The following is a 72,089-nucleotide window of genomic DNA, read 5'->3' as shown; positions in this document are numbered from 1 at the left end:
AAAACTTGAAAATAAAATTCAAATTTCATTAGCACAAATAGGTTAACAGCAAGAAAGATGACTTTTGGACTAATTTTAAATGATTTCCCTATCTAATAAAAATATATAAATAAGCAGAAATCCAATATAGGGCACTGACTGCTATATCTCAATTTAGGAAATGGTACTAAAATTACTTATATAACTGTGGAAAATGGGTAGCTGTAAGATTTGCACCAGCGTACAAAATTGCACGAAGACAACTTTTGCACGAGGGGATAAAATTGCACGAAGACACTTTTGTACGAACAGACAGTTTTGCACGGAGACATTTTTGCAAGAGTTTAGTTTTTTTATAATTTTTTTTATTTTTTTGTACTACCACTGTCAACCCTTACCCTTGGTCAGTAACTTAATATTTTTGTTTTATTTTTTTATTAATTTAATTTTTTTTTACTATCACTGTTACCCTTAACATTTACCATCGGTCGGTATCTTTTTTATTTTTTAATTATTAATAGTTTTTTTATATTATTACCATCACTGTTACCCCTAACCCTTACCCTCGGTCAGTAACTTTTTTGTTCTTTTAATTATATATCTTCTAGTTTAATTTTTTCTGTTTTATATATATATATATTTTTTCAGTTTTTTTTTTCTCTCGTGCAAAAATGACCATCCGTGCAAAATTGACTCTTTGTGAAAAATTATCTTTGTGCAATTTTGTGCCCTCGTGCAATTTAGACCCGTCCCGTGGAAAATATATCATCTATAAACTGAGTACGAAACGTAGTTTGTTTTATACCACATATTATTCCCATATTTTATGATTCTAAAGAGACGAAGTTATAAATTACCTAAGATATAATAATAAACGATAACATTATATTACGAATATAATTAATATTTTAATAAAAAAAATTATCCTTCATTTCTAGTTAACAATATTTATCACCATAGAAAAAACAACACTTTTGTAAGATAATATAACATATTATTAATTAATAGAATACCAACGACAAACATCTCTAGTAATCAGATCTCAATATATAACATAAAAATACTTGATAATATTTTATTAAAACAAATTGTTTAATATTTGTAAGTAACGTACTAAATCTACTGTAAATTTCATTACGGGATAGACTAAAAATATATTTGCAGGCCACAGTATTTCGAAAAACTTTTAAGTTAAAAAAAAGTATATAAGAGCAAAAGTTAATTGAAATAAACATTTCATATAGGTAAAATATTCATATCTATTACTATACTAAAGTTTATTGAATGATAAAAAAAAACGCTCAAATATTTGGGCCTGGTGCACGAAGAACCTTTCGATATCGAAATATTGTTAAAAAAAATTGGAAGAATTAGCTTATGTTCAACAGTCAACTAAAATATACTTGTACACCTCATTTGTTTCCAAAATTTCATAAATCAAAATAATCATTCGCAAACATGATTGTTAACAGCACACTATGTAATACCTTTGCAGCTACAGGTTATTCAACTCCGTTGGTCCAAACGTTTGTGTCGAGGTTGTAGACTTCCATGGATAAAATTGGACCGTATTAGGACAGTCTGCAAATGACGTAGAGGAGGTTTGCGACCCTGTAAAAAGCGAAACTGGTTCTGGCGACAAACTTGTTGGTTTCCGGTGAGTACATTTCAATTCTCAACGGTGTTCAAAAAACTCCATTTTCTCCGATCCCACCGAACACGAACACCTTGCCGTTGTAAACGACGTATTTATGACCGAACCTTGCTTGCGACATTTTCATCGGTGACAAGTACTGAGTGATTGTGTCTGGATCCCATATTTCAACTGTGTTGAGTTAGTCGTAACACCAATCGTAAGCTGGCTCGCACCCGCCAACAACCCAAAGCCGGTTAAAGTAGTGAGCAAAAGCGAAACCCACTCTGACGGTGTCAAAGTTGCAGTCGACCAGATGTTTGTTTTTTGTATCTAACAATTTATATTGCTCGTCAGAATATTCACGAACTACTAGAATGTCATTACTGACTCTGCATGATTCATGCCACTCTAGTTTTTTATTTGTGGATAATCTATAAAATTTATTAGTTGAAGACTAAATTATTTTTTTTTGTCAATGGTGTAGACATTGTCGTAAATCTAGAAGATCCTGCATATACCACCTCCTAGCTGTGGAAGTTTGTTTATTAAAACCCACTAAAACAGATAAAGAAATTAAAAAGGCGTTTGCCCCCTCCAACAAAACTACTATTTAAAATACCTAAGACTTTTTTTTTTTGCTCTTTATCTGCGACTCAAGAATATCTAGTGTAAGTTTTCAAACTTTAAAATCGTACCCCCTTTCGCCCCTTTACTAATTATTGCCCCTCCAACTTACTAAAATCGCTCCCAGGGGGCTGGTACTGCCCACTTTGGGAAACCCTGATTTATATAGTACTAATAAGTTTTCATAATTAGTTAATATCACCTACCTAGATGTTCATGCTTAATATAACTATACAGTATACAGTTATTGTTTCTAGATAGGGTTATTAAGTACTATATTAACGAATAGATAAACTTAATTGTAGACGGTATAAAAACAAATTACTAGTTCTATCTTTACTTAGCTATCAAGTATTCGCAGGCTTATGTAGTTCAAATAAATATGTTACTAGTTTATATTCATCTTCATTTTTAAAAGCAATTAACTATGTAAAAATAAATTTTATAAATCTTAAATATAAAATACTATTTTTAGATTTTTAAATTAATTGTTTTGAATACTTATTGTATATATACCTACAGGAGTATTAAAAACTAGAGTAGTCATAATTAAATCTTATACAAGCTAACATTGTATAATAACATGAATTATGTATAGAATTATTAGATTGGTGACAATGTAACTCATTTTTTAAGTATTTTGCATTAATAGCACTTTTTGAAATTTAAATTACAAAAAAGTAAAAGCTCTGACAAACATTTTACACATCTTTTAAAGTAGTCTTTATAAGTTCAAACAAATATTTGTTTTAATCTTTAAGTTTTTGGTTCACCGACCAGTATTAAACAAAAACCATTAAGACTAGATTTTACGCTCGAGTAGTTTTCATTTTAGGAAAAGCTTTGAAACAGTTAATAATAAAAGATATTGAAGTATCCATTTATAGAACAAAGTAAAAGTTTATGTAAAGCTTAAGCTTTTTCATTTTTTAAATCTCACAAAATATGAAGTTGTTAAATTTAAACCTTTACTTGACGTGTAATAAATCTAATATTAACTTTGTTTTTCCTATTTTTTACAGCTACTATCCTAAAAAGTATGACATTAAATTTATTAGTGGCAATGACCAGTTGGGTAGATATTTTCATGGGTAACTTAATTGCTGCAATTTTGCACTTGGTTACCCAAAAAAATACACTATCTTTGTGTTTTTTTTGTGAGTATCCTTTTAGTTAAATTTGAAACTATTTTATACAACCTTGTCGGTGTCTACTAAATAATTACTAACTTTTATTTGTTTCCAATTTTGAAAATTTACAATTAAAAAAAAAACTTTTTTAAATTTAATCGTCTTACTAACTTTGCATTTTAATAAACATGAAATTCTTCATTTCAACATGTTCATTATAATAACTAAGTACAGGACATACAGTTTATACTGTTTTGTTTACTAATAACTAGAAAAATTGACTATCAAAAAAAAATCTTTTAACTTGATAAATAAAAACTAAAATCTTTTATAGCATACAGTAAGAAGATGACTTTATACAAGGGCTAACATTTTTTAGGCAGATAATCCAGCATGTGTTTATAATAATTTAAAACAAAGAAATAGTGTAAAAAAACTAAATAAAACTAAAATAAGTTGTAACGTTAAAAGGCGTTAAATCCTGGAGATCCTGATAAGCTAAGCTTATCGGAATATATACCACAGATGTTTTTGTGTTAAAACTTTATTTCAACTAACGGCGTTTCACTGCTCTCAAATAAATTTAAGAACAGATCTACGGAGTCTATAAAATATTAACACACATTAGAAAAAAAGCATGTATAATTATGTAGGTAGTAACTATAAATGAACTTAAGGTTTAAAAACAAAGTTTGGGATAAAATTATAGAATTGTCTACAAAAAATACAAATTTAATAAAAGTAGGCACTAACCTTAAAAAGCTCTAAGAATAGGCAAGTTTTTAAAAATGAAAATTAAATTGAGTTGTGCAGAAATGTTACGTCATAATAAATTTAACAAATTGGTCAATAATTTATACAGCTTGAAAACATGAAGTATTAAACTTGCAAGTGTTTGTGATTGTAATGTGAGTGTTGTGAAATAATTAGTACATAAGTAGACAGAGTTATTTAAGCGTACCTAAACATGGCCAAACATGGAGTGGAGTATTGTTTCAAAGCTCAAACATGCATCCAACGGAGTAAGTAGAATTTGCCCAACTTGCAATACAGAAAGAGCAGTAATTGCCGCAGAAGATAAAGACCTACTTCTGAATAAGCGGCAAGATTTATCGAATATTTGTCCCCACAACCGACGATTCTACTTTAAATAACTCTGTCTACTTATGTACTAATTTATTTTACAACACTCACATTACAATCACAAACACTGCAAGTTTAATACTTCATGTTTTCAAGCTGTATAAATTATTGACCAATTTGTTAAATTTATTATGACGTAACATTTCTGCACAACTCAATTTAATTTTCATTTTTAAAAACTTGCCTATTCTTAGAGCTTTTTAAGGTTAGTGCCTACTTTTATTAAATTTGTATTTTTTGTAGACAATTCTATAATTTTATATTTTTATCCCAAACTTTGTTTTTAAACCATAAAGTTCATTTATAGTTACTACCTACATAAACACTATACATAATTATACGTGCTTTTTCTGCTTTTTTACTAATGTGTGTTAATATTTTATAGACTCCGTAGATCTGTTCTTAAATTTTTTTGAGAGCAGTGAAACGCCGTTAGTTGAAATAAAGTTTTAACACAAGAACATCTGTGGTAAAACTGAAATATTTAGAAAAATTATAAATCTAAAAATAAACTTAACAACTTAAAAAAGTTTTAAGGAAATACAACTTGTTTTAAAAAACGAATAAAATAACATCATTAAGTTTTGCATTTAACCATTTCAAACAAAATAATGCACTGATTGTATTATTACTAAAGATTTTAATTATTGAAATGATAAAAAATTAAATCTAATAGCTAGTAAGAAATTTTATGAGCATGTGGTGTACGACTCGGTAACCAAAAGGTTCCTTTGTACACCAGGTCCTTTGACCAAACTTCTTGAGCGCTTTTTTTTATCGTTCAATAAACAATATATATACAATCTGAAAAGTTTTACTAAACTAGCATGAGTTGACCTGATTCTTTTAAATTTTTTTAAAATGACTTAGTGGTTAGATTAGCTTAAGTGTAGGGCAACCTTCTTATAAATATAACATTGTTTTAGTTTTATAAATAAGTGTTATACATGTATATCTAGTTTAATATTTTGGTTTGCTTCATTAAAATGTCTTCTTACAATAAAATGACCCGTTTATAAACAGTCTCCAAAATAGTACTAGTTTTACAAACAAAACCATTGTAGCTAAAATTAGTTTTAATATTTTAAAGTTCGTAAAATAATTTAGTTTAATCTGGTTGGAGTTAAGAGCTTAAATTTAAAATAACCCTGTTAAGAAGGAAAAAAAAAAGCTGAACAATTAACTTAAGGATTACGCAAAACTTTTAAACCAAATAAAAAAAAGACTATGAAAATTTTACGAAGTCATAAACAGTTTGTAGATGTATAGGTTAACTTTTTGTTAATTCAATACTTTGTACAACTTTTAAAATTTTTATAAGCAATACAGTGCAAAAACGTGTTTTGACTGGTTTCCTGTTTCCCGTGTGACCCCTGAAAATAAAGATGAAAAGGGGGAAAAAAAGCGTAGATTATTTATTAGAAACGTAGTTTATATTTGCTAAATTTTCAAATAATGAATGTCGAATTTATTACATAGAAAGATCAGAAACTTTCACTTTTAGGTTAGGTATCTTTTAAAATCAGCTGAAAAAGATTTAAATTTTATCATGATGACAGAATCAATTGATGTTTTAAAGTTTCATTTATTAAGAGAAAACTTTTTACTAAGTTGCTTCAAATTTCCATTATTAAATGCTATTCAGTTTAAATAAATGATAAATAAGCATTGTTTATGAAATAGTAAGTACAATTTTATGTTTAATGTAAATACTAAAGTGTTCTTACACTTACTATATTGTATAAATAAATTTGCGTAAAGTAAACCTTATTATTTTAAACTACATGGAAATTGAAAATTGAGTTAAATGTTACAAGATCGACACATGTACAATAACTTTTTATATTTTGATTCTTTTAGTACACTAAAAACTGACCATGTTATTTTATAACCTATGAGGATAGAGGATTACTTAAATTAATAACTTGTATGGTTGCTGCATATGTTACACCTACACTATGATAAACCATAATTGAAATTTAACTTGAATGATATTAATAATAGGCTACTAAATTCTTTAGCTACTCGGCATAGCAAACTAGGCACAACAAATAAGTGGATTGGTTATTTTTAAAGAACATGAAAATACACACCACTAGCAATATAAAGAACCAAATACAAACTAATGTTATAAAGAACTAAACAAACTAATGTTATAAAGAATAAATCAGAATGTATCAAAGATAAAATTAAAATTTTTACACATGAATTAAATCTAAGAGAACTATACTTAAAAATTTATAATTAAAGTTCAGAATTAACTACCTGGAATAAATCACTTATCTGAGAAATAAACATTGTTAAATAAAAACTTAATAGAAAACAATGATATAATAAAAAAGTCTATTTCTGAAACTACATGTTGACTCAAAGTTTTGCTGCAGGAAAGTTGTGGCTCAAATATTTGCTACTCAAAACTCTACAGTACATATATGGTTGTACAATGCGCATGACTTGTCGCATCAGACTCGCAATTTTTCTCTTAACTGTAACTTAACTTTTTTTGCGTCAGTATTTCATATTAAAACATTTAAGATAAAAAAAAATAGAATTTTCCATTAACAACAAAACAATTTATCTGTTCAACTTGATATTCCTTTACAATTTCAACAACTTGACCACGACATTAATATGGTAAAACTTCACTACTTTCTTTAAGTTAAATTTCTTTTACATATACTTATACTTTTTGAATATGCGTCAACCACTTGGTTTGGATCTTATACTGTTCAACTCAGAGTGTTAACAAAACCATTATTAGGCTCCATACACCATTAGGCAACACATTTAATTATCATTTGATGATATTTATATCATATCATATAAGCTTAACATTTATTTTTATGAGTGACATTTCAATTTTTACAAATTAAATTAATTAAGAAATATATTTTTAAAAGAAAAATTTAAATGTAAAGGAAGTTAAAATAACATAAAATGATTTTTAATATTATTTCTTAATTGAAAGACTAATTTTATAGAGTAAATTACTTATATCTGCATAAATATGTCTGTAAATAAATAATATTTATTTAGACATTGAGCGAGATACTGTTAATAAAATAAACAATTGTAAAAATATTTATACACAATTTCATGATAATAACAATACATATCAATTATATAACTACATATTTTTATGTACATTACGTTATAAAAAAATAATTTTACATAATAATAGACAGTCATTTTATAAAGTGTTTTATTAAAAGCTACTAATGAAAATGCTCTTTTATTGAACAATAAAAGATATTGCTACCTGATATCTCAATGAAAAAAGTCTAGACACGCCCCTGGTTTGGTGTGTAAAAAATAAAGCTAAAAGTTTTGTATTTTTTTACTAATTATTTCTTAATTTTTTTCTTTAAATACAAAAGCTTTTTTACAAAATTTTAAGTCTTAGTTAATTATTTTGTTTTCAACAACGCCATTTTGAAGGGTTTAAACAAAGCTAAAGCCTGTTTTGTTTTTGTTGCTTTAATTAAACTTTATTGAAGTGTTCTTTGTTTCTATATAGAATCTTGTAAATTTAAAAGTAAATTTTGACGAATTATCATTGCTTTTAAATTAGCCTTGATTAATGACTTTACTGTTTAGGTTAATTGAAAAAAAATATTTAGAAAAAATTTAAAACAAGAAAGTTAAAATCCAAGTTTATGCCATCTTCTGGACGCGATGAATATAAGTTAATTGTCTTTTTGTTGATTTTTTTATGTATTCATGTTCGAATGTTGTAATTGTTAATTAATTTATATCAATGTGTGGGTGAAAAATTATAAACAATACAATTTTAGATTTATTTAAGAACGTGAATGCTTTAGAGTATTTTTTCTATTTATAAGTTTTTACAAAGCAAATTAGTCAATATAATTATCGTAAAGAATAAATTCGTTGTTTTAAAAATTAAGTTTACTGTTTAAACTATTTATGATATAAATTTGTAAATAGTCGACAAAATATAAATAAAGTGATTGTTTAAACATTTAAATACACTTAGAATTTTAGTACGCTTTATATTTCATTGATTTTTAGTTTTTTCTCAGAAAGGAAACTTAATAGTTTCAAAACTAATCAATGACTTTTTCATTCAAAATGAAAAAATAATTAACAGACTCGCGAAAGATTATAGTATATACAAACTTTAAATTATCTTTTATTCTGAATCATATCTCATCTGCCACAAACTATATACAAGTTAAGTTAACTTAAATTTTAAGTAAAACAGAACAAAAATGAAAAGAGATAGTTAATAAAGTCTTTTAACGCTTTGCGAAGTTAACACATATAATACATGCGTAAAATACTTTTTTTTTTAAAGTTGTGTCTGTTAAAACTATAGTTAATATGTCAAACTAAACCTTTTAGAAAAAGTTTATTGTTTGCTGCAGTGTTTATTTTTTGACGTTAAAAGGTATCCAAGTGGTGTGCGACTCGTACACCAGGTTTTAGGACCAAATATTTTGAGCGGTTTTTTTGTCGTTTAATAAAGAAAATATTTACTAAAGTAAAGTTAAAAATTAAAAGCAAGTTTTAAGCATGTTGTATATAACAGAAAACAAAACATTTTACGACTAACAATAATATTGGTTGCATTAAAATACTTCACAGAAAGAATAAGGCTCAAACTAATATAGTATGTTTTTTTAAATTTTATTTTTATAAAACAGCCTCTCTACAAATAGGACAAGTGTTCTTATCAGCAAATCATATTTCACAACAGTTTCCACAAAATACATTTTTTTCCTTTACAATTAATTCGCATCAGACAACATCAGACAACATTCCAACTTTAATGTCAACCAAACAAGTGTTGCACTTCTCATTGACCATTGATTCACCTGCCCTAAATTTGTGAAATTTATTAATTATAGCTATTTTTAAGTCTGTCATTTTCTCTGGGGCCGGTCAAAATTGCACGAAGACAAAATTGCACGAGAGGACAACATTTCACGAAGACAATTTTGCACCTAGGTCAGCTATGCACGAGTTACAACTTTTCACGGAGGGTCATTTTTGCACAAGAGTAAAAAAAAAAAGAAAAAAAAAAAACAGAGAGAAAAAACTAAAATATAAATTAGTTGAAATAAAAAAGAAAAAAAAGTTACTGACCGAGGGTAAGGGTTAGAGGTAACAGTGATAGTAAAAATAAAAAAACTAATAAAAACTTTTAAAGTGATGAATAAAAATTAAAAAATTGAAAAGAAAAAAAAAGCTACCGACCGAGGGTAAGTGAAAGTAAAAAAAATAATAATTACAAAAAAAAAACAAAATGAAAAAGAAAATAAGTTACCGACCGAGGGTAAGGGTTAGGGGTAACAGTGATCAAAAAAAAAAAACAACTAAAAAAAATTAAAATTAAAAAAAAAACATTTAACCCGTGCAAAAATGTCTCCGTGCATAAAATTCTTCGTTAAAAAATGACCCTTCGTTCAAAAGTGTCTTCGTGCAAAAGTATATTCGGGCAATTTAGTCCCCTCGTGCAATTTTGTCCGCTCGTGCAAATTTGATACCTACCCCGTTTTCTCTTGCTCTATTCGATTTCGTATCTGTTGAAAAACTGATCTTGCCACATTTTTTTCCATCTCAAGTAAAACTTTTAACTTTTCCAGACTTGCGTAGTTCACTTCGAGGTTTTTAATCTTTTCATAAAACTGTAACTGCTTCAAATCGCTTGTTTCATCACGGTTTAACTGTTCTTTTAAACCTTCAATATCTCTCAGTATGTTTCTCTGTGCTTTGAGAATTTTTTCCTGAAACTCGACAATTTCCCGATAAATTAAACTTTCGTTATCCTCAAGATTATCGATTCTTGTCAAACGACGAACAGAATTCAATCTGTGTAGAGAGACTACACGGAATTCTTGAAACTCTTCCTCTAAAGACTTTATTGAAGACACCTAAAAAATTGCATAATTATTTGAATAACTTTTATAGTTAAAAACGAGTAGACTATAAATAATACATTATATGTTTAACTTCAATTCCTTGTTTTGAGTTTTTTTTTAATATTTCAATTTAGTTTAAAAGAAAGGTAGAATATGTGTCTTAATATACACTTTACAAAATACAAAAACTGATAAACAAACTTTAATTCTTTATTATACAATAAAAAGTTACTAGAAGAACAATCTTTTCAAACAAAAGTTCAAGCTCAACAAAACTTTTTATAAAATTTATAATAGCAAAAAACTTTGGTACTCAAAAATTTTGATTTAGCTTTATGCCACGTTTTCAGATGTTAAAAATTTTTTTAGTTAAAAGTAAAAAAATAAAGCAAATTATTTATCCTCACTGACAAAAAAGTAAATAAAGTTACTTAAACAAATAAACAGAAGATAAATCTAAATTTAAAAGTTATTTTTTATAACAAACCATTTCAGACGTATTCTCAGTTGGTAGAATGTTTGAAAACAAGTTGTCTATTTTCGTTTGTTGTTTTAGAGGTTTACAGCTTTATAACAAACAATTTTGATATTTTAAAAATTAAATTGTGGTTTTATTATAAACAATTAACACTAATGTAAACTTAAATTATGTATTAGATGGTTAAATATATTTGTTTGAAGTGTTTAAATACTTAAGTGTTAATTAAATAAAAAAATTGGTAAGAAATAATTCTAAATATTGGTTTATTGTGAACAAAATGTAGTCTTAGATTTATTTTACTTAAAATAAACACACAACAGTTAGTAAAGCTATTAGAATTTTCGAAGTATGTTCAAACTATAGCATTTTTATAAGTTTTAGAGTAAACTATGGTTTCTAATTTAAACTGACATTTAAAAGTTGAAAAGTAAACTGTTACTGGTGTATTTTAGTCATATGATTTATTGAAATAAAGAACATAAAATTAATTAAGTTAGTAGAAAAAACTTTAATTTGTATACATCTAAAACTAAACTATATCTAAATATATCTGAATTAAAGTGCCCGACTGCTTTTTAAATGAACTAAAGCTTTTAAAAACCTATTTTACTTTAAAACTGAGTGAATTTATTTGTTATAAATTTAACAAATTTAACTAGTTTTATGTGTTTTAAAAAGCTTTTAAAGTATATTAAACTTTATTTTACACAACGTTAAAACTTACAGTAGTAATAGTTATACTAAAAGTTTAATTAATAATATAATAAAGCAAGTTTTGATTATTAATAAGTTTACCTTTATTTTAAAGTTCATAGAAACTTTTTTTTAAATTTATCTGAATTTTTATTTATTTTTTTTTGTCTTTTAATAGCTTAAATAGGGAGTTACGCAACTTATCATGTTTTAAATTTTGGAAAAATGATAATTAATTTTTTATTTTTATTTTTAAACTTTTTAATAAAAATGCTTTCAAGTAAATACTTTTATTATCTAAAATCTATTAAGTTTCGATTAGATAAGTTAGTAAACTTATTTAAAATAATGTTGGGTATAAAAAAAATATTTAATACTAACACATTTGTTTTAAGCAGTTATGATAAAAATAAGAACCACAAATATTACTAAAATAACCACGTAAAAAAATAATAGCTAATGGTATGTAATCTGATTGGAAGAAAAACTGTTTAAAAAAAAATGCTGACATTAAAGTATTTACCCTTTATAAACCAATTTATTTTATTGGAATTATAAAATTTTAAATAGTTCGATAAACACTACTTTTAAAATAAAGTGTTTTATTTATATTAGTAACTTAAAAATTTCTTTGTAACTAATTATGATTATTTTAAATTTTAAGCCTTACTAAGTGAATATTTACTTACTTAAGTTAACTTATGATACGAAAGAAAAAAATTATACTGTTTTTTATTACGTAAACAATACTTATATGAAAATGAACTTAAGAACAAAAAATAGAAAAGCTTCAAAATACTAGATAAAATAGTATGTCATAAAAGTTTTAAATGCAGAAAGTTATACATGATGTTATGACTGTGTTATCTTAACTATAATTACTTTTTAAAATATGTTTAATTTACTGTACTTAAAAACATAACTGGTTTACTACAATCAAATGATCATTTTAGCTTAGAGAAAAAAAATTGCATATATAAATAAATAAGTATATAAAAATATATACAAACATATGTACAATACAATTACTATTTCCTCATAAAAACTACACAAGTGTACAACGTTACTAAATAAATCCGACTCGGTTTATAAGTATATTTTTAAATTTATGGAAATATTTAAAGACCAATTAATTGAAAAACCTTAACAAATTGAAAACATACAAATAATCTACTTCAAATAAAAATGAGTTTAGAAAATTATAAAGAAGTTTAAAATTTTTTACAATTACAATTTTTACAACATATACATTTTAACATTGATGAAAAATTACAATAGCATTTTGTTTAAAACTATTGTTTAAGTAATTATGAAATACAATCATGACGTATTATTTCCTCAATAGATAAGTATATTGTGTAGTTTTTTTTCTAATTTTTATCGATAGATATATACTTTATCGTTTTTAAGTATTATCTACCTATTAAATACTAACTTTATAAACATAAAATTTTGTAAAAAATTTCATAAATAATCGCACTAAGAAGTTTTAAACAGAGTAATAGTTTTATAATATATATAGTACTACTTAAAACTTTTTTAAATCAATGAAGTAATGACTTTTTGTATCTAAAAAGGGCTACTATTTTAACATCTTATTCTAACTTTGTTTGAATTTTTTTAACTACATACTTTAGCTCTATGGATTTGAAATGCTAAAAGTATTAAGTTTATGTTTTTTTTTGAAATTTTTAGACTTAAAAAACATTTTAGATATATTTTGACCATTTTTTTAACTTTAAAGTATAAGAATTACATAACTCCCTATTCAAGCCATTAAAAGACTAAAATAAACTAAATTTCAGATAAAAACTACCAAGTATGAACTTTTAAGCAAGAGTGTGCTTGCACAACTTAAACATTTGATCAATGTACTATAAATAAAAATACTGTTAAAAATATTGCAATCACAAGTGTTATTAGTTTGTAAAACAGAGTTCAGTACTTTTTAAAAACTTGATCAGAACATACGCACTTAATATGTTAATATAATTTGCTATAATTTTGTGCGTTCTGTTTTGAAATAAAACTGTTTTTTGAAAATTTTAGATTATATTTTAGATTCAGCAGGTAGCATAACCAAACGTGCTAATAAATAAATTAATACTTTATAAATTAGAAAATCGCAGTTACGTTTTATAGTAGTTGTTTTTTGCAACTAACTTAATTTTCGTTTATGCCCTTTATTATAATTACCAAAAAGAACTAATAACATCAATTAATCTTATTCTTTAACATTTACGTGTCTAATTACATTTAAAAACGCAAAAATCTACCTTTAGTATTTGGAAAATATAAGTTTTCAAAAAATTAAAAATAACTGCTTTATATGTTATAAGTGTATTTTAGGTAAAATAAATATATAACTTTTCTTATAACTGTAACCTTATTTAAACAATAAGAAAAAAACTTAAAAATTCCTTTATCTCATTTTTTTAAATAGTTAAACAAAAAACAAACACTTGAGTGTTTAATAGAAATTTATCTATAATAAAACCACAATTTAGTATAAAATATTATAGCTAAAATTAAATAATTTGTTATATAGCATAAAAAATTTTAACCGAAAACAAAAATGAATAAATTGTCTTCAAAATTTCAGCCAACGTCAGAAACTTTTTTTTGTATATTTACTTACTTTTTTTCTTAAGGTTAATATTTTTTTTAACATCAAAAACTAACAAAAAAATTAAAAATGTTTTTAACGAACTAGAATGTTATAAAATGTGAAAATTAAACAGTCAAAACTTTTCACTTAATTAAGTTTTTTGTACAAACTGTGTAGAAACTTATATAAAGCTTTAACTATTACTTAAAAGATGTTGTATATAGTTAAAATAATACTACGGTAACATTTTTTAAGAAAATTAGTTGGTTTTAGAAAATAAAAAACAGACAATATATTTTTGAAAACATAAGTCTAGCTTCCTTTTATAACTAAATTAAAGTTCTTGAATAAAACTTATAGCCTTATTTTTACTTAAAAATATGTTTAATGTTTGGTTAATTAATTATTTGATTTAAAGTAATAAAGCTTGTTTGATTACTTATAGTTCATTTCATTTAAATGTCTTCTGTAAAAATAATGTAATGAATAAAATTCTGTAATGTAAGAATCTCTAGAGGAATAGTTTTAAGAATTACGGGTACTCTTTCCACTCAGGTTAAAAGTTCTTCAACTTTTGACAGCATTTGATTACCTTGAGGTGCACGGAAATTTAATTTATTGAGAAATAGTAGAACTTATTCAAAAAGTTATGGAAACACAGCAAAATATACTGCTACTATTTAGAGAATTGAAAGAGCATTAAAAACTTGATGATATGGGTAACTTAAAGCAACTAAGCCATAAAAACAAATTAAAGAGCTTAAAACAAATAATACATATCTGACGACTTTTCATTTGTTAATTGAAACGGAAAAGTATTTGGCAAGAAGAGGTTTTGAAGATATTCGAAGCCGTATGAAGCTGCTAAGAATAGTTAACTTGAAAACCGTTAAAGTTGATAAGTTTTCACATTTTTTAGCAGATGAATCCGATGATTGGTAGAAAGAGCAATATATGTTAAGATGACATTAAAATTGGAATGTTGTTGATTAATTGAATTAATTGTAAAGGAAAAAATGTATTTTGTGGAAACTGTTGTGAAATATGGTTTGCTGATAAGAACACTTTTCCTATTTGTAGAGAAGCTGTTTTGTAAAATTTAATAATCTTTTTTTTTTTAATTTTAAATTTTGATTTGTATTTTTTTAGAGTTAAATTTTATGCATCGAAAGTTAGTAAGTAAAATAAAGTTTACTTGTAATTTAGTTATAGTTATTTTCTTTTACAAATAATATAATCAACAATAACTTCATTTTACAAAGTTTTTATTAGAAGTTACTTAAAGCTACTTTACAAAAAAATAACGACTTCTGGTTCTCACCGGTTAAAAAGTCTACTGCAGTTCACAGTAAACCAGTCTGTACATCATAAAAATAAATAGATTACTTACATTGTCTGCTTTTATTGATTAGTTTTAGTTTGATATATACCAAAAACAACTTGAAAACTATGAAGACCAAATAAATATAAATCTGCTATAATAATAACAATTATACAGTACCCTTCTTTTATTACACTGAAATATGTTTCTGTGTGTTAAACGAGTTACACACTTCAATGGAGCTCTGTAAAATAATAAACACAGTAAAAAAAGAATAGAAACTAAAGTAGATATACACATGTGTCCATTACAAATAAAAAGTAATTGCTATAGATTTTAAATGATTAATGGTTAATAATACATAAAATACTTAATGTTAAATCCGACTGTTATAAAGCTAAATTTTAAAATCTATAGCAATTACTCTTTATTTTTAATGGACACATGTATATACCTACTTTAGCTTCTATTCTTTCCTTACAGTATTTATTTTTTTACAGAGCTCCGTTGAAGTTATTTAATTCGTTTAACACACCGAAACATATGTCAGTGTAATAAAAGAAGGATACTGTATAATTTGTTATTATTATATACTCCAGCGAACTTGTTACGCTAGGATCTTTTGTTAACAAACGATTAAGTTTATGTTTTCAATAGTTAAATCTGCTATATAGGTTATTTGTAACTACTTTTAATAATTTTAAATAGTCCAAATTAAAAAGTAAATTTTAAAATAATATAAAAATTGCACGGTGTTTCATAAAAAAAAATGCTATTTACTAAACGACAAAAAGTTTAGCGCTCAAAAAGTTTAGTCTAGGGACCTGGTGTACGAAAATCATTTATATAATCATAAACTACGTATACAGTTAAGTATGTTGTCCTGGACAAATATTAATTCAGAAAGTGCGATATCATGTGTATGTATTCAAGAGTGGTCAAAATGCTAATTGTTGCTGTTTAAATTGAGTACTGAGATGTATTAAACTTTAATTTATTTTAGAAAAATTTTACGTTTTTTTAATTAAAGAAATTCGTTTAAACAAGTATTCAAACATACAGGGTTATAATCTAACTATATGTGAAGTTTTAAAAAACCTGTTTTTTTTAAATAAATATTTAAAGCAGATTCCAACAAAAATATAAGTGAATAATTTTTCATTTAGATAGCATTAAATTCTAAGAATTTATTTTTACTGAAGACTGATCGAGCAATTTCTATTAAAGCTTTATTCACTAATTAATACTAAAATAACATTTCAAATTCTTTTTTTTTACATTCTGTTTAAACTATAAATTAGTATTTTTATTACATTTAGTAAACTTCAAGTAATAAAAGAGTTAAAATAAAACTAAAAGTCATAAAAAGTCTGTTTAACTTTTCTCTGTTATATACCATTTTAAATAAAAAATTACCATGATGTATTATCTAGAAACAATTTTAAAATGAGAAACAGTAAACACTAAAGCTTAACTACAATTTAAAATTTTCATAGTTAAATCTGTAATTTCATTATTATTACAGCTAAATTAATTAAAATGTACTCATAGTCAATAAATTAGTGCGTTTTAAAGATTGATGACTTTTAAGTGTTCTAATTTAGATCAATTTAACATTAAAACAGAGACAAATGAGAAAAAATCTGCAATTTTATAGCCATTTAAGTTTTTCTACTGCTCAAATGTTCCCAAAAAACAATTCAAACCAGTCTGAGTTTGACTATATAAAATATCTTAATTCAAGTATTTTGTACAGTAAGGTTGACATTAATTAACAAAAAATAACTAAAGTTAGTTGAAAATATTTACAAAAGTTTATTAATTAATTTTACTAAGTTGTACTACGTTCGCAGCAAAAATGAAGAGTTCATATTTGTACGTTGAGAAGTTTTCAACTTATTCTACGTAATTATCACGTAAGAGTTTTAATATATTACTATAGCGTTTTTTATTATTATCTTTTGTTTGATAGGGAGGTTGTAACTTTCTTTACATAATAAAATTTTTTGTTAATGAAATTACTTTGTTTAAATTATTTTTGTTCGTACAAAATGAAATGTTAATAGAAAAAAATATATTTTAATATTTAATTTAAGTATTTAAATTAAAGTGTTTTTTAAAGATAAAACAGCATAAAATGTTTTAATAAAAGGTACTAAAAGATAATGTTGAAATATTTCTTTATTAATGTCGTGGTTGAGTAGTTGAAATGACACTAACAGTTTTTATTGAACCACAAGAATAAAAACTTGTAAAAATTACTACAAACTATACGCCTTTATCATAGTAAAAAAAACACGCAGAAATCTAGTTTTGACATAGCCATGGTTTCAAATGCTTTTTAATTAAAGTAAATAAAAGTTTGCTTCTTATAAACCTTTTTTTACAATTATCTAAATGTAGTTCAACCTTAATATTTAACAATAATAATTTTTAAGTAAAATTTTTAGTTCAAAAACTATGCAAAATGTACATTTTTTACTCTTCACTGTCAATTTAAAACTTTAGGGAAATTAGTTAGTTTTTTGTTTTGTTAAACAGGCTATCACAAAATTTAAATTCATTATGACATCTTGATGATTTTTTTTTATTTTGTAACTGCTAATCTTTCTTTAAACAAAACGTTCGTAATTGAGAACTTTATTAAACATTTAACTGTTTTAAACTAAATTTAAAATTTCTTTTTACTAGTTTATGAGAGAATAATTCACTATTAAAAAAAAAATTAGTACTATTAAGAAAATATATAATCGCATTAAGGTTAAAGATTTTTTTATGGGCTTTTGGTTCAAAAAGATGTTGCTTGTAGTTTCTGTTTGTAAAATATTTTTGAATAAAAACATAAATAAACTATTTGTAAAACTTCTAGCACTGAAGCACTATAAGCCAGGTCTGTAGTAGTACAAACTAATATTTTATTAAATCAAAGTTTCTTAATTCATTAACTATTATTTTACAGAAGCAGAACCAACAGATTCCACAAAATTACTGTGAATTAAACCATTCACTATACGCTTCACAGTAAACAATAATTGTCCTTTCTTAAATGTTATTTATAAGTTAATCAACATCTTCAACCCGCTGTTTTATTGTATGAAAAAAGTCACATGTTAGTATTTTTATTTTAAACTTACATAAAACTTTGCTTAAGCGACAGTTTTTCTTCTTTCTAAAAGTAGCGTTGCTAATAAAAGCGATATTTTCAATGAGAAAGAATATTTTTGTCAAGACGAGGAAAATTTATAAAGCAGTAATTTTATTGATAGAAAAAAACAGTGAACGTCTGAGCTGTGAATAAATAATAGCTGTTAAGCTGGAAAATATAAATAAAAAGGACACGAATGAGATTGAAAGTTTTAATGTTCCCTTTTTGAAACATAAAGTGAGAGAGACAATGAGAGGACCTGTGTAGATGAATTTAAAAGATGTTACACTCTATTAATAGAACATCTTCTGTCGAGAGTTTGTGTTGTTTTTTGAGGTAAGAGTTGATGAAACAGATAGAAGTAGCGTGAGTCATTACGAAAAACTTATTTTGTATGGTTACAATGACACGTGTATAAGTAAAGCTAACTTTGCAAAAATTAATGAGTTTTATAGTATATAAAAGATTGTAGAAAGTGATTATGAATTGTTTGAATTTTTTTTTCAAATACAATGAACAGCTTAAGTGTTTAAAACTAATAAAATTTCAAAAACAATTATTCTTGTGATGTTTATAGTATATTTTTACCTTGATGTGGATTTAGTACAACACTTTATTTTAGAATTTATTTGTGTATAATATTCAAAAAATTCAAACTAACACTAGCAAAGTATGAAAATTGTTTTATCTGAAATTAGTTTATATACAAATCAAAATGTATTCTAAAAAATGGTTAAAATCAAAACAAAACTGTCTATGAAAATAAAGAATTTAAAATAGTGATCTACTGGATTCAGAAAATGAGGATTCAACCGGATAAAAAAAATTTAGAATCCAGAGGAATTTTAAAAACTAGGATCTGTAAATTTGTAGCTATACGCTAAACAGTTTTTTTGTAAAGTTTTTTATTTTAAATGAATGCCTAAAACAGCTTGTGCTAAAAAAATCCAAATGTAAAATTTAACTTTGCTATTTCTAAATTCCCATTAGTAAAGCTTTCTCTGGATATGCTTATTTATAATGTAATGAGTTCCGCAAAAGTCTATGTCAAATAAATCTCGCTTGTTATGAACGAAAATACTGCCATATCTGGTCCACCGACATAATAAATTGCCTAACTTTTTTATAGAACATCAGAAAAGTGTACTAAAACTGATGTAGTTAGGATAAATAAAATCATTATAAATCAAAAAACTACATTTAAAAAAGTATTGGAAAGTCATATGATGAATAACGAAAAATAACTATAAATTGATTAATCAATAAGCCTTTTTTAAATCTATGGTTTGGTATACCATTAAAGAGCAATTAAAAAGTTACCTTTTTTATCTTCAAACATTTGTAAACCAACAATATACATCAATTACAACTTTCAAAAGTACTGATACAGGGAGTTTGTTTAGGCTCGATAGTTTACCTGTATCTTTTTAGAGAACGTTTTGCTTTAAAACTAGTGTGGTTGTTTCTTTAAATAAAGAATAGTTAAAAAAAACTGTTGCTCGTTTTAAATAATTGGATCCCGGTCTACTTTTAAATAACATAAAGAAACATAAAACTTTTCAAACTTGAATTTTCTTAACCAAAACATTTTATTGACAATTTCAATGTATTTTAAAACACGTTATACTATATCAAAAACTTCTTTATAGTTTTTAAAATAATAAGTTTATAATTTTTAATCTTTTAATTTAATTGGAAATAAATAATTTCCTCTACTATTATAAATTAACTTTAAGATACAAAATCGAAGACTTTACAAAAAATGAAAATAGTGAAATGCATTATGTAGATAAAACTAAAAATCAGAGTGTTAAAAGCTTTTGTTTTGAGTTTATATCAAGTATTTAAATACAACCATCATAAAACTCTTCTAAAAATTGTTTAAGTTTTAGATAATTTAGAAAATCTATTTTTAAAAAACATTATTTAACCAAAACATACAGTCTTAAGATTCTAACATTTTCAAACATATAAGTTAAAAGAAAAGTACCGACTCGAAAATAAAAAGAGACGTTTAAACTCTTTTGTGAAATATTAAAAGAATTATATTTAAAAAACTTTCTCTATACTAAATTCTATTATAATTTCCTATCAGTTCTTAAAAACATATCACCGCAAAGCGGCATCATCTAAAGGTTCACCATTTTCATCAAAATATTTGAGCCAAGGTTTTGCCGAGTATGTGTCAACTAGCCTCAGTTGGGGAATTTCCGATGCAATTTCCTCGAAAGCTAGGCAGAGATCAACAAATTGATCGTTTTCCAAAGTGGATGCTGCCTTCTTTGTGTCAAGAGAGGTGAGTTTCAAGAATCTATTGACGAGGTCTGTGCGTTTTGGAGGAAATAGACTTCTGAAATAAAGTTAAAACATTTATTTATAAAGTTCTTAATGGTCAAAAAGCGGTGAAAATTACTTACACTACAGCAGAAAACTTTTAAATATATGTCATTTTCACACGTTGCAAATCTTTTCAAGTATTTAAATTAAGAATTTAAAATTTAATACATTTTGCCATTGTAAATATTAAATTTCAGTAGGTTTTTTTATACTAAATGAAAAAAATAACCAATTAGTTTTTTGATGGAAAAAATATACACACTTTTTGCTAAGAATCTATAAAAAAAGTTAGTTTAGATTTTGTTTCCCTAAAACTAAAAGGTTTATTTTTTTTCAACACGAATTATAACTGTACTAATTTTATAATAGGTAAAATAAGTTAATAATAGTAAGATAAAACAAGTTTTATGATAAAAATACTTTAACATTACTAAAAAATCTAATTTTATTTATTCTAAAAAAAAACTTTTAATTAGCATTTTAAACTGATTTTTAGTTTAGAATAACTTTACATTATCGAATATATAAAAACATTTTTAAAGCTTCAATCTAAATATTACTATGTTATTACAGATTAGACCAACTTAACACCGTGGACGCATGGTCGGTTTCTGTTGTGCATGATGTGCTTGACCACGTGATCTACTTTACTGAATGATAAATCAACGGAAGGTTTAATCTTCGGTATGAGCTTCACGACAGCAACGTTAACCTGAAAGAAATAAAACTTAAGTTCAACAAAAATTTTAATGTAGTTCAGGGGCGTGTCTACACTTTTTTCAAATGGGGGTCACAATTTTTTTTCTCAATTTGCCGCTTAAGTACGCATTTCTTAGGTATGCACTGCCAGGTAAGTACGCAACATTTAGCCGAAAACTCTGTGTTTAGAATGCTTTTTTCTGCTAAGAAATTTAAAAAAAGACATATAAGTAGTAATAGAAAAATACAATATTTTTTAATTTAATATACTGTATTAAATTTAGACAAATTAAAACTAAAAGAACCAGGAAAAAGTTATGAACTTACAAATTGTATATCAAAATTCAAATATGTTATTTAAAACAAAATATTACAGACATAACTAACTTACTCAATAAAAAAATAACTTTTTTATCTGGAAACAATATTATAAAATAATTAAAAATAGAATAAATTTTTATGAGAAGAATTTCAATTTCGAATTAAATTTTAGTATAAATGGAGTTCTTACAAATTTTTCTTTTAAACTTTAAACTCTTTACAATTATATATCTATTTAAAAAAAAATATTTTTTTCAAGTAATTTTATCTATAAAAATTGAAATTTCACTAAAAAAAATGTTTGGACTTGTACAATTAAATTAAAATATCTTTAGTTTTATTTAAATGTTTTCCTGATGGTGCAGGGATTCTATTGATGGTTTTGAAATCTCTTTGAGTTGAAAATTTCAAAAAATCAAGAATCAATTTTGTGGCCAACAGATATACATAAATAAAACAACTTAAATAAAAATATTAAAATACCATTAAATGATAAAAGAATAAATTGATAGGTGGTGTAGTTGTCTGAAGATGATTTTAAAATCTCTGAATTGAACTTTTCTAGGTTTAAACCCAGTTGGTTGACCCATAAACAAATAATATAAATGTTCAAGTACAAACACAACATTATTATATAACAAAATAACACAAAAGCTTTACACAACATTATTATATACAATTAACTAAGTAAAATAAAACTTTAGTGATTATATTGGACTTTTTTTAAGTAAAATTGTACTTACTAGTTCAAAAACAATACTTAATCAACAAATATATACACTAATTAACAATTTAGAATGAGAAAATAAGAGCATCTTAGTAAAAAGTTTCTTAGAAAAAAAAAGCCACTTCAAAACTTTTACCTATTATGACGTCACAATTAAATTTTTTTTTTAAATCTAATTCAGCTGGGCAAAAACGAGCATTTTTTGTTAGGGAAACTTTTTAATCTTTCAGTGTTATAAATTCAACATTCATTATTCAAAGTTTATCAAATAACCAAAACAAAATCAATAAACAACGTTTTTAGTGATATTCTAAGAATCTTTTTTTCTTTTTTTTTTTTTTTCAGGGGGTTCACAGGAAACCAGTCAAAACACACCCCTGATGTAGTTTCAAAACAAACTATTTAAAAACTTAAATATTTTAGAGTATTGAAAGTTGTACAGTTACTGAGTTTAAAAACTTTTTTTTGATTAGAATTATGACTTATCTAGTAAAATAGTGATATATACAAATACTAAACTAAAAAAACAATGACATAAATTATCAAAAAAATAAACTAGTACTCTCTTTTGTTACAAGTTTGAAACAAAGATTTTTTTAAATACTCAGATGATTAGTACTAAAGCTGATTAATAAAAGTGAGTATGTAATGATTTGATACAAGTAGACAACTAGTTATTTTGTTTACAAAAGTAAAAACCCTGTATAAAAAATTACTTCCTGAGAAATCTTAACTTATTTTATGCTTTTTCTTTGCGTCAATCATAAAAAAACTAAATGATAAAACCATTATTGAAGAATATTTATTTGCTTTTTATTTGTCAACAATGAGCAATATGTTACAGAAACGAATATAAATAGTAGCATAATACAGTACTTAATTTATTTAAAGCCTTTTCAAAGCGTCATTCGGACAAATAAACTAAGTTATTAATTATTATGTCTTTAATAAAAATTTATATATTTATTAATTTATTAATAATTAACAATAAAACAATATAAAAACTTATACATACTTGGTAATATGACAATTCAAATTTGGAAAATTCAAGTTCTTTAAATTTTTTTTAATATTTAGAAATTGAGTCGTTGGAATTTGAATTGTCTGAATTTGACCTTATACTTTACATAGTTTATCATCCTTATCAGTTTAATAAGAAAAAAATAAATCTTTAGTTAAAGATATAATGAAAGAGATTACTTAAGAATGAAATAAGTAAAATAATACTAAGACAAAATTGAATTAAGACAAATTTAATAACAGTTTTATGGACTCAAATTGTAAAGAAATGTTAAATAATATTTTATTTTAAACAAAGTTGTGACAAATCACAATATAAATAAAACCTTTAAAATCATTAAATCATCAAAAAAATTATACTAAATTCTTTCTAGTTTATCAGTAATTTTTACTAACAGCAGCAACTGAATAATTAGCAGTAAAAATTCAGGCTTACAAACGTTAAGTTTATGTTTTAAACTTATTCAGCAGTATCATCTTTAAAAAGGTGATTGTAAGCAGCAATAACCATTGAATAAAAATTATTACAAACATTAACATATTACTTTAATTATATTACAACAAGCTAAAATAACTTTGTTACAGTTTATTTAACTCTTAAAGTTAACTGTCTGTATTTTCATCATAAATTTTTAAATATTATATGTTTTGGTTTTAAGAAAACAAATAAAGAGATCTCAACTACTAGAGGAGAAATAATGAATTTATTCTTTTAAGAATTTATTTTACAAATTAGTTTTTTATTTAATTGTTTAAATGCTATTTTCCATGACTGTTACATATCTTTTTAGATTTATTTAAGCACTGACGAGGTCTTTGACCGAAACTTAGTCTGTAAAATAAACTCTTGAAACAATAAATTCATAAGATTTAAAATTAAAAACCAAACAAAAAATAATATGTTTTTTTTTTGGGAACGGGTCTAAATTGTACGGAGACAAAATTGTACAAGGTTACTAAATTGCAGGAGGGGACTAAATTGCACGAGTGCACAAAATTACACGAAGCCAGATTTGCACGAGTGCACAAAATTGCACGAAGACGATTTTGCACCAAGGGTCAATTTTTAACGAGTTAAATTTTTGCTAAAGAGTAAAAAAATACAGAAAAAAAACAATAATTTAGTAAAAAAATAAAGTTCTTGACCGAGGGTAGGGGTTGGGGGTAACAGTGACAGTAAACATAAAAAAAAAACTAAAAAAAAATTTAATAAAAAATGAAAAAAGCTACCAACCGAGGGTAAGGGTTAGGGGTAACAGTGATAGTAACAAAAAAAACCTAAACTAAAAAAAATAACTAATTAAATTGATGAAAAAATAAAACGAAAAATTAACCCGTGCAAAATTGTCTGCTCGTGCAAAAGTGATCCTTCTTGCAAAGTTATTTTCGTGCAATTTTATCTTCGTGCAATTTTAACCTCTCGTGCAAAAGTATCTTCGTGCAATTTTGTGCACTCGTGCAATTTTGTCCCCTCGTGCAATTTTGTACGCTCGTGCAATTTAGTCAGCTACCCGTTTTTTTTACAGTAAAACTAATTGTTTTAAACAAAAAACTAGCGAAAACAAGTACTAAATTAGCTATTAATAGCGATTAATGATATTATAAATTAAATCAATTAAGTTCAAAGCTTTACAAAAACCTAGCCAGAGATTTATTTAAATCTTTAAACTAGCCTGAGTAAGCCTAAATTTTTCTAAAAATCTCAAGAAAAAAAAAACTAGTCTGATTTTTGAGATAGTTCGAGTGTATGGTAACTAATAAAACTGCTAAAATAGGTGTTACGATAACTTTCTTACATAACTAATTTTTTGAATTATAAAAATTTTAAATCCTTAAAATTTAAAAATTAAAAAAATAAACTGTACTACTCTTATTTAAAATTTTTTATAAGCAACATCAGTTCTCAGAACAACAAATAAAAAAAAAATAATAGCTTTATATTAGTACCACGCATCAGGTGTAAAAGTATAAGATGCTTCTGAAGCTAATTTGTACTTCTGAAATATTAAAGTATTAAAAATTATTGCATAAAACTTTCAGGTATCTCATGCTTATATTTCAAAGATAAACAACACTTTAAAACAAATGAACCTGATATTGACAGGCCTTACACTAATACGGTTGAGCAATGACTACTGAAACAATTCTTTTAAAAAATTAAATTGCGTTCCAAAAAAAAAAAAATTTTTATAACAATTTAAACTTGAAAATATAAATAATTTTTGTTAATGATGCTGATAGATGACTTTTAAACTTGCACAATGAAGCACAACTACGAGAAAGGTACAGAATAATAATATAGAAAAGAATAAATAAGTCTCGAAATTATCAGAAGTACCTAAAACTCTAAGAATACAACGAGCTTCACGTGTTTTAAATTTAACATAATTTTTTTGAGCTGATTTTCACATATCAAATTTTGGTGACAAGTTATTTTTCCAGTAAAACTTTATTTTAAGTTAGCAACTTTAAAATTTAATTAACTTTACAGAAAATTTTCTAGTTAAAAAATTTATTAATGACAATTTAAAAAACTGCTTTATTTAAGTTGTACTAAGTTTTTAAGGAGATAAAACATTTGTAGAAACCAAAAATGAAATAACTGTACCATATAATAAATCAAAAATGTAATCAGATATTTAATTAAAAGAATATCAGTATTTTAGATATACTTTTTAGTAACTTTACAAATGCAGATAAATAGGAACTTTTGAAAAACTCATAAGTAAACAACTTTTAATTTTTATCTTAATTTTTTGACAAAACAAGTCATAAATACTATCTACCTGCTAGTTCGAACAAAAACTTTATATACGAAAATAAACAAATTAATTTAAATGAAATTACTAATTGGAGTTTTATTTAATTTTTTTAATATTTACTAAAAACATTGAATACAAACTAAAACAATTGATAATTTTATATCTATAATTTTACTACCAAACTAACTTAAGGACTTTAACACAATAAACTCTGTATTTAGTTTGATAATACAAAAGTAACCTTAGGGGCAGGTACAAATGAGCCACCGCTGATAGTGAAACAATAATCAACATCACAGTAAAACTGAGTTGCTACAGAAATTCTACATCTTTGTTTGTCGCCTGGCTTCGCTATTAATCTCTGAATAAATTGTTTTTATATACAAACATTTGTTTATTAAGTTTTTTAATTGTAAATTGTTCCTTCACGTAACATTAAAAGTAACTGCAGTGTTAAAAAAACGTAAATTTTTCATTTTAATTTTTAATGGCTGACTGCAAAAAAAGAGTTAGGTTATTTTTTAACAAGTTTAATTTTTAGAAACAAAAAAAAAAGATATACTTAAAGTAATTTTTTAACTTCAAAAAAGTTGTATTTCATTCTTTAAAATTACCTACCAAACGAATACATTTATGGTATCAGAATCATAAAAAAACATTTTTAACATGTTTTAACTTCAAAAAAAAATTATAATTGATTTAATTCAATTCATTTATCTTGACAGTTTAATTTAAAAAACTTAAATAGAGCATAGTTAAACTCATTAAACCTCTCCAACTTCATGTTGAAAAGTGAACGTTAATGGTATTCTGCCGAATTCAAAAACATTTTTCTGCTCTGAAATGTCACTAAGGAAGCGAAATAGAAGTGGAAGGGAAATATTGAAAGGTAGGTTTCCGCAAATATGAAATGGTGGTAGATCATCTATAAAAAATAACTTTAATAATTTTCTTTTGTAAACAACTTTATTCATTGGGTATATATTTAAACATAAAAAAAACACATTATTCAAGTCCAACTTTACTTCAGTAAAGTTAGGTTTTAAAGTTCATTAATTTCTAAATACAAACTAATATTTAACTTTTATCAATTTTCTAAACTTTTATACAATAAAACTGTTTTATTAAAAAAAGTTTTATTCTATTTTTCACAAAAAAAACATAGATTATGAAATATTTTTCTTTCTTTCCTAGAACTAAAACTTTCATTTTATATTTTTGAGTTATCAATGTTAATTAACTAAGTGTTTTATTGGTTAATGAGAATCAAGATGAAACTAACCACTAGTCCATGTTTGTGATAAACTTTTAGGAAATGCTCTTTGTAATTCAAATTTTAGAATGTCACCATGGACTATTTGAAGCTTATCATCACTTACGCTTGATAGATACTAAAAATGAGTGTATTTAAAATTTTAGTTATAAAAATTTGAAACAACTATGATTTTAAAAAATATATATATATATCAATTAGTAGAAATATAAGCAAAATATTGTTACCACAAAAAATATCAAGCACTATTTTTTATTTAGCTTTGTATATTTATACTCATACTAATTCAAAAAAATGGAAGACTTTTATGTTTTTTAGTAAATGTGATTTTCTTTATTAGTTCAAATAGCTGAAATAAAATTTGAATCAAAATGTTTGAAACAGTTTCTAAATTATAATACTTATTTTAAAAAATAAACTTTTAAAATTGCCACGAAAATACTTTTAAATATTGATACTTAAAAAAATTGGTTTTTAAGCAATATACAAAAGACATTCAGTGCAAAATTTAAATATACTTCACGCTATTTTCATCAGTGGATACATAGCAATAAATTGACTTATATAATAACAGTATTGATCATAATCTCTTCAAATTGAAATTTTCAGCACAACTCTGATTGTTCACCAAATGCTCCACAAAAGCAAATATTTTTATTGCATTCATAATTTTAATAGAATTCTTTTTCTTTTTTAGCTAAATTTTAAAGCTTGTCAATGCATGCAGGTATACATTTTATGACCCTTTTTCTTCAGCTGTCTAGTTGTTAGACCAATATGGCTATTGTCGCAATAGCATTTGGATTTGTAAACAACCATGCTTTTATTAAATGTGGGTATCTGGTCTTTGCCTTCAGGTGTTAACATAGGACTAGAGGTAAAAACTACTGTGGATTTTTCAGCTGAAAAAGTAGAACTTATTAATTGCTTAATATTCTCAATTATATAAACAGATCTTTTATTTATTTATTGAATTTCCAGGTGATTACATATTTTTCAAGTCTAATTTCCTTACCTCTTTTTAAACCATTTAGCTGAGACCTTGTTGTATAGGAATGGATATCCTCCTGAGTTAGTATGTAGAAGTATTATATCTCACCTAAATGGTTTAAAAGTGAAATTGGATCAGAAAAATGTGTAATCCTTTTGAAAATTCCATAAATAAATAAAAGATCTGTTTATTTAAAGAAGGATATTAAGCAACTAATAAGTTCAACTTTTTCAATTGCAAACCCCAAAGTAGTTTTTATCCAAATCCTATGTTGATACCTGAAGGCAAAGACCATATACACACATTTAATAAAAGCATAGTTAAATACCAATCCAAATGCTATTGCGACAATAGCTATATTGGTCTTACAACTAGACAGCTGAAGAAAAAGGGTCATAAAATATATACCTGCGTGCATTGATAAGCTTTTAAATTTAGCTGAAAAAGAAAAAGATTTCTATTAAAATTATGAATGCAAAAAAATATTTGCTTTTGCGGAGCATTTGGTTAACAATCAGAGTTGTGCTGAAAATTTCAATTCGGAGAGATTTAAGGTAATTCAAAGTTGTTATAACGCGTTTGACTTAGTTGAAATGGAAACTATATGTACCTTAAACAGAAAACCTATCCTTTGTAGGCAAAAAGAATTTGACTATAGTGTTGCTTTATTTGCTTAATGCTCTTTTTTGTGATTATATGTTTGTATTTAATAATCTTTAATAATTAGTATTTTAATTAGTTTTGTGTAATTGACTTTCTATGTAATTAATATTTATTTATCATGATCAATAATGTTACTGTATAAGATAAATTTATCTTTTATTTATTGATATGTATCCACTGATGAAAATGGCATGAAATATATTCGGATTTTGCACTGAGTGTCTTTTGATTATTGTTCTAAATTAATTTCAACTTCAAATATTTGTATTGTTAAAAAAGTTATTTTCATTTAAAAAGATATCAATGATAGATCAAGATACAGGTTGACATATTTTACTACAAAATAGTGGCTTCAGTCATTTAAAACTAACATAATTAAAATACAATTCCTTGAGTTAACCTTGAAAAAACCATAGACACAAAATTTCTAACTAATCACATATTTTTTAAACCATCATTAGCAAAAAAACTATATAAAAATATATTGAATGCCAAAATTAAATAAGTCTTCTAATACAACCAAAATTTTAAACTAAAATATTAACATTATCCTGAGTTAACCGAAGTGTCCTGAGTGTATTTAAAACAACTCTACTTTAAATAGAAATAATTTTCATAAACTGATACCATGAATTAAGTTAACTTTTAAAAATGTAGGAAATGGCTTAAAAGATTTTATCTATTTGATTTTAAGTTTTTTTATAGCTAATTATTTTAAAGTTAATTAAAGCTTCAAATAACTTAAAAGTTAAAAAAAACTATGCTATTAATGCTAAACATAAATTAGCTTTCATATAAATACTGATAGAATTGTATTTGTATACAAACTAAACTCTTAATATAAAAATTTTTATAGCAATAAGTTAAATGTTTTTATGACTATAAAATATTGTATTTTTGATATAGCTAAAAAATTAAATCTTAAAGCAAATATAATTTATTTCATTAAAATTCTTGTAATTGTAAATAAAAAAAAAACTAACTTAACTAAGTATACAACCTTTATTTTTCTACTACAAATTTAATAGAAAATTGTTTCAAATATTTAATACTTACTTTACAAAAGTTATACTCATATAGAACAAAAATTTAATTTTATAAGCTTATTTGTCTACTCTTTATAACCATCAATTTAATTAAAATGATAAACAACCTTTAACATAGGTAAGAAACGATAGTCTTTTTCAATTACAACTAGTTTTTTAGGGTTTCGTTGTATTATGGACCTTGATATTCCTCCTGGTCCAGGTCCAATTTCACAAACGTACTGGTCATCAAGATTTCCTCTTTTCATGTTTGCCACAAACCTATCTAAAAAAATCTAGCCTATTTCAAAGTTAACAACATTGACTAACTTAAACTTTTTACAATGTAATTCTATATTTAAATTTTAGAATTTAAAAACTAAAACACAAAAACTTACTTAGAATTTTATGGTCATAGAGAAAATTTTGTGACAAGTTTTTAGCAGCTTTTACTTGATATAACTTAACAAGTTCTGGTACAGTTGGTAGTGGTGGTATACTTTTTGCTTTTGTTTCAAAAATAGCTGAAGTTGGAAACTACAAATAAATAGTTTATTAAAAATCATAATTTTTACCGATTCAAATACAATAACAATTAATGTACTAACAACTTTTATAGATGTACAAGTAATTGAAAAAAAGATCTTACTTTATTACTATAAAACATTTTTTCTATGGCAAAGCATGAAGATTAACCTAGTGTTTATTTTAAAACTTTTGCTAAAATTGATTAACTTTAAATCTTTAGAAGTCAAATTTTCTCAAAGTAAAACGATTAAAATATATTTTCACAGTAGATTAAAAAATTTTGAATTTTTTAGTATTTATTATTATAAAATACTGCTGTAGGAAAATTATATAGTTTACATATAATTTTACATTTATTTAAAAAATTTTATTATAGTTTTATACAATATTTAAAAAAATATACCTTTTAGTCATTTAGATCTGAATAAAATTAATTAGTTACTTCAAATATTTAATTAAAACATTAAAAAGTTAAACAATTGTTCAGACTACTAAATATTTAATTTAAACTATGAAAAAAAATATACACAATTTAGGTAATACCACATTAAACAATCACTTACTTTAAATAGTTTAAATTTTGTCAATCTCATTGTGTGCTCTATATTAGTTTACTGCAAAATATTTTAGTTTTATAATTTATTTTAGTGAATAAATAGGCAATGCATATTTGGTTATGGTAAATTTATTACAAATATACCTTTAGTTTTTTTTTTTTTTGCTTTCTTTTTTGCTTCATATTTTTATTACTTATAAATTTTAAATTTCAATGAAAAATTACTCAGATAATTATAACGATTTAGTTTAAAAAACGACTAGCTTCAAAATTTTAATAAACTAATATAGTATTTTTTTTGACTAGATGTTATTATAAAGAAAAGGTTGGCATATATTTAGCATGAAAACAACTTGTTCAAAACAAGCAAAATTGATTTTTTTTTAATTATAATTATTTTCAAATGTGGTCATAACTTAATTTCTTTTTTGTTAACTAATGTATTTTTCATGACAACTTTGATTATGAAAAGCTAACTAAACTTTTAAGTGTACATTTTAAAAATAATGGGGTCAGCTAATACCCATTCTAACAAATAGAATCCCAAAAGGTATATTCTAGTAAATCTGGCTTATACTTATAAAAATTTACAAACCATGCAGTTTTGTGTGTGATTTTTAAAAGCTTTGTATAATAATAAAATAATTTAAGTATTTAAAATTTTAGACTATAAAAAAGTAAAATTTTGTATTAGTAAATCCAATGTTTTTAAAAGTATCACTGAACATATTAATTTTTAAGTATTGGAGGGATAATTCAATCCTTATTTTAGCGTTTAATCGTATTGGAAATACTAATACAATTTCTGATGAAAACTCAGTGAGAAAAATTCTTAAGTTCTCACTTGTTTGTGATACTTTTAATTAAGGTGCAGTTCAAGAACTAAATACTTTAAGCATTTGTCTACCTTTTATCTAAACCACAAAATTTTAATCTAGTTAATTACTTTATAAGTTGTGCTTAAAAAAAAAAAAAGAAAAGTTAATTTAGTATTTATTTGATTCCGAGTAATTATACATGTTCAAGGATTGTCACTCTTTGACATCCTAGTATGAGTGACTAAAAACTAGTTTAAGTATATGAGAACTTGAAAATTAGTAATATGAACCAGTAACTGATAAAAAATACAGTTCAATAAGCTTAAGTACTTAAAAATGCTAACTGATCACAAAGAGACTTAGAAAAAACACAGTTTAAGTAATAAATTTAAAAAAAGTCTGAGATTTAGGAAAAAGATCAAAACTAGCCTGATTGAGTCCAAGTTTTTATAAAACGTTTAAACTAGCTTGAGTTGGCCTGAGTTAGCTTGAGTTATACTGAATAGTCTGAGTGTGTAGCAACCCTAATATTCATAAGAAATATTTGCTCAATAAGTTTTTATAAGACTAGCTTACATACAAAACACTATAAAACATTTTAATAACAAATGTAATGGCTTAAAAAAAAATTAAGCCAATACTATTTGACTTCTAACACAAACAATTGTTAACAATAATAAATAATAACTATGAAGTTGTTATTTTATTTGTTAATTTTTAGATATTTAACTGTAAAACATTAAAGAAACAGTTAAGATTGCACAAATAAAATTTATTTTCTTAAATTGTGCAAAAAGTTTATTTCTTAAGAGCAAAGAGTAAGTAATAATATTTTTCACTAAAAAAATATCTGTAAATTATTTTTTAAAGCTGCACTTTTTTATAAACTGTTAAGTTCTTAGTTTATATTTTTAATAATTCTAGTGTTAAAAGCAGATTAAGCATGAAATTAGTTGAAAAAATTAAACACAGATTTTTTTTTTACAGTCACAGTAACTAAGGAATAACATCATAGACAATTTCAGATTATCAGAAAAAATTTGCATGATATAAATTTATACCAAGTTACTATGCTTAGTTTCTCGCAAAAGGGGTTTTAACCTTTGTGAATGTTTTTGCATTTTAAAGAAGTTATAATGTATAATGAACGGTATGTAGTACATACTACATACCAGTGGCGTAGCGTGGTATTTTGGTCAGGGATGCACAAGTTTTTTTCTTAAAAAATCCCCTAAATTAAAACTTATGGGCCGCAAGTTTTTCGGGGTCAATTTTCTCGTAAATTAAAAAAATTACTAAAAATCTATCTCCTAATTCATTTTTTAAGCAATCTTCTTCAAATTTTAAAAAATGTTCCTTACATTACAAGAAAAAAATTTACTTATGAATTTAGATCATTAAAATAGATATAAAATTTTATAAAAAAAATAGTGTTTTTTTTTCAAAAAAAAAAATTTTACTACAATTTTTTTAATTCACAAGTAATATTTTTTGTTATTGTATAAAGATTAAACTGTTAAAGTTTGAAGAAGATTGCTTGAAAAATGTATTAGGAGATAGAGTTTAAACAAACTAGTCTTTTTCGCTGTTTTAGTTTTCCCTTCCAATAGGGAACCTATTATGCGGCCCGATTTTGACTGGTCATACCTCAAAAAATAATTTGATTTTTTTAAAACAACAAAAAGCATCTTAAAGCTTAAAAAAAACTAAAAGATAAGATCAACTTCTACAAAACATGGTTTACCCCCCCCCCCCCCCCCCTATAGCCTTAAACTACAAATAAATAGTCAGCTAAGTATAACAATTAATACCTCAAAACATTTTTCTCTGTGTAATTTCTAAATAATGTTCAATATCTATTTTATATAAGCAAAAAAGAATTGTATTAAACTCAAACTAACTCATACTTTTAGTTTGTTGCAGCTTTTAATATACTGTTTTAATCTTATATATAGAAATGTTAAATCTTCAGTATGAAAATTGAAAGTTTTAAATTTTATGTAGAAGAAATCTAAAGCGCTAGTTTTTTTTAACTTCTACATTTTTACCTATATTACAATATAAAACTGTAAAAATAAATCTTAACAAATGAAGAAGATTTATAATATAAACAAAATAAAAAATAAAAATTTCATACAACTTAAACTGCAGTCTCGAGTAATAGCAATATCTGATGTTGGTCTGCTATTTCTTTTGAACTTCAGATAGTTTTACTATCTGACATATTTTTAGACTTGCAGTATTCCATACAATATCATTTTGCATATTTTTTAAAATAATATACTAAAAATTAATAAAAACAAGTGTTTACTTTTTCTTTAGTATAATAAAACATATTTTACAAAAAAAAACAAAAAACAATTAATTTTGAAGATATCAGGATTGCCTTGCCACTCTTCGAGTCAAAATAATTGTCCTGAGTTAGTTTTTTATGTCATGTGTCATCATAAGCATTTTAATTCTTTTAAAGAAACTTTATTGTTTTTAAACTTATAGAAACTAGGCTTTATAACAAAGCTTTTAAAACCACTAAATCTACCCTGAGTTAAAAAAAAAAACAAATCTTTCCTTAGTCAGCCTGAATTAAAAATACTTAAAACATTCTGAGTTATACTGACCTTTACTGAGACAAACTGAAGTTTTCAAAACTTCATAAAATCCTGAGTTATCCTGAGTGTGTGGAAAGATTTTACTAAATGTTTTTGATACAAAACAAAATGTTTAAAAAATAATTTTTTTTAGGTCAACTTTTTCAATGCTTTTAAAAATTCACAAGAAATATAACTTTTCACTTATCTTAAAATAAGTTTTTCTATGATTATTAGGGAATTGCATTTTTTAAATACTACAAACAGTTGGTAGAATAATTTTTTTTAAATACCATTTAAAATTTGATTTAAAACTAAATAAATTTAAATTCACATCATGAAAATTCCTTTAGTTACATCATGAATTAATCTATAATGTCTTTTAGACTAAAAATTGATTGTAAAAATTTTGTTTTACAAGTTGCTATAAATTGATTCATGATGTGACTAAAGAATTTTTAAAATAACTTGCTACAATTTTTTTTTAATTTTTAAACTTTATGGCTGATAGAATAACAAAGTTTGATTTGTTTCTTATCTTAAGAAAAAAGAAACTACTTTTAATAAAAATTTTAAGTTTAGATAATTTAAACAATACTTTTTATATCGTAAGATTAAAACTGTAATCACAGTATGAACTGTTTGTTTATTGTTTATTTGTTTATTTTAATTTATTATTTTATTATTTTTTTTTTTTCTTTTTTTTGTTTATTTTCTTTTAAATTATGTTGTTAATATTTTTTATTCTTATTATCAATTTATTTTTATTTTATTAGCAGTTGTTTATTGCTATTTTTACTACAATTTGTTTATTCTTGAATCATTATCACTATAAAACAGGTTATACTTCATGGTTTGTTAACAAAATGTTAGCATTTGTCCTTGTAAAAAAATCTGTCATAAGGTTATACTACTGCGGTGCACTAACTAGTTGCGTACTGTTTGAGTCTAAATTCTTATGTAGTTAATGAAGTTATAAAATGTTTCCTTATGGAGTTTTTCATCAACATCGGTGCGCATTTGCAATTACGCACCGAATCAGTATACTGGGTAATTTCCCTAACTTGTCACTAATTTGTATTCAAAATTTCGTTTTACTTTTCAAATACTAGAAAAACATAGTTGAAAAAAGACAAATTAAGCAGAAAAATAAACAATAAAGGTTAAAGATATTGCATTTTTTTTTACTTCTTTTTTTTATTTTTTGGGTGGCTATCATGCGCCAGCGTCCCTCCCCACGCTACGCCCCTGCTACATACTATGTACTATGTAGATTTTAGAATGTAGGTACTAGGTAGTCTGCTTTTTTAAACTAAAATCGGACAGCTTTTGATAAATTGACAATTTATAACAAAAAATTTAAAGTATCGAAAAGACTGTTTAAACTATTTACTCAAAAATACTTTGGAAGAGATATTTGGTTTATTGGAAAATATTTTGAATTCTACTTATTCAAATAGAATGTAATTAATTCTAATTGAAATTTATTTTTATAAAATTTTTTGAATATATATTCTTGAATAAATAACAAAAATAAGTAACAAAAACACTTTGTACTATGTTTTTAAAAAACAACTTAACTTTAAACTGCTTACATCTGTTTCAACGCTTAAGCACTTCTTCGAAACAAAAATAAAGCTTTAATGATGAATACTTTTTTTTTTAGTTACGAAAATAAATATTGTGATTTGTGATGTATCAAAAAAAACTTAACTAAATTTAGTTAACCTATTTTAAAAACACTTTCTGTACGACTGTACACTTTTAAGTTTTGTTTTGTGTTGTTTGTTATTATTTTTAGTCTATTTTGCTTGTGTTTTGGAATATTGATTTTTAGTTTTTTCTTTAAGTTAAAGTATATATTTTAGTTATGGAGACAGGGTTGTTGTCATTCTTTTTTCTTGTTTAGTCGTAATTCTTTTTTAATTTTCTTGATTTCATATTTTTTTAAGCTACACAAGTTGCATGTTTTGTTGTTTTAGGTTTTGTTTTAGTTCGGCAGAATATCTTCTACTTGAAATTATAGTCTTTGTTTGTGTTTTTGAGTTTCTATATGTAATTTGATAGTTTATTGATTCAATGACTCTTCAGTTGATTGTTGAAACTTGCCTTATAATTCTAGTATCTATTCTAAAATGTTTTAGTAGTTAAGATTGCGTAAAATTTTGTTATGTTAACTGTATTTATTGTGGCTTGATAAAATAGGTTGCTTGCTAAGCTTACTAACTATGTAGCTTGTAGTTTTACGAAATCGAAAAAATAAAAAAAGAATAAGCACTAAAGAAAAGAATAAGAACTACCCTGCCTTCATAACTTAATAAGTACTTAAAAAACAAAACAAAAAATAAAACTTTAGCTACTACATTTAACTAAATAAATCTAAACCAATCAAAATATTCAATTTAACTTTTTATCAATTATAAGAATAAAGTCAATTTAGCACTACTTTCCAAAATCTTTATATAGTTTATATATGTTTATATATGTTTATATATAGTTTATATAAGTTTATATATGTTTTAAAACTTTATTTGTTAACGTATATTAATAAAAAAAAAAAAAAATAAAATAAAAAAAAATAATAAAAAAACAAATGTTTAAGCACTGCTTTGGTTTATTACCGGTTTCGGTGGGCCTTAGCCGACCTTTTCAAATAATTTCAAAACAGTAAATAACATTTAGACATTGGCAGTAATGTGAATCTGAACTCATTGATGCGTAAAAAATAAATAAACATTAACTATTCAAATTTTAATGAAAAATGCATAATTAGGTGAACTAAATATTGGTATTAATTAATGAATAAAAATAAAAGAAATCAAAAAACTAAATGCAGTAATATAAACGGAAACACAACAAATTCTTAACAAAATTCTGAAAAAACTAACGGATGATTAAAATGCTAAAAATATTTAAATTATTAGGTTTTAGACTCATTCCAATAGAATAATAAAAATTTGTTTCTGTGCCTGCAAGAGCTCATTACTTCTGATCTTTTGTTAATACAGTTCTTATCTGCTTGCAGGATCTTTAATGCTTCTTTCAAGCACAACCTGCACGTCTCGATTCTCGGTCTTGATTCATATTCTTTTTCCAGTATTGTCCAAGTCAATTCATAATTCTTATTTTCGTTCTTCAATGCGTGGATGTATTTTGATAGCTCAGTTGCTTGTTTGTATTGAATATAATTTTTATCTTCTGGGTTGCTGTTTATTGTCGTCCTGTGGGTTGCCACTCTTTTTTTAAATTGGTTGGCGCTTAGACCAATATATGATTTAGTTGCATTGTCAGTTTTTACTGTGGCTTGGTATATGACATTTTTTGCTCTACAGTTACCGCCTTTCAAAGGACATTTCTCTTTGTTTCTGCAGTTACATGTTTCATCTTCATCATTCTTGTTGCAGTTTGTGAGCTTCTTGTTATGATTCTTTATGATTGTCTCAATGTTTGGCAAACAGCTGTAACTTAATTTGATGTTGTTCTTATTCAAGTATTTTTTGAATTTACTGTCTACTCCGAAGTATTTGTTTATTATTTGGAGAAATTTCTTGCCAATGTTTGTTTTTATTGATTTGCAGTATGGTGGATTAAACCATATTATTTTTCTTTTTCTTTTTCTAGGCTGTTTCTTTTCATCATCTTCATCTTTGAACTTTATTTTGTGATTATAGCCACTTAACTTTATTGCGTCATTGTAATCTTTACTTATTTCATTGAATAGATTTTCATTGCTAGAATTTTTGGAAAGTCTTTCTTCTATCATTTTTGGGATTTGTTTCAGTATTGCTGGAGGGTGGTTGGACTTTGAATTAATATATATAATTTTGCTGTTTTCTTTTCTATATGGTTGGAATGTGTGGTTGTATAGATTGAAGCTTAAGTCTAGATAGTTAATTTTACGTGAAGGATTTTCAATATCTAACTTTATTCCCATTTCTTTTGATATGTTGTGCATGGATTTTTTAATTTTCTCTATATCAACATTACTTTTGTTTTTTTCTATGACCATTAAGCCATCGTCGCGGTACAATCCTGTTGTTAGGTTTGGGAGCGCATTCCTGAGTTTATGTAGTATATAGAGACCTACTAGTTCGCATATTTCCGCTCCATGCTTACCTCCCATGGTGATGTCGAAAAGTTCATTCTCTTCTGTGTTACTCTTTCTTTTTACCCATACTTCTTCTTTGTTATGTAATACAGATTTAGATGCGTTTAAGATGATCTTAATTTCTTGTTCGCTTACTTTTGTACTTTCTTTTGCAAAAGCTAAGGCTTTACTTAATAGCTTTTCTGATATAGATGGGTAAAACTCCACAATGTCAAACTTCATGAACTTGTATTTGTGTTTTTTTAGTTTTTTGTACCAGTTTAAGACTTCTTGGGAACTTCGCCACTGTAGGTATTTGGTTGATTTTCTTAATACATTGTTGATTCTGTCAATTATACATTTGCTAATTTGACCTATGTCTGAATAGCTAGGATTTATTAATCTTGTTTTGGGATTGCTGGCGAAATCCTTTTTGTGGTCTTTTAGCGTTATATAGCATTGTTGCTTAGGTAAGTGGTTTACTAATTTCTTTTCAAGTTTTAGATTTGTTACTATTTCTTTGGCTTCTTTGTTTATCTCATTCATAACTGTTTTGTCACTTTTTTTATATGATTTTCGGATCGATTTTAGTAATAGGCTGTCGTATTCTAATTTAGGAATCTTGTAGTAGTTGTTTGTCTTGTCGGCTGGTACTATTAGGCTTTTGGTTTTGCCTATTTGTCTTAAGTCTTTTTGAAGCTCTTGTTGGAATTTGTCTTTAGATTTTCTAAATTTAACTTGATTAATTAGATCGAACATTTCATTTTCAAAATTCTTGAGTTCTTCAGGTTGCTTAGGTGTGAATTTTGATTTGAAACCATATGTCTCTTTATTTTCTATCATGTCTGTGTTATCTTCATCATTGGTGCAGAAGTAAAGTTTGATTCTAATTCGTCTACAGAAACTTCTAATTTTTTCCATTAACTTTATTTTGTATTCTATCTTATTGCATAAAGGAATGTTCTTAGTTGAATAATTAAAATTCAGCTTTTCATATGCTGCCATTGTCACTTTGTGTCAATTGAAGGTGGCTCAACTATTATTAGGGGCCTTGCTGTATTATTGCCTTGCTGTGTATTATTGTATTATTAGGGGCCTTGCTGTGTTAACGTATATTAAAAAAATCTTGCTAGAAATCTTACTTACACAGATATCTATAAAGAACAAACTTATAAAACTTACTAATTACTACAGTCTTACAAGACATTCAAAAAAAATCTTATATGTAAATACTGAAATGTTCACCGATTTATACAATTTATACGTTAATGAAAACAGTTTGAGAAAAACAGCATAGTTTTTAGATTTTATAACTAGGAGTTAAGATTTGTGAAAAATTATCAACCAACAAACTTACATACTTACAAGACGTAAACTAACAAATAAGGTGCAATATAGTTTTTGTTTTCTTAAGTTGTCGTGTAGTTAGTTCTTTATTTATTGTAGATGGTGCGAAACATCTTAAACTTGTTTGATGATGGCCGAAATAAATTCTGCTTAAAACTGATTAAACGAGCGTAGATTAAAATCTTACTATAAGCTGACAATGCCTTAGACTAGGGGTGGAAATAATTGACGGGCCGGATCCAAAAAGAATAGTCCTCAGCAGGCCGGAGCATTTCGAGTAAGTGATTTACCGGATTCAGTTGAAGCGTTTTTTAGATCCGGATCCTAATTTGAAAATATTATCCGGATCCGGCTTAATACTAATTTTAAACAAAGATCCGAATCCGAATGGTAACTAATTCCAAAAGATTTGGATCCGGTCGGATGCTAATTGATCGGATATTTCAGAACTTTGAATCAATTTATTAATTACCAAGGTTCTCAAGTATGAAACTTTATGTTAATTTTTATTAATTACTCACAATTCTATGTCTGTTATAACTCTGGACCGAATTAATACTAGTTAGTCGTATAAAAACAATAATTTACTTACTAAAAGTTACTCGAGCCTAATACTTCAAGCTGAAACATAAAAAAATTGTTAACTATTCGAAATTGTCTAATTTTGTCAATCCTTGGCTGGAGTTTACATTAATAATATTATTAAGAAGTTAACTAACATTACAATATTAAACTACTATCTTTTAATTTAAATAAACTAATAAAGATTCATTACATAGTTTTGCACGTGAAAAAGAAACGAAACAACAAATAAATCTGATATAACTGTTTTACTATAAAAAGAAAAAAAAAGCTAAAAGATGCCGATGAAACACTTAAGGTTGATAAGTATATTAAAGTTGTTTAAATCTAGTTGCATGAGGGTTTGGGAAAATCTGCAATTGCACTAGAATACTGATTAGGTTTGAAATTAGCTTATCCTTGTTGATGTTTTTGGTCGGAAATGTTTGTATACAAAAGTATGAAGTCTAGAACAAAACAACAAGCTTCATTGTTATCTTTTGAAGTTGACAAACTTTGGCTTTTTAAATAATACATAAAATCTATCTAAAATTTAATAAAACCAACAAAAATTATATGTTTGATTTATTTTTTTATATCAATTTATTTACAAAACAGTTAAACCTAGATAATAAAATGCTTTGCTTAAAATTTTGATACTTTTACTTTCAAAATATCAAACAGTTATGAAAAACTTATGTAATTTAACTAAATTTCTGTACTTTAAAAATAATGTTATCAAACATTGCATTTAAAATACTTTTACAGAAGTGCTAACATAAAAAAAACGAAATATTAAAATAAAAAATAGGTTAACTAGTATTTTTACAATGATACACATAAACATAAAATAGACTTTTAGATTAAGATCAATTTCACTAATGAAAATATTACTTAACGAAAAACTAACACATAAAATTGTCACAAAATATTTTAAATGTAAAGTTAGAAGAATTTAACAAAAATAACTACACGAAAAAGAAGTCAATTAGACATTTGTTGATCATCAAGGTTTTTAACAAGTTGTTTAGAATCTGGAAGTACGTTTAAAGTAGATATTCTCACTAATGACTGCAGATTGGTATCAGTAAGATTTGAACGCAGCTTACTTTTGTTTATATTCATGGTTGAGATTGTTTGTTCACAAATATCTTTGACACAAACAGAACAAGTAACTTCATTGCCATTTTTTTTAAACTAACAAATAACTTGTTAAGTAAGGCATAAAATATGTCAATTCGTTCTGTTTTGAACTTTTCTTTTAGTGTACTGTCACATTGTAGTTCAATTAGTTCTAACTGTATATTACCAGGCGCATTTTCGGTGTTAAACGTTAACTGTGATGAATAATGTCAAATATTTCATTTAATTGTTGAAAGTCTGCAAACCAACGACAAAACTCATTCTTAAGTGAGACTATGATATTATTATAATTTTTCATTGTCATCACTGATGGTTCTGTAGTCTCAAGTTTTGCGAAATGCGTAAAGTTGTTCTCATTGATATGGCCAGAAAAAAGTTTTAACTTTAGTCTAAATGCCTTTACTGCAAAGTATAGTTCATAGCCAAAAGTATCTTTCCCCAAAAGTTTGGTATTCAGCTCGTTCATATGTCCAAGTAAGTCAACCATAAGTGCAAAATCTGAAAGCTATTCCTAATGTTCAAACTGAGGAAAATCATTTGCTTACTTTTTATCTCTAAAAAAATTTGCGGTTTTAATTCCAAAACGTGATTCAAAACTTTACCTTGAATCAACCAGCGTACAGCTGTATGATATGGAATATAATTGTTGCCAGAGTCGGAATTTTCGAGAAACGTTTAAATTGTCTGTGTTTAAGCGCTCTTGCTCTGATGAAGTTAACTATCTTTACAACTGGATTTACTGTATGTTGCATATTTTGAACTTTTCTACATAACACCTCCTGGTGTATTATGCAGTGTAAAAGTATCAATTCATATCTGCAACCAACCTCTGCAACTTTTTCACCAAGTCGTTTTAGCAAACCAACATTTTTTCCTGTTAATGCTGGACAGCCATCAGTAGTAATACTTACCATGTTCTCCCATGACAAATTAAGTTTACAATTTGCATTATCAAGACATTGGTAAATATCTTTACCAGTAATCGTGCCTTTCTTTGACTCCATTAACAGCAATTCTTTTGTGGTTTCAAAGTTGTTTAAAATAGCTCACACAAAGACAAGCAGCTGTGCAGTGTCGCCACTGTCTGTACTCTCATTTAATGTTAATGGAAAATTCCTAATGAAGGTACACGCATTTTAAACTGTAAAGTCAGGTCTTTACCAATAGTTTTAATGCGATGAGCAACTGTTCGTCTTGACAAAGAACTCCTTCAAACTTCTTTCTGAACAGACTTGATCAGTCACATCGAGCATACACTTTTTTAAAAACTCACCTTCACTAAATCGTTTACAATGTTTAGCAATGTTGTATGAAACCAAAAAACTGCCTCGGCTGTTTTTATTGGAAGCTTCCTCGGCTGATTTACTTTTTTAAACAACATTCTGCTGTCTGGCTAGTTTTTTGTCAAGCTCTATTGCTCTAGCTTATAACTCAAAAGAGGTTTTGTACAAATTTTGTATGAGTTACATTGGCTAGTCGGATTTAATATAAATTTTTAAAATGCTTCGCGGGACGGATCATCCACTCGCGGGCCGGATCAATTTTGTCCGCGGGCCGGATTCCATTTAAAATTAAAAAAGGTTAGGGGACCGGTATTTTCACATAATTGTTAGACTGATTGATCAGATATTTTCTTAAAAAACTTATTAATATTGTTTATCAGTGCTATTAGAACAATATAAAAACTTTGTATTTAGTACCTTTTAACGCTAAAGTTTGTGTCATTTTCTAGCGATGTTTTTTGTTGTTAACAATACTATGAAACAGGTTTAGTATTTGTCAATATCAAGCCCAGGTTTAGCATTTGTTGTTGATAACACTAGGTCTAAAGACAAATACTATGCAAAAATGAAGGAGTAAAACAGCTTACAAGTTAAGTCTTATCGAAAAAATAATTTCATTTAGTATTTGCGTTTTAAACTAAATTTATATACATATAGTAGCTTTGAATTTTAGTTTTATTTTAAAACAACTTTACTAGGTTTAAGGGCTTATTTTAATTACTAATATGGTTTGCATTTGTAAACGTTAATTGAAATATTTATTTTATATTTAATTTATAACTTTATAAACACTTGAAAACATTTAAACAATTTTTTTACTTGTTATGCAATTTATTAAAAATATATACCAAAACTAAGCAACACAGCCTACGTTGAGATCCAATTTAGTCTGAAATTAATAGATTTAAAAACTGTAACTATATTATAAAAAAAAAATTAGCACAACTTCTTTAATTTTATTGTGTTTGTTTTTTCTTCTAATAAGAATTAAAAAGTTAACGTATCTATACTATAAATGTAATATTTATTATAAGATAACAGTCAAATTTTTACTAAGCTAAATGTGTTGCTAGTTCAATAAAAAAGAGCGAAATCGGTATCTAAAATTTACGTCAAGCTTTAAAGAGTAACATTTATAGTGCATGATCTTATTTGTATTTAAAAAAGCGTATATGTAAAAAACACAGTAGACATGATAACAAAAATTTTAAAATAAACTTAGTTTAGTCTTTTTATTATAACTTAACTAGTAAAAATATTTTAAAAATGTTATGTAGTAAAAGAGAAACTAAATAAATATATAACTATACTTTAATTACAAATGTTCTAATTTACACAGTATCATAATGGACAGTTTAGTCAAAAAACTAAATCTATAACGAGCTGCTAATGACAGATTTTTAGGCAATGTACGGTAGCCCATACACGATAATTATATAAAGTTTCTAAAAAGCTGTGCACAACAAAAAGAAGCACAAAAAAGACAAATGTTCTTTCATATACTAGCTAAACAAATTATTAAATAAAGTTTTAGGAGTAAGTGCAATATTCTCTAAAGACAAAAACCAATAAAAAGTTTCCCGAAATAAATTTTAGTTTGTTTTTATGAAAAATATACGTAAATAGCTGTGCAAGTAAATTGATTATTTTTATAAAACTACAAGTAAGCTAATTTTTATTTGCATAAAACAGCATCAAAACCAGTAAACACAGCCATTGATTATGAATATCAAGTTAGAAAAATAATGGTTTTATTCTATCCCCTACTATCTCTTTTTTTTTTTTAAGTGTTTCTTAAACTTATCCTATTAAAGATTTAGCATGAGTATGGGTTCCATCATGAGAGTTTAAAAATTCTCGAGGTTATTGACCAATCTATGAGTATTATTTAGTTTTTATATGGTACTATTTATACTAAAAAGTGTACACAATAACTGCCATTTTTCGTCAATTTCAAAGTCAACTTTAGACTTATTTCGAAAGGACATTCTTTATAAATTAAGCTTGTTTAAACCAAGTGGTTCAAAAGCTTCTGTTTTCTTTGCTTTTTTATAAAAAGAGACGCATAACAATTAAAACAGAAACAATATAACTTGCAAGTTTTTGGTTTAAAAAAAACTTAATTCATGAAAACTATGTTGTTAACACTTTACTGGTGTTTCAAATAAGAAGCAGTAAGATAGATAAGTATTTTAGGAACTAAACATAGTTTAAACTTCGGTTAATTATAGAGTTACCAGTGATATATTTAGAAAAGTAATTTTGAAAAATTTACACTTGCTCCTTAGTGTAATAAAATACTACTTTAAAGTGCAACTCCAATTAATAGGGTTTTGTTTGAGTAGTTCTCTTTCAAACTTGGCTTCTTTAAGCCTATTTTCGCGTCTATCTTTCCATTGCATTTCCATGGTCTGTAAAATTTATTAAATAAAAACCTTGTTATTGCTTGTTGCTTTGAAGTTTTAAAGTTTGTAAAAGTTGTGCACTATTCTATATAGAATTAATTATTAGAAATAAAAATTGTGTTATCTTCTTTTCAAACTATAGCAAAAGCTACAATTGCAAAAGAAATAACACTGATTTAGTTGATTCTTATTTTTTATTTCTTTAAATAATTATTTACTTGTCTATATATGTAAAAGTTTTGTAAATAATACTTTTTTTTTATTTTTTAATCTTAAAGTAAGCTTAATAATGAAATAGTATTATAAAGCAATAGGTTGTCCGCTTTTGATTTTTTTTCTATCTTTAGTTGGCAGTAAAGTATTAAAGCTTTAACAAATTAGATTTACGTTTCTATTTGAGTAGAAAAAACATTCTTAATTTTCATGTATGAAACTCCAAACGATAAGTCGTTTTACTGTAGTTGTTAGTAAAACTGTATAATGGTGTTTTCAACTATATAACAAACAAATGTTGTATTTATAGTTTTGAAAAAAATAGTTGATATATAAAAATTCACAACATCTAAGAACTATTAGAATTTAAGATACTTTAATTTGAAGTTTTAAATGATCTTGTAGCTATGTTTTGCATACATAAAGCTGATAAAACTTACATATTAACTAAGCTTAGCTTAAAATAAAAATCATATAAGTTTTTTACTTTTTGATTCTCCCTGGTAAAAGTCACCAACATAAATTGAATTTTGTCCCTATGTTTCTTCCAATCTTCATACTTATGTCTTTTGTCTCTTTCGAAAATTTGAATGCTTTTGTTTAACTGATTTTCAAAGTCCTCTCTTCTTCGTAGCATCTGATCTTTAATTTGAGTTTTTAGAGCGCTTCTGACGTTAGATCTAAAAATTTTCATAAAAAATTTAACAACTAGTTATTATAAAAACTTTGTTGCTTTTAAACTAGTACGTATAATTAATAATAAGAGTTTAAAAACCAATGCAATTAAAATAAATTAACCAAACATTTTTATCATTTTTGATTTATTTAAATGACTATTTTTCTACAGCTAGTATTACTTATTACTAATAAACTGTATATCAAGAAATTGTTTTAACCAAATTTCTAAATTCAAACACTCAAAAATTTAATACAAAAAATAATACTTATCTAAGTACGCAGGCATAACTAAAACATAATAACTTATAACTAACACATACTAATACATAGTTATAACTTACTTATAGTTAAAACACAATTTCTTATCATGAAAACGTACTTTCTATCAACTTATTTAAAATTATTTTCAGTTAGTCTATAATGTCTTTAAGTAAATATAAAAACATTTTTTATATTAAATTATACATAACTTAACTGATTTTTAGTAGAAGTATTTCATTTACTTCTATAAAAATAACATTAAAAAGATGTTGTTTTAGTAGTTAACTATGTAAAACTATTAAAAACAGATTTACGTTGACTAAAGAAAAAAATAATAATCATAAAAAAAGTTTAACTAAAGTAAACAAATAACAAATAAACATAATATTTCAATATTTACTGAGTTTAAAAAACAACTAACATTATTTAGTTAGAATACTCTTATAGACTTCTTTAAAAGTCTTTTTAAATGTTAAATAATTTATTTTACTTATTCTACTTAGTTGGCATATTATTTTTTGTACTTGAACTTTGAATAATTATATTTAGTTATACAACAAAAATCTAAAAAAAATTTACGTTTTTAATAAAAATTTTATAAAAAAAAATCAAATATGTTTCAGTTATATTAAAGTATGATAAGTCCTGGACATAACTTTAAACTGTTCTGGTGTGTGACTCGATAACCGAAAGGTTTTTTTGTACACCAGGTCCTTAAACCAATTTTTTTGAGCTTTTTTTTGTCGTTCAATTAATAACATATATTACATAGTTTAATTTAAATTTTGTTAAATATATCCTTTAGCTTGCAGATAGAGTAGAGCGATACATATTTATACTATAAACAAAGCAAACTGTTTCCTGTGAATCCCCTGAAAAAGAAAAGAAAAAAAAAATCTTAGAATATCGCTTAAAACGTTGTTTATTGACTTTTTTTTGGTTATGTGATAAATTTTGAATAATGAATGTTGATTTTATAACAATGAAAGATTAAAAAGATTCCCCAACAAAAAATGCTCGTTTTTTTCCAGCTGAAATAGAATTTAAACAAAATTTTAATTGTGACATCATAATAGGTAAAAGTTTTAAAGTAGCATTTTTTTCTAGGAAACTTTTTACTAAGATGCTCTTAGTTCCCACTATAAATTGTAACTTAGTATAAATATTTTTTGATACAGGATTGTTTTTGAACTAGTAAGTAAAATTTTACTTAAAAAATGTCCAAAGTAATCACTAAAGTTTTATTTTACCAAGTTAATTGTATATAACAATGTTGTGTGAAGATTTTGTACTTTAATATCTATAATTTTTGTTTATGTGTCAACCAACTGGGTTTTAACCTTGAAAAGTTCAGTTTAGAGAGTTTTCAAAATTATCTTTAGACCACTACACCACCTGGCAACTTATTCTTTTATCATTTAATGGTATTTTGATATTACTTTATTTAAGTTGTTTTAATTTTGTATATCTGTTGGCCACAAAGTTGGCTCTTGATTTTTTGAATTTTTAACTCAGAAGGATTTTAAAATCATTGTTAGAATTCCTGCACCATCAGGCAAACATTTAATTTTAATTTAAAGATATTTTAATTTTGTTGTAAAAGTCTAAACATTTTTTGGTAATTACCTAGGATGATGTTGCACCAATACCAAGCTGAAATTATATTGTGTTTAATATCTTTTTGAACCATAATTTTAGGTTTAAAATCAATATTTTAAGCCTTATATGGTTGATATAAAATTATTGTTCGTTTTAAACAAGCTGTATAAATACATAAATAGAACCAAATTCATTTCTTATAAACTAAATACTTAATTGATTTTATTTTACAGTATAGGAATGTATATAAGTTATTGTATCATTTGCTTTATTTTAAAAATAAAAGAAATTAAATATATAAGTTTTATTGGTTTATGATAAATAAGTTTTATTTATGTATTTATAAAACATATTTTTGAAGCCTCTAAATATGGTAAAAAACAAGATTGAGTTTAATATAAATTCAGCTTGATATTGGTGCGACATCATCCTAGGTAATTACCCATTTTTTTAGTGAAATTTCAATTTTTATAGATTAAATTACTAGCAAAATGTTTTTATTATAAATGTATTTTTTTCCGGCTTTTTTATTTTTAATTTATCTAAATTTAATACAGTATAATAAATATTTAAAAATAAGTATATAATATTTTTATTACTACTTATATGTTTTTTCTATTTCTAAGCAGAAAAAAGCATTTTAAACACAGAGTTTTTCGGATAAATATTGCGTATTTAACTGGCAGTGCATACCTAAGAAATGCGTACTTAAGCGGGAAATTAAGAACAAAAAAAATTGTGAACCCCCTTTAAAAAAAGTCTAGACACGTACCTGGTTTATACTATAAATGTATTAAAGTATGAGTTTTTACATAAATTTTTATTAAATGATTTATTAACAGAGTACAAACTATTCAAAGCTTTCTGTTAATTTACAATTAGTTTGGTATATTTTGAAGCATTGGTATAAAGAATTTTTTTGAAGTTTTTTGACTAAATTTTATAACTTTGTAAATATAGTTATTTGTCTTAACTAAAAAAGATTGCTCATTTAACTGGAATGTAAAGAGCTTATTTAAAAAGAGTTATATTTAGTTGTATTATATTATACTTAATTTAGTTTTTTTTTGACTCCTAGTATTAATTAAATTCGTTTTAAAACTAGCACCAATTGTACTATGACAAGCTTGAATTTTCGAATGTGTAACATTTTAGTTTTTGTTTATATTTTCACGCATAAATAAGTTTTTTAATAACATTATAGATAACTAACACTGTTATGTGCAGTTTATTATTTTATTTTACTTGAAGAGGTCGCAGTTTTTCTGTCACCGAAACCGGATCGTAAATAAAATATTTAATTTGGCCCTCTCATTTTAATTTAGTAAATAAAAAACTAACTGTTTTAGATGAACAATCGCGGTTTAAAAGCTGTTTGATTCAAATATAAATCTTTAAAATACCATATAGAGTTAGAACAAAAACATATAAATAAACTACAATCCTTCAAAAACCTTCGTTTATAACTTAAGTAGCCTTTAATTTTTTGAAATTTTTTCAGTTTCATTTTTAATGTTTAAATTCACTTGAATGTTGTTTACGATATTCTTTACTAATAATTACAGCAAAAGATAAGCTTTATAACAAAAGTTTTGTTAATCAATAAAAATAGTTTAAAAACTTTGAGATTTACTTTAAATCCTGAAAAAATAACTTAAAAATATCGTCAAAATTTCTATTTGTTCAATATAAAAAGTAAACAAACTACCTAAATTAAGTACATATGTTTAACTTTTTAACGAGTAGTTTATACTCATACAAATTAATAAATCTTCAAATATTATAAAAATAAATAAAATGTATAAATTTGAAACTATGCACCTGTAAATTTCCTTTACAGTAGGACTTCCATAGAAAGGTTTCTTCCATTCTCCATGTCTCATTTTCATCTCCCTCCGTTGCATAGTACCGCTCCTGTCGCTAAGATGAAGATGCTGTCTTCCCGTTTCCAAGGCGACTGTACGTCGTTTCGTTGTGGGTGGGTGAAGCACTTCAATACTATGATATATATTGTTTTAATATTTCAGTATTGTTTAAAATTGTTCAAAGTTAAAAGAAACAATGTTACTTATAACATAAAAATAAACTTAACTGACTAATTTAAATTTCTTCCTAATAATATCACAAAATTTAAGAAAATGTTTAGGTATGCTAGAAAATGGTTGCAATAAACCTTTTGATTGTACCTAACCAGAAAACTTATTAGAACATTTAAGAATATATTAATCTTCATTTTTTAGACTGAGTACTAAACTTTAAAGTATTATAAAATCAAGTAAAAAAATAACTACCTAATATCCATTTACAATGATGAAAAAAAATTGAACTTATTTGAAATAAAAAATTGCAGCCTAAAGCACAATATAAACTTAATACAAACTCACCGGTATCTCGGATCGAGATGCGTGAAGTCAGGAGAAACTAAGGTCGGTCTAGGTACCTGATTGATGGAGGGAAATTTAGTTGTAGAGGACCTCGATCTTCTGAAGCGTGACGACCTTCGCGAAGGGAGGCAAGGGGGCAGCGTTTTTGTAGTCATGGCGTTTAAAAATTTAACTTTAATTTATAAATTTTATCTAGAATTTTTTTTTTTCTTATTAACTATAGTATATTTACATTTAAGAAACTAAAACTTAACAGTTTTACAAATAATTGATTAAATGTATAAATTAACAAAAAAATAAAGCAAAAAAATATACAAAGATTTAATTTTAAACTAGATAAATATATATAAAAGTTATACTTTCCACAATAATTTTATGAAATTATTTGCATATTTTTAGCTTATAGAGTTGAGAAAAACTTTAGAAACTCAGCAATCTAATTTATTTAAAACTTTTTCAACGATATTTAAATAAGACTTTATTAATAATAACAAGTAATAGATTATACTTACCTTATAGTTTATTTAATTAAACTGGTTACTAAAACACAAGCCTCAACTCTTTTTTGTTCTAAAAAATTGAAATAGTTTAAAACTAACATACTTATTTATCATTATTTAAAAATGGTCGAAGATTTTACTAAAGTGGGCCATTAAATCTAGAAAAACATCTAAGAAATAATATTTTTTTTATAAACTTCTAAATACATACTTTAAATAAATAATTTAACAAAATATACAATCAAAAATAACTTTTTATCTCAAAAACTAACAAAAAAGCAAAAGAGAGGCATCTAATGTTGTTTAATCTGACTAACGTAATTAAATAAAAGTTTTGTACTTTCATGATATTTAAAGGAGACATTACTATATTCAACAAACAAAAATATAAAAATCGCGCTTTTTTATAAAAGTTATTTGTTACAATTTTTTTACAAACTAATTTCAAAAATGGAGTTTATACTTATTTAGCCCACAATATTTTTCTTGTTAAATAATTTAGTTACTTAAAATTAAAAAGATACTTTTCTAAAAATATTAGGAAAGTGTTCACAATTTACTTTCAAATATTTCTAGCTTAGTCTGTTTTAATAAGTTCTTAACAAAAAATACATCTTTCAAGTAGGGCTTTACAATCGGAAACACAAAGCATTATAATATATCATGATAAGTGTAAAATGTTACATTTGTTTGTAAAAGATCGACAGTCTTTTGTACTTTATTGACATTGCCTAATCCTAAATTCGTGTGCGCTTATTGTTACTTCTAACAAAGTATTTACAAAATTCAATTTCCAACGCGATGATAACTAGCTCTTATGTTACTAAGCGACATTTCCAGAAGTATGAAATTTTACATCTTAAGGTTCAACTTTGAAATTTTCAGTAAAAACAATTTCAAATACACATTATGCTGTATTAAAAAGTTAGTAAAACAATGTAAAAAATACAAAACCTCGACAAATATTATCTCAAATTTCAAAGTAAAATAATTTCAACTACTTAAAAAACTTTTATCGTTTGAACTACTAAAAAAAACACTATTTACTTTTAAAAACTGTATAAATCTATAGATAAAACAAGATAAATAACAAACTTTTGTTTACATCTTTGTATTTTAGTTTTAACTTTTTTGTAATATTTGTTCATAGAGTTAACAAACTGTTTACAAATGACAGTCGCCTTAAAACTTTCAAGTACCAATTAGGAAGTTTTTCATTGTTAGCTAATCAAAATAAGTGATGCTTTTAACAAAGCAGTAAACTTTGTTTTTTTATAAGTTAATTCTCTGTACACTTTGCATTTTTCAGTTTAAATTAAAACTATTTGTTTAAATACCATCATACTTTTTTATGATATGACTTTAACAAACCTAGTGTTTTCGACTTAATTAGAAGATATTATAAAACATTTTGTTTAGGCACTACTCATTCATTTGTAATTTATACTAAGTTATTAATGATTTAAATTTTTTCTATCCTTCTATTACTTTAGCGTTACAATTATCAATGTAAGAAATAAATTGTGATGTAAGTTTACTTAAAAAAAAGTTTAACTTTTAAAATACAAAACTATTAAAATTTTGTAAATTGGTGTTTATGTTTTGGTACATAATAGTATATACTCCTCTTAAATGAAAAAATGAAAGATAGTTAACTAGTCAACACAGTTTAAACTTTTTTTATTTTTATTTAAAAAAAAAATGACGAAAGTTTATTTTACTAACTAAGTATTACATTTAGATATAGTTTATAGCTTCATTCGGTCTGTATAACAAAAAAAGTATAATATTTTAACTTAATTAACAGAGTAATAAAAGTAACTTTTGCTTTACTAGTCAACAATTATTAGAAACAGCTAGTTTAATACTGCTTTATACCTTAAAGATTTTTTTCACGTTCGTTCTGTTTAATTTTTTTAAGGAACTAAAGTTTAAAAAGTCGAGTTGAAGTGAATTAACAAATTAAAAAATTAAATTACAAAACTAAAGTTTATTTTAATCAAAAGAAATAGGTTTTCAACGAACTAACAGTTCCTTAAAGTTTATAAACTTTTGCATAACAAATTAAGTAGTAGTTATTTTAACGAACAAATATCATTTATGTTAATAAGTCTAACTATATAAACTAAATATAGTAAAACTCGCTGATAACTTACAAACGATAAAAATATATCTAACAAAAAATTGCTAAGTAATTTACTTTTAACAACAATTAATAAGTGTCCTAAACTAAGGTGTGTAAATCAAATAACAATGATATTACAAATAATTACTTGAAACTAAAACAAATGTAGTGCAAAAACATTGTTTTTTTAAACACTTATCTCTGTTGTTAAAAATATAAATACAGTTACAATTTTTGCAAATTATATTTTTTAAGTGTTTGTGTAAAGCGAATTTCAAAAAAAAAATCAGTAAGAGCAAGAAAATTGTAAAATAAGTTATTCATTTACTTTATATTAAAAACTAATTAAGTCATAAGTAAACATTTTTTAGTTAGTTTTTAACTTAAAAAGAGTTAAGTATAAAAAATAAATGTTATAAATATATATTCCTCTGAACTAAGACTCTTAGCCTTGAGTACAAACTGACAAAACTTAGTTTTTAGATAAAGTGTACTATGGTAATTTTAACTATATTTTATGAAATTTATATTTAAGTTGTCGCGTGTGACGGTGTACATTTTGAATTTTAAATATTCGAACAAGCTTTAGGAATGTTTCATATGTATTTCTAAAATTTACACCAAATATATAAATACATGCTGTACACAGTTTTTACATGTCTTTTTCTATGTATGTACGTTGATCTTAATTTGTAGTGTTGTTTATATTTTATATGCAGTGAAACGCCAAAAGTCTTATAAAGTATTTGCTTTTTCTTTTATATTGAAATCTAATCTATTTATAACTTTACTCTTTTTTTTAACGTTAAAATAAAGTTGGAATACTTTAGAAAAATAATAGTTTGATACTTAAAGAAAAAGACTATGTATAGTAAATTTTGGGTTACAATCCTGAAAAATAAAATTAATGCTCTAAATAATTTTTGATTTAAATAAAATTTCAGCATTTCAAAAATACTTTAAACAGGTTTATTAATATCTACCTAAATACTCGTAATAAATATTTATTTAAACAACAAATAACTAAACCTATCTATTAAATAACAATAAAACATTTGAATTAAACATTTATGACATTTTTTACCTCAAAAATATTAAGAATAAATTAAAACATGGTAAATAATGATTTCTCTGAACTTAAAGCTTGTAACTCTTGTACTTCATTTGTACGAAAATAAATCTTTGTTTTAATACTTAACAATCATTCTTTAATAACAACTAATCCCCCATTTTAGGAGGCAAACAAAAATAATCCATTAATAACGAAAATTTCGTTTTAAAAAATATAAATAAATAAATTGATCATTTTTTATTAAGTTCAGGCGAGCTAACCAACAGGTTATAAACATGTGCACGACTTATAAGAAATAAATTCTTTATGTTGACTTTCAAAATCGCTTTTGAGCTCAAGTGCTCGTCATTGTCAGTGAAAGCATTCAAACTACTTTTTATTTTTCTACTTCAAGTTCAGCTTCTGTTAAAAACGTTACTATAGAGAATCGTCACTTTTGTGTTTGCAGTGAATATGAAAGTTGAATTTTTTATCAAATACCAAACTAGGTTGTTAATAAATAAATTTAAAACTTTAAAAATTCTTTTAAATTCTTTGGTAACAAATTCTTTGATAAAAGAAGAACAATTAGTCTGAAAAATGTTAAAAGTTATTTTAAAATGTAAAAGTGTTAAGAAATTAAAAGTAAACTTGATATATAAAAAATCGTAACTTAATTACACTGTTTTTTAAAATTAACTACGCTGAAACTATATGTAAAAATTAATAAATATGTACATTGGTTTTAAAAATTACTTTAAATGAAATTGTTCTATTATCTATTTCCAGAATAACTTAGTAATTTTATTTATAACTCGAATGTTTTAGCTAAAACTACTTTTTTTAATAAACAAATTTGACATTTAACTTTTTTTAACTAAAATACTTGTATAGTTTAAAGTTATCGTTTTCTATTAAATTACAACTTCTTTTTTTTAGACTTAATAACAAAACTAGAAATTAGAGTTAGGACATATTCATTTAAGTACAACAAAAACAAATCAATACACTATTATTTTTTCTACGTAAAAATATTAAAAACAAAAATTTTAAATACCTTGGAATTTTTTTTTTATCAATTACTTTATTGGAAAAAATATCATAAAAAAAAGTATACATTTTTATATGTAGTTGTTTGAAACTCTTTAGATAATTAAAACCAAACAGTCCGATTACATTGAAAGTATATACTAAAACTTTAGGAATAAGTAAACTTGAGTTAGTTTTACAATTCTTTATATGTATTTAAAGGTTAAACAAATATAATTTAAATATTGAACATGACAACACTAAAAAGTATTATTTTGTTTGTGAAGCAAACTAAAAACGATTGAATCCAAAGAACAATTTTTTAAAATAAATACCTTTTCTAAACATCTTAAGGCTTTGCTTATTTTTGATTAGATTTTTTTTTACTTCAATTTTTTATGTTAGTTTTAAAAATAGTAAAAAAAAAACTATTTTAAGGTATTCTAAGCTTTATATTTTGTTTCTAAATATCATTTTTTATAACGCATAGGTTTTATCTTAATTAGTACTTCTCACAATAAACACAAACTGCGCTGAACCTGAATTATGGAATGAAAGTGGGCTTAAGAAAAAATTTAAGGTTTATAATATTTTATTATATGAATTTTTCGGGTAACCTTACTTTTTATTACAAAGTTCTAAAACATAAGTTAATAAAATTCGTACTAAAGCCAAAATTATCAAACTGAAAGTAATAGGTTTTAAACTTTTTTCTACTTACTTATTAGTGTTTAATGTTTTTATATTTATTAAAAACAAAGAATGTTTATTTTAAATTTTAGTAATTTTTCAGATGTCGTTGATCAGAGTTAGCAGCCTTTTATAATTGACGGGAAAATTTTTCATTTAAAAGCTGCTGAGCCGCACAGATATAAAAAAGTCTGCAGTGAACTACAGATATTTAGACAGTTGTAATAATCAATAAAAAGAGCTACTTTAAATCTAAAATGCGTTACAATAACCAAAAATGGAGCACAAGTAACTACAAGCTATTAAATCAAGAGTCTAGTTGTTAGCTAATGTCGAAATATTTTCTAATGTATGTTTTTAGTTGAAGATACGTCGCTGGCGAAAGTTGTTTGTTTCAAATTTATATCGCGGGTTGCAGTTTGCTACAAGGATAAAAAATAATTTTAAGTTTCAAGCTGTTCGATGTTAATTAATAATAGGTACAATAATAGTAGCATCAAAAAAGTTATTTTCTTTTTAAATTTTGGACAACGATTATCAAAATTCAATAAGTATTATTTAAGATTCTTGCATTTTCAACTAAATACGCATAGAAGAAACATTCTACTTCGAAATTTTTCTGTAGTAGTAGTTTTATAAATGTTTAAAAAATTAATTCTAAAAATGATTTTTTGTAAGATCTGAATGAAGCGATTTCGCTAGAAAGTAATAACAAAAAAAATTACTTAATTTGTTTTTATTATTAATAACCTAATTAAAAATAAACATTTTTATATGTCTTATTCTTATATATCCTGTTCCATAAATACAAAAACTTTTTTAGATACGTAGAACTGTAATAACAAAAATTTAACTAGTAAAGTAAATAGTCTGAAAACTGTTTTTAAAAACTCTTTACAAGTTTTATTATAAACTTGTTTGTTAATTATATAATAAATGAGTTATAGTTAGCAGTATAGAATATAACTCAATTATATTAGTTTTAAATAACTTCATATTAAAAGTAACTAATAAAACTAATTTAGTGAGTCAAGTTTTCATCTTACTAAGAAAATTTAAACAATTTTTTTAAAGTTAGTCCTGAAAAGTTTGAAATGTAAATAGTAGAATTGCATAAATATAATTTTAGAATTTTTGAAACTATCTGGCCTCGAATGGCAACAAAATGTGTCAAAACCTAACTTTTCAATATACTTTGTTTATATATTAGTTCTTAAGATTGTTTTTTTTTTGGTTAAATATGTTCAAGTTTTTTAGTTTTTCCTAAGCTGACTATTTCTTAAATGATGAAATATGCTCAAGTTTCTAAAACTTTAGAACAAAATCAGAACAAAATTTAGTAAAATTAATAAAAGTATCTATTAAAAAATACTTTTCAAGCTTAAAATTTTGTTTGATTACTTTTACTAATTTACAATGGCTTTGAAATGATATAAACAACTGGTGAAAAGGATCGATTTTAAATTTTCAAAGGAAAATCAGAACATAAAAAAACCTGGTAAAACTTGGTACAATATCGAGATTTCCCTTTGAAAGTTTTAAATCGAATTTTTATTAGTTAGTGATTCAATTTTGGAGCTTATTTTTATTTAGTGAAACAGAACTAGATAAGTTTTCAACTTGAAAACTATTTTTACATTCACTACTTTGATGCACTACAACTCAAATTCCGACGTTTCAAATTCAGATAACTCTGAGTTTTTTTAATTATCTCGAAAAAAAAACACTTTTTAGCATCAGTTTCTTAATAGCTAGACCTACAATATTTTCTGTTTTTAAAGTTTTAATCAATTTTTGAGATATGGCTAAAATAAGTTTAAACATTTTTAAGATTATTGCTGTTTTAAGTAATAACAATTTATTTTTAAACAATTATTTTTAAAAAATTACCATCAAAATCTTGTTAGTCTGACCTTCTGGATTTTTTTAAATTCTGTCCTGGAAATGACATCAAATTGAATTTGTGAAGTATGTCCCGAAAGTCGAAAGGTTTTTTGCGTACACCAGGTCCTAAACTTAACTTTTTGAGTGGATTTTTGTTATTCTATAAACAATCATGAATTTAAGTGTCTTTTTGAAATTTAGCTCCTTAAAAACTTTCATTATAAATTAACTGACAGATTTTAACTTTCATAGAACCAGTATAACCACTAAATTACACTAAACTTCTAAAATGTTTTAACTATTTCATTATAAAAGATTTTTTTGAATAGTTGAATAGAAATAACGGATAAATTGGATAGGTTTTAAATAACTTATCTACTTATAATTTAAGAACATTTACAATAGTTTTAATCTTTTTCCTCGGATAAGATTACACTAGTATATTAGTTTTAATAAACATATTTTGATGTTATAATGGTTTATAGGTATTCGAAAACTCAATTTTTTTACTTATCACATAAAAGGCTTAGTGTATTTTAAAATTGTAACAGTAAAAAAAGAGTGTTAAGTAGTAGCTAAGTCTATGAACAAAACTTCTTTTGAATTTTTAAACAAAGTACATTTTTGATATTCTTCAGTCTTTTTCAAATACCAAGTAAAAATTCACAATTCTTTTCAGTAGCAGAAAATCTCCTAGAATTTACTTACAATTTTGTTTATAGTTATATCTGAAGTATATTTAAACTTGCCACTAGTATTCATAGTTTCTTAAATATAGTTTGTAAACTTCAGTCAATACCTTTTGAAACACAAATTGTAATTTGCACTTATATTTAGTAGCTAAAAAAATCTGATTTTATTCAGTAGGAAAATGTGATTAAATTTTTTTTTCAATTATTTAAAATTTAACTAATAGTATTCAAACTTCTTAGATGATATATTTCAAAAAGTTGTTGTTTTGTACAATTTTTTTGGTAAATATATCTCTAAAGTATTAAATTTTTATACTTAAATTGTACAAAAGTTAAAAAAAATAAAACGTGTCTAATCAAAATTCAAGCAGATAAAAGTATTTGTACACAATTATTCATAACAATGTAAACCTTAATTTAATTAAAAGAGCTATCTGCAGTCTACTATAGGTTAAAATACTATTAAATTTTGTTTATTTATTACTTCTTAATAAATTTAGAAAAACAACCTATTTTGAGAATTAATTAATTTGCTAAAACAAATATGCGTAAATGCCTTAATTATTTAACACTTAAAATTGATTTTACTACAGTTGAACAGAATCATTGTCTAAATTTTTTTCGCAATGCTTCATGATCTAGTTTTTTTTAAAGTCCATTAGAAAACAGCTTGCTATGTACAACTTTAACGAATTAGGATTTTACAGTTTAAATTTTTAAGATTTATGTACTACTACTATCAAAGTCAAAAAAAGGATAATCAGATGTAAAAACAGTTTTATTCTAAAGTGCATATATATCATTTTATGATAAAATGTGAACATAAATTTATCTCCAGACTAATTACATCTATAACTTTACTAGACCAATACAAAATATTTTATTTTTAATAAAAAGTCATAAAAGTGGTTGTTTAGTATTTAAGGGTTCCAACTTAATTTGAAAAATAAAATCCTGTGTGAACTTTTTCAAATAACTTTATTTGCTAGAAGGCTATGATTTTTAGGAACACATTATTTACAAATTTTATTTTTATTACCTTTTATTGATAAAATTTTGAAACTTCATAAGTTAATAAAGTCATCAGTTTACAAAAAAAAAATATATTTTTACCATGGTATGCACGGTTACATGAAAGTTCAAATTCTTAAAAAAGTTTAATGGGTTACAACTCAAAAAGTTATATATATTTTTAAAATAAAAACGGCTTTAGGTCTTATCTACAAAACTATGAAAGTAAAAAAATATATCTTTATATCTATTTGATAAGAATCTTTTTTTAATACAAAATTTAAAAACTCTTCTTAGCCATATCTAAAAAAATTGAAAGTTTAAAAAAAAATCTAGTAGGTAAATTATATGTCTTCAAAAGTATAAAAATAGTATGAAAAAATGTTTATTAAAAAAGGTAATAAAAAGATCATGAAATTTTTTTTTTTGAATTTTTCCTTTCATTATTTAATTTTAGACTTAGAGAACCACTAACTAAAACTAGTGCTTATATTTATCTTTTTTTACTTTAAATAGAAGTATATAAATAGATATTATTAAACTTTCTTGCTTATAAAATTCAAGTTTTTAAATAGCTTATAGTATCAACCTACAATAACACAAAAAAAAGCATTTCTGTAATCAGTGATAAAGTGGGTACACGACTATTCAAGGTCTGACAATTCAAACTTAAAAAAAAAATTAAAGGGCCACAACTCAAAAAAAAGTATATTTGTAAAATAAAAATATGTAAGTCTTATCTACAAGCCATTTTTAAATTTTTTAAACTTTAATTTATTTTAAGATTTGGCTAAAATAAGTTTTAAAATATAGTTATTTTTAGTATCTTTTGTCTGTATCAAAAAAAAATTTAAATTTTGTAAAAAAGAAAAATAGCTTGTAGATATATAACCTACATACGTTTAAACATATATGACTTTTCGAAAAATGGTCTCTTAAATATTTTTTGAAGAATTTGAGTTCCAGAAACTTGAATTGTCATGTAGCTGTTAAAATTAGTGTAAAAGCAGTAAATCAGTATCTTAGGAAAACTTCTAGTAAATCAATATGATAGGAAAATATACCATAGACAGGGTTCCCACTAAAATTTCAAAATATACGAAATATAAGAAAATCCGTAAAATATAGCAAACTTATAGGGAAATTATTTTAAAAAACAATGAATTTTAAACGTTACAAACTTATTTTAAAGGTACATTAAGTAAAATATGTCGTTAACCGTTTACAGGCATAGTCTTAATAAAAAATTTACGAAAGTTCAAGGGTTTTTGAGCTCTAATTTTAGTTAAATAAGTAGACTTCAGATGATTACTATTTAATATAAAAACGGAAAACTTTTATCTGCTATGGTTCACTAGAGAAACAGTTTTATACTGAGACTGCAAATAATTTGATTTTTTTTAAATTAATTAACTTTTTTATGAGTTTTTTCACCTTGCGGTTCTGCTGTTTTGGCTTTCAAATTTCAATCACCAAGCAAAAAAACTTAGTTTATAGGGTTACAATATTTCTAGGAATTTTTACATAATTTTCAATTTTCTCTACGGATTTTGAGAGTATATTGCAAACTTATAGTAACTTATAAGGAAGTGGGAACCCTGCAAAGACCAGGGTTTCAAAAACTTTTTTTTTAAATTGCCTCCTTTAAAGAAATTAAAAAGCCATGGCCCCCTTCAACAAGATTACTAAAAAACACTTAGACCTTTTTTTTGGCTCTTCATCAACAATTTTAGAATATTTAGTGTAGTTTCAAATTATGACCTCATGGCCTACTTTAGGAAACCCAGCCATAGACCTTCTGAATGCTTTTGAAAAGATTTATTTCATTTCAAATTGTACTTATAGATATAATTAGTTAAGCATTAGAAAAAAAGTTGAATCCAGTATATTCATAATTAACTTTATATAAGAAAATTCAGGGTATCGAACCTTGTCTCTATTTCAGTTTATATAATAATTGTACAAATTAAATACAGTAAGAAATTGATAAAAAATAATATTTTATATTTTTTAGTATATAGTATAGATACTTCTGTGTATATTTCGTAAATTTCATTTACTTTCAAGTAAAAAAAATTATTTTCTGCAAAATTATAAAGTATAAATAGATAATAAAACTGAAGAAATATTAAAAAAATAACAGAATGATCAACTATTACTAATAGATACGTTTAGCTAATAGTATTTAAACTAAGGTACAAGAATGTTATTATGCAAAAATGATTATATAACAGAGATATATTTTGAAAAGTATAAAAATTGATTTACAAAACAAAGCTTATGTGTGCATATTGTATGTAAAAAACTTAAGTAAGTTTTAAATTTCTAAAGGTTTTCACACTTTTTCATTTCTATAAACTTTAAAAGTAATAAAATAAATAAAATAGATTAGTTTAATAGACTTATTTTTCTAAATTAGACTTAACAGATAAAGACTTTTAAAGCAACTTAATAGTTTTAAATATATTGATTAACTTAAAAAATTAACAGACAGTTATTATTTAAAAAAAAACATTAAGAAATAGCAGTAGTTTAATTGATTAGTGAGCTTTCTTTATTATTTGGTACAAAAATTGTTCATTTTACGTTAAAATATTAAAATAATTAAGTATAACGATAAATAAAGAAAACTAAACACTTTAACTTCGGAGTATTTTGTTTTAATATGAAGCTTACTGCTTTGGAACTATCAAATTAGGATTAAAAGCACTTTTAAATGATATCACTAGTAAATGAAAAAGCTCTGTGCTTAATCTCAAACTACCAAAAACTGTTTATATTTTGAAACAAATTCGCAAGTTTAAAATGAATCTGTTCCGTCCTCATAATTCTAAAAGTTCTCACAAATTGAGATTGTGAGTTACCTAGAATACTGTCTGTAGGCTGTTTTCAAAAAGTTTATGTGTTTTGCAATAAAAAAAAATGTTATGGTTGACTGTATCAATCCTAACTTTTTAGTTTCTAACTGTTACTTTTTTACAAGGTCATTTTAAAATAATGTTTATACAGCTTGGTCTTTTCTAATTTAGCTCATTTATAATGTGACTTAATTTTATAAATTTATTGTTTCAAGCCTATACCTCAATGCTGATAAAACTAACTCATGATTTAAAAATTAAAACTTTAATTCTTATACATTTCTAGTTTAATTTCTATTTTAACTTACTATATTTAATTATAATCAAAGTCAATTTTGTGTTTCACCACCTGTAAACGAAAAAGCTTCTGGCAATATTTCACTTTCCATATCTTCTTGAATTAACCTCTGTTGCATACTTCTATTCATAAATTGCCTGTCAAATTCTTCTATACTTCCATACATTTGAAGAACTCTATTTCGAATATTCCTAAGCTCATGTATTTCCCTTACATCAAAATCAATGCTTGTAGGATTAAAAACAAAATGGCGATCGTCAGATTCATTTTGAGTACTTAGTTGATTATCAATATCTTGGGTGTTTGATAATTGAACAGAATGCAAGTTGGTGCCAGATGAATTTGTAGGAATGAAAAAGTTATCAATAGACTGGTTTTCAGAAAAATTATTTGTACTATCAAAATGATTTACTAGCCTCTGGTCAATTTCTAATGATTGAGAATTTTCAAACAAGGAGTTTATCTGTTGAGACATACTAGTTTGGCTAGCAGGTAAAATGTCATTAAACAAACTAGTCTTTTGTTGAATAGCTAAAAATAACTTTTTGAATAAAAATGTTTGACAGTTGTTTATGACTAATTCCATAAAATCATAAAAAACAAATTTATCATATCGAAAAACCATTTCTAAAAACTTTTTAGTACCCTTGATTTCACCTTTATTTTGGCAGAGACGTTCAATTTCTTGTTTTGTTGTTCTTGGTATTTTTTTAACATCATGTATAATATTACTAATTACAAGACACTCTTGAAATTCCCTTTTGACTTCACTACCATATTCTGTAAGGATTTTCTTTGATTCTCTAGCAAATAATTCTGCTTGTGCTGAACACTTTAAACAACTCAAAAGTCTAAAAGCATCTTCTTGTGTTTCCAACATCTTTATTTAAGCTTTAATTTAATATACATTTAAAACTATAAAAAAATATTTTCTATAAAATTTAAAAAAAAATTAGAAATTCTTTTTAAGTAAACTAATTCAATTTTTTGGTAGACTTATATTTTTTAACTTTAGGGGTCTACTACTAAAAAACATACATATACGCTTAAAAAATATTTTTAGAACAAAATCACTTGTTTTAAAAATTAGACTTCTAAATATCAGTTCTAAAAGATAATACATAAAAGGTTGCATTCTATTAAGAAAGAAAGAAAAATGTAAACACTCACAACTATGGTCAATGGATTGGTATGGAGAAAGACCTTTCAGTCATCGATCCTCACACCATATATTTGTAAATAACTTTGATAAGTTTTATTTAGAACTTAAATAAAATTTATCTTTAATATCTTTGCACTCTTTTTTAAACCCATTACTGTCAATACAAATTATGGAAACCATAGTTTACCATGGGCACCACACCGCCTCCTCCCAAATATTTTGGTTTTTATGATCATGTAAATTCACATTTTTCTTGTTGCAAGAGCAACCCTGAAAAGTGCAATAAAAAGGTCAATAATAAGACAAAAAGGGAGAAGCAGTGAAATTGCTATAACTAACATATTTTCCTTTTGAATATGTAAAAACAAACATGAGTATGAGCATTAACTGTAAAGCACAACCTATTCTAATAAGATCTACAGATCTATGTGCTAAGTACAAAAAAGCAAAAACATTAAGTATTTTAAACTTTATTGTCTTGTTTACATGACACTTGTCATAACCAAAATACAAGCAGAAAAAAAGTGATAAAAAACCAAAAATACAAGTTCAGCATAACAAAAAAACATTAAAATAACAACAAAATAATTACAATAAGTAAGTTTTAGCATAACTTAAAGAACTATACTTATATAACACATTCAGGGTTGCCACTGCTTGAGTCAAAAAAATAATTCTAATCAAATAAAACAAAGCAAAATACAAATTTTAAAATTCCAGGTTTTTTCGAAATTTTTTGAATTCCCAATTTTTTAGCCTACAATGTCAAATTTCAGGTTTAGTGGCCACTCTGTAACAAGAAGGATTTAAAAAGATAAAAAGATTTATTTTTTTATGTCCATAATTAAAATTAAAATACTAATGAAAATTCCAAAGAAACAAAAGCACCTATGTTTGAAATATACTCAACATATTTACAATAAATTTAATTTGTTTATAAAGAATCAAAAACTTGTTATGACTATTTATTCATTAACTTTAAAATATAAAACAGTAAGCAACCGTAAATATAACAACAGATTTGAAGCAGCAGTACGAGTTATTTTATAAAAGCGCTTAAATGAGAATCCAGATGAATAACTGTTTTTTAAAGGATAAACAAAAGTTTTTCTATCCTCTTTACCTGTAGAATGAAAGAAATTAGTAAATAGTTGAACAGATAAAACAAAGGAAATCCCCAGTTATAGTAAATGTTGTAAAACCGGTGGCTGGGATAGTTTTGTCAAACACAGTATAGTTTTAGTTTAAGCCAGTGAAATTCAGTTATAAAAATTAAATTTTATTGCAAAACACAAGACTTTTTTCCATTATAATTTTTATAAACAATTTAAGCGCTTATGGAATTCACAAATTCCCTTGTCAAAAATACTAAACACTCACACAAATTTGGTAAAAGATATATAAATAAAGTAGAACAAAATACTTAATGAGAAACAAAATTAAAAAAAAAAGACAAGTAAATAACAAAAAGGATTTTTTAAACAAAAAACCAATTAAAACAAAATGGATTATTTAAATATTTCAAGAGTTACTCTTGATCCTTTATCAGGACCAAGCTGATTGTTTAAATTTTGCTTAAGTTTTTAAAATTAGTAAAGCTTATAAGGATAATAGATCATTATAAGAACTGTACGTTTTAACGATTCAAAACAAATTATAAATGCTGTTAAATTTTGTACAAAACGCACAATTCTCGATATGTTTAAATACCGCACTATTAGTTTGAGTCACATGCTCTTTAATTTTTACAAAAAGCTTTCTTTCAGTCTCACCAATATATTAGTTGTTCAGATCACCTGGATACGTAAACTTATAGACTAAGCAACTTTATTACATACGATTTATTGACTCCTTAAGGAGAAATACTTCCTCACTTTTTGAGTATTATATGCAAAACGTGTATTTACTCCGATGATTTCGAACATAACTTTGATGTTTTTTGGAGAATTTCTCCGATATCTTTCTGACGGGTGGGTGTCAATTTTGCACGAGAGGACACTTTTGCACAGCGACTCTTTTGCACAAAGGGTCTTTTTTGCACGAGTGGACACTTTTTGATGGTAAATATTTTGCACGGCGACATTTTTACACGTCGAAACTTTTGCACGATGTTACATTTGCATGGCGACATTTTTTATATTTTCACCGATATACTTATAAACTACAAAATTTTTAAACAGTCGGTCAATTTTGAACGGAGCTTCACTTTTGCACGCTTCTAATTTTGATTTTCTTAAATAAAAATTTAAATGAACTAAATAAAATTTTATTTTTGTCAACTTAAATAGTATGCGCTTTCAAACGAAAGTTGTTTTGAATGAATAAAATGTGATATTTTTTAATGATCATTCTACATCAAAGCGTAAATAAGTATAAATTTGTTGTTAAAAATTTTGCTTTTTATGTTTACCTATAAATTTATATCAAATTATGTTTTTATCTTTGTTTTAATAAATAAACTTTTTGTGTTAATTTTATTTTATCTTCATGTGTATTTAAGTTTAAGTGGTCTAAGTTTTGATGCCTACATCCATCATATGGACAAAAATTTGTAATCGTACAGTAAAATATATAAAAAGGCATAGTTGTCATTTAATATATTAAAATTAATAGTAAACTAGAACAATTTACTTACACTTAAAGTATTTTTTTTTATCTAAGCTTCTAAATAAATTAATTTTTTTGTCCCTTGTATGAGTCTTTTAAAAATATTTTTTTTGTCTATTCGTTACTTTGTTTCTAACATTAATTTTTAATGTTTAAGATTTTAAATCTTTCATTTTTGCCTTTAACATAGGTATGTTACAAAATTTAGTTTTCAGTTTTTTTTTATGCTACAGATTTGGTACAAGCTATAAAACTTTTAATCTGCCTGCATGCAAAAGTGATGTTCCGTACAAAAAAGTCATCGTGTCAAAATGTCACCGTAAAAATGTGACGTTGTGCAAAAGTATCGTTGAGCAACAGTGCTGCCGTGAAAGAATGTCATCGTCAAAAAATTTCGCCACGTAAAAGTGACGCCGTGTACATATGACTCAGTGTGCAAAAGTGTTGCCTCCGTGCAAAAAGTGTCCCCTTGTGCAAAAGTGTCCCCTCGTGCAAAAGTGACCTCGTAAAAGAGTGACGCTCGTGCAAAAGTGACACGTTCCCCTTCTGACATAAGATATTGTAATGAAGAGTTTGTTATCATCTGTATTTTCAATTAGTTCTAACTCAAAGTAGTTTTTCTTTTGTATCTGGTCATCGATTATTTTGGTCAGGAAAGAGTTTTTCATCAAAAGATTTTAACTTTTTGCCACTCGTTGTTTTGCAGATCTTCTGAGACGAGATTTTTGTTTCTGTGGTACAGCTTTTTAACAAAATTTCTCTTCCACGACTTAATTTTTTACAATGTAGTTTGTGAATTCCGAAAGCCCTTAAACTGTTAACAAAAGTTATAATGGAAAAGTCTTGTGTCTTGCAATTTTATGATATTTAAATACATTTAAATGTCTATCTATATCTCAGTTATAAAAATCTTCAGCTAGAAAAAAAAACTCTTCATAGAAAAAATAAGTGTTCAAAATATTTCTAAAAATTCAAATGTATGTCTATAAATAAAATCTAAAGTTGTATTTTACATTACATTGAAAAAAAAAGCGTATTGACATCTTATGTTAGGTGACTATAAGTAGTAATTTATATATGGAATAAGTTAGTATTGTCTTAACGCTTTCTTCACATTTTTTTAAAAGTAGTTGTTTAGATAAATTTTTAAAAGAACGACTATAAAAATTTCTCATATCTAATATAGTTTTATGAAAATTACTATTAGTATCCGACTTCACTGCAGGGTTGTCAGAAAAAAGATTTAAATAGTATAAGCTTAATTTAAATTGTTTGTTTTAACTTAAATAATTAAACTTTAAAACACATTTTACCTAAATGAAATAGATAGCAGTCTGCTTTATAGTTCTTAAGGAAGATATTTTGTAATTTTATTGACATCGTTTAAAAAAATTAATAATAAGTTGTTCATTTTACTCTAAATCATAAAATGAAACTGATTTAAAGACAATAACTTTTTATCTTTTAAGAAGATTTAAAACTTTTGGTATATTAATAAATTTTTTGAATTCTTTCTATTCCAATTATTACCTCTAAAAGTATATCAAAAATTAACACAACTTATTTTAGAATTTTTTTTTAACTTTTATTTTAAAAGTATGATTTTAAAGACATTTTTACTAAAAACAATCAAAAAACTTGATAAAGTTCATGGTTTTTTTAACGTTAAACCTAATTACTTCAATTAAGTTTTCATACATTAATAGTTTCTAAGTATATTTTATGAAAAAATAGCTTAAGCTTGAAAATTTTTCACATTAAAACAACTTATATAAAAAATGTTTTATTTAATGTTGAAGCTTAAATGTAGTGATGCTGAAGTTTAAAAAAAAACTATTACAGTGCCTCCCTGCTTAGCTGGCCATGTTGGGAAATATTTTTTCGTAAATACGACTGGATTTGCCTTTGGCCGGATAAGAACAAAGTATATTTGTTTTCGATAGTCTACCTTATTAATATTATGCAATACATATAATAAAACGTACACTTAATTATCTGTTAATTTAATTTATTTAAACTTTCTTCAACGAACCAAAGAAATAAGACAGACATAAAATAAACAAAACAAAACATTGTAGAGTTTAAAATAATTCAGCAAAAACTAATTACATCGTAAACAGGCTAATTAATATCGGAACTCTTTCTTAATAAAAATATAATGGAATTTTATTTTATATAGCATTCTTGTTTCTTACAATTAAACTCAAGGAACCGAATAAGTTGTGAAACACTTTTTGGTGTGATTTCTAGTTTTTTATTTCAATCCGGCCGGTTGTGTACTAATGCTAAAGTATGTCCTGGCAACATTCTTAAATACAATTCGGTTTTATCGAAATTAAATATTTGATGTTTGGAGTAGCCCTAAGTTTAATATTCTTACATTTTTATAACGCAAAAAGTATGAACTATAACATCAAGTTTTTTTTAAGAACTATCACGTTACTTTAAACTGCTTGCTTAGTTCTTGAATCAAACTATGCATGTATTTATGGTAAATCAGTGATTTTAGCTGAATTAAATAAATCTACTTCTCAACTAAAATAGGCCAGATAAGCGTGGAACCGGATAAGTGAGGAAGCACTGTATTAAAAGATAATATCTAGCAATACGAAAATGTGTATAAGTCTAAATGTAATTTTCTAGCTGTTTTTTATAACATTTTTGAAACTTAAAGTTTTTGCACTTACTTTATTATGATTAGACAGTAGATATTTAACGATGTAAGTAAATGAAAGTAAATTGTTTTCAATCAAAAGATTTTTAAAAGTTTGAGTAATTTCAGTTGTCTATTGTCTTAGAGGGTCAAATTAATTAGATTAGGATGGTAAAAAAATATATCTCATATTAAAATAAAATATTTTGTAAGTTCTAAAAAGCATAGTTTAGTAAGTTTTAAAACTTTTTTAGACATATCTCAAGCAATACATTTAAAAATCAAAAATTTGAACAACAAGATTGAGTTAATAACGTTAAAAAGGTAAAACAAAATTAACTAAATTTGTATTTATTAAGAAATATATTACAATAACTCAGTTTTTTAATTTTCGTTTGTTGTTCAGTGCCTTAAGCTTTCTTTTTAATTTGCTCCATTTAAACAATTTTGTAGTTTTATTAACAGAACTACTTTTTTAAAAGTTTGTAAAAAGTATTATATATTGTTTATTAAGCGACAAAATAAAGACGCTCAAAATATTTGCTCCTAGGACCTGATGCACGAAGAACCTTCTGGTTATCGAGTCGCACTCCACGGATACCTTTTAATACCTTGTCGAGGACATTAAAATTCATAACTATTTTTAAATTAGATAATGTACATAAATGAAATTAAAAATAAATTTAAATAATAATCTTTAATCAAATTTAAACAAAAAATTTCAACGCGACAAATAAACTATATATTTTATTGTTTATTAATCAAAAAAAGCGCTTAAAAAGTTTGGTTCAAGAACTTGGTGTATGAAAAACCTTTCGGTTATCGAGTCATACACCACGGATACAGTTTAATTTTCTGTCCATGATTATATAATTTTTGTTTGAATAAAACTTGTCAATTTCCTAAATAAGTCATATCAGTTAAGATAAATTAGGCAACGTACATTCAGTAACCAACATCCGGTCCGTCAAGAACTTTTTTTGGCTAGCATCGTTTATTTTAAGTTGAAAAACAGCTTGTAATAAACAGATAAAACTAAATTCTGTCTTTATTTTTATAATTAATTTAGAAGTTGCTCTTCATTAGAATTAATTTAAAAAAATCGATATTATGAAAAAGTTTTATTTAATAAAGTTTTGATTGTATTACTTTTTAGAAATTTACCGCCCATTAGGACTTTTTCTAACAAGCCCAACCCGCGAAATTTTTTACAGTATATCCGGCCCGCCAACTAAATTATTTGCCCACCCTAGTTAAAAAGCTTTAATAGTGTAGGATACCAACTAAAATTTCAGAAAAAAAATCTAGGGAAACATATAGAAAATATAAAAAACATAGGCAAAAGAGTCCAAAAAATAGTTTGCTTGATGTCTTGCTCCACAATGTGTTAGACTCAAGCAACTTTACATTGCAAAATGAAATGGGAAAATGATGTGATTCATTCACTTTAAAAAGCCTTTTTTACGAGCACCAGTAATGGAAAATGAAAATGCAAGTGTTCGAGCAACAATTTATATTTCCAGCCTGTTTTTTTCTGCTCCTTTTTGGAGTGCCCCATGAAGAACGTGTAGTTTATAGCTTCTTATGTTGACTAGCTAATAGAAATCTGATGCTTATCTCTTTTGGTTTTAAACAACGCCAAGTTCACAACCGTATGATTTATTGATACCTAGACAAACTTGTTTTAGTCAAAACCTTTAGTTGCGTTTCTAAAATGGTAAAGAAGATCTTTTGATCATCATTAAGTCAAAATTAAAAATGTTAAAAATGATTAAATATTTTTTTTCTAACAATAATGTCTCTATAAGTTTTTGCATATTAAAGATTTATTAAAAGTAAAATCATAATCACTGAATTTTTGAATTTTCTTTATCAAAACAAATTTTACATATGGTGCATTGTTAAAAATAATAAAATAAAAATAGACAACTTTGATTATTTTGTTAGGTAGTTATTATCTACTAAAACTAAACTATCAGGAAACATAGTTTCAACTTGTTGTGCAAAATCCTCGGATGAATTACGAGAATATTTTATTTTCTACTGTGTTTAATATCAAACGATAAATTTTAGTAGAAAGCAAATTAGTTTAAATGATAGATGAAGTTGTAGGTAAAGGAGAACAGGAGATTAAGACCAGGTTATTTTATGGACAGTTTGAATAATTTTGTTTTTTCTGTATACCTTTTTTTGATCAGCCATCTGATTTTTTTTGGTGTTTAAATGCTTAAGTAGAGCTAACTTTCTTGTGGTAGATAAACGTCCAGTAGAACTATATCATTTAAAAAATAACAGTTTATTATCATAAAGAAACATTTTTTATCAAACTTTTAAGTTATCCTAATCTAGCTAAGAATGATTAAAATATGTTTTAAATTGTAATTAAGTCATACTGATATTTAAGTTACTATAGTTCTTTAGTAAATCTGAAAAGTTTTATCTTTTGACTTAAAGTAAAGATTGACCATTGCTAGAATAAATAAACTATACGCATTTTTATGTTAAGCTGATAGAAACTACTAATAAATAAATATTAACAACTTTTATCTGACTTTACTCTTACAGTTTTCAAAAAATTGTTACTGATTGTTTTTAAAAAAACCAGTAGCTAAGAA

At 24.9% G+C, this 72,089-nt stretch overlaps 2 protein-coding genes across 2 annotated transcripts; both read right to left on the bottom strand.

Annotated features, from left to right (window-relative positions):
- Nucleotides 1–20,640: 20,640 nt before the first annotated feature.
- On the bottom strand, nt 20,641–31,601 carry LOC145838267 (dimethyladenosine transferase 1, mitochondrial-like). The gene is made up of 8 exons (XM_082945831.1): nt 31,555–31,601; nt 30,862–31,000; nt 30,592–30,749; nt 27,794–27,902; nt 27,282–27,436; nt 26,753–26,872; nt 21,567–21,694; nt 20,641–20,995 (listed from the first exon to the last, which is right to left on the bottom strand). The coding sequence occupies exons 1-8, from the start codon at nt 31,582–31,584 to the stop codon at nt 20,755–20,757; spliced, it is 1,080 nt and encodes a 359-aa protein (XP_082801957.1). The 5' UTR covers nt 31,585–31,601; the 3' UTR covers nt 20,641–20,754.
- Nucleotides 31,602–44,328: 12,727 nt separating this feature from the next.
- LOC145838459 (uncharacterized) lies at nt 44,329–51,079 on the bottom strand. Its single transcript, XM_082946058.1, has 4 exons — nt 50,915–51,079; nt 50,352–50,528; nt 46,480–46,672; nt 44,329–45,785 (listed from the first exon to the last, which is right to left on the bottom strand). The coding sequence occupies exons 1-4, from the start codon at nt 51,067–51,069 to the stop codon at nt 45,675–45,677; spliced, it is 636 nt and encodes a 211-aa protein (XP_082802184.1). The 5' UTR covers nt 51,070–51,079; the 3' UTR covers nt 44,329–45,674.
- Nucleotides 51,080–72,089: the final 21,010 nt, after the last annotated feature.

Source organism: Thalia democratica, chromosome 6, assembly GCF_965202585.1.
Source record: "Thalia democratica chromosome 6, ktThaDemo2.hap1.1, whole genome shotgun sequence".
Taxonomy (NCBI): Eukaryota; Metazoa; Chordata; class Thaliacea; order Salpida; family Salpidae; genus Thalia; species Thalia democratica.
Note: the sequence above shows the minus strand (reverse complement) of the source record. Positions and strands in the feature narration are given on the sequence as shown.

What these genes read in the sequence shown, in the direction of transcription:
- LOC145838459 (XM_082946058.1), bottom strand. Translation starts at nt 51,069, where the DNA reads ATGACTACAAAAACGCTGCCCCCTTGCCTCCCTTCGCGAAGGTCGTCA. An exon ending in ACTGTAAAGGAAATTTACAG is followed by an intron (nt 46,673 to 50,351) that starts GTGCATAGTTTC and finishes GAAAATTTTTAG; the next exon opens with ATCTAACGTCAGAAGCGCTC. An exon ending in TTACCAGGGAGAATCAAAAA is followed by an intron (nt 45,786 to 46,479) that starts GTAAAAAACTTA and finishes TAAATTTTACAG; the next exon opens with ACCATGGAAATGCAATGGAA.
- LOC145838267 (XM_082945831.1), bottom strand. Translation starts at nt 31,584, where the DNA reads ATGAGATTGACAAAATTTAAACTATTTAAA. An exon ending in CAAAATTTAAACTATTTAAA is followed by an intron (nt 31,001 to 31,554) that starts GTAAGTGATTGT and finishes ATTTATTTGTAG; the next exon opens with TTTCCAACTTCAGCTATTTT. An exon ending in CTATGACCATAAAATTCTAA is followed by an intron (nt 30,750 to 30,861) that starts GTAAGTTTTTGT and finishes AGATTTTTTTAG; the next exon opens with ATAGGTTTGTGGCAAACATG.